This window comes from Podarcis liolepis, assembly GCF_965112155.1.
Source record: "Podarcis liolepis genome assembly, chromosome: 15".
Taxonomy (NCBI): Eukaryota; Metazoa; Chordata; class Lepidosauria; order Squamata; family Lacertidae; genus Podarcis; species Podarcis liolepis.
Genome location: NC_139566.1, coordinates 41,991,283 through 42,047,015, shown reverse-complemented (window position 1 = coordinate 42,047,015; position 55,733 = coordinate 41,991,283). Strand labels below are relative to the sequence as shown.

General features: G+C 44.7%; 1 protein-coding gene and 1 long non-coding RNA gene across 2 annotated transcripts; both read right to left on the bottom strand.

Annotated features, from left to right (window-relative positions):
• Positions 1-15,139: 15,139 nt before the first annotated feature.
• Positions 15,140-42,336, bottom strand: ANAPC5 (anaphase promoting complex subunit 5). Its single transcript, XM_083476566.1, is given in 17 exon segments — positions 15,140-15,636; positions 16,046-16,208; positions 16,804-16,951; positions 19,132-19,239; positions 20,762-20,883; positions 28,171-28,245; positions 30,551-30,686; positions 31,643-31,824; positions 32,725-32,812; positions 33,663-33,758; positions 33,760-33,947; positions 34,500-34,601; positions 35,181-35,247; positions 37,236-37,431; positions 38,413-38,522; positions 41,134-41,213; positions 41,914-42,336. Coding segments are annotated over 17 exon segments (2,484 nt in total). The 5' UTR covers positions 42,322-42,336; the 3' UTR covers positions 15,140-15,421.
• An 8,229-nt stretch (positions 42,337-50,565) lies between these two features.
• On the bottom strand, positions 50,566-52,215 carry LOC310693980. The gene is made up of 2 exons (XR_014519445.1): positions 52,091-52,215; positions 50,566-51,943 (listed from the first exon to the last, which is right to left on the bottom strand). It is a non-coding gene; the product is annotated as an uncharacterized lncRNA (long non-coding RNA).
• Between the last annotated feature and the right edge of the window lie 3,518 nt (positions 52,216-55,733).

The following is a 55,733-nucleotide window of genomic DNA, read 5'->3' as shown; positions in this document are numbered from 1 at the left end:
TGTTGGGAGTATCTAAGAAAGTGTTGTGTCTTGAAAAAGTAAACCAAAAGTCCCCTTTGAATTAACTGGTCATTTATTTGACTCTTTCCTTTTGTTTAACAATTCATTCTTCAAAGGTCTGGCAGATTTTTGCATGATACCTTATCAGGGCTGGCCCAGGTTGTTTTGCCACGTGAGGCAAAAGAGAAAATGCCACCCCCTGCCACCCCCTCTTCCTCTGCAGCCCCTGCCCCATTGTGAAGGTGGCAGGGTAGCCAAAGGGTTGCAGCAAGTGGGGCCGGATGAAAGCTGGATCCAGTCCTCTTTATGTTAAGCTGAATTGACGTACATGGCGCCTTTCCATCACACAGAACAACATTTAGCTACTACAGCCCACAAACTCAAATGGGAACACGTGAACACAGAACAATTCATTGCGTGGACAGGCGGAGTCCCCAGATCCTGCACGGTCCCCCCGTCATGTGGAATAACGACTCAAGACAACGTGCTATGGGATTAAATTGGCCACAACTTTATTAAATTTCAAATGTGGGTAGACCTTGGCTCAGGCATTGGGCGTTCTCCCTCCCCGGTCCCCAGCCGGGGACCTAGGGAGCATCAGGGTTATCCAGTGTGTGGGGGGGGGGGATGGGCCAGCTCTGGAGAACATATGTTCAAGCAGAGATGGCCGCCCCCGTAACGCCGCTGCCGCAGGAGAGAGCAATGACGACCTTTCGGTGTACGGCCAAAGCCTCCCTTCAGAAAACCCCTTTAACGGGGAACCCTGGTATCGCCGCCGCAAGAGGAAGATGGACAAAAGGATTCTGCCCAAGGCCTGATACCGCCAAAGTTGTGACGTTTTGCTACGGGAAAGGCGAAACCTGCCAATGCAGGGAAATTCCTTTCTGGCCCTTTAACAGCAACCTTAACGTAGCAGCGCCCGCATACCTGTGAAGAAAAGTTAACCTGCAAAACCTGTGAAGAAAAGTTAACCTGCAAAATAAGACATTAACTGAGGGTGGGTAGGGTGGGAGAAGCTCTGGAGCCAAGTGAGGATTCCTAGGTAAGATCCTCCCTCTATTGTGTGGGCAGGTAATCCCTCCCCTACCTGGCCTGGTCTCCTTGGCAACGCTTCCCCCAGGTGGGATTGGACAACTGACTGAGGTAGGCGGAGACCTCCAGGTATCCCACCTGAGGGAAGGCAAAGCCAGGCCTATGCTGTTGGGGCTGCTCCAGATCTAGGGGCTGCACGCGTCCACGCAAAGGGTGCCCCCCGTTTTAAGCGGGGAGCAGTCATTCTCACTAATGGGAGTGCTTTCCTTGGAGTAGTTAAAAGAATTTCCAAAAGACAATAAAGGCTGTCTGACTCTTTTAAATGACTGTCCAGGTGAAAATGAGTAAATTCCTAGAAATAACCAGCTTTTCATTTCCCCCCTCAGATATGGATCCTTGTATCAAATGTCCCGAAGATCAGTATCCCAGCAAGGACCACAGTCAATGCATTCCCAAAGTTCTAAGCTTCCTCTCTTACACAGAAAACTTAGGGATTATCCTGGCTACTTTGGCCAATTCTTTCTCTTTCTTTCTAGTGCTGGGAAGTTTTATGAAACACAGGGACACACCCATAGTCAAGGCCAATAACCGGACCCTGACTTACATCCTCCTCGTTTCCCTTCCTCTTTGCTTCATCTCTGCTTTGCTCTTCATTGGACAGCCAGGAGAAGGGAACTGCCTTCTACACCAAATGGTCTTTGGCATTGTCTTCTCTGTGGCTCTTTCTTGTGTCTTGGCAAAGACCGTAACCGTGGTTTTGGCATTCATGGCCACCAAACCAGGATCTGGGATGAGGAAATGGGTGGGGAAAAGACTGGCAAATTCAATTGCCTTTGTCTGCACCTTCATTCAAGCTGGCATTTGTATCCTGTGGTTAAGTACTTCCCCACCATTCCCAGATTTGGACATGCACTCATTGAATGGGAAAATCATCTTGAATTGTAATGAGGGATCAGCTGTCATGTTTTATTGTGTCTTGGGCTATATGGGCTCCCTAGCCATAATCAGCTTCGTTGTGGCTTTTCCGGCCAGAAAATTACCTGACGGTTTCAATGAGGCCAAATTTATCACTTTCAGCATGTTGGTGTTTTGCAGTGTTTGGTTGTCCTTTGTGCCAAACTACCTGAGCACCAAAGGAAAACACATGGTGGCTGTGGAGATCTTCTCCATTTTATTCAGGCCTGATCTGAACAGTAGAGAGCAAATAATGGCCAGAAAAAGTGAGAGGATGTAAGTTCATCTGTTTATTAAGCTCACTTAAAAAATCACTGGAAAGTCCACATCATGAGATTTTTAGTATTAGTGCTTTAATAGAGAGAGATCATTGCTCAAATGTAGCCTTCTTGTGAGTACAATTGTACTGGACAAACATTATCACAGGTCAATGCCCTATTTTGATTTGGCTTACATAAATAAATGTAAACTTGACTTTGGCTATTAATAAATTGAGGATTATGAGAACATAGTAGTGCTGGTATCTATTTTGACCAGTGAAATTGGGATTCAAGAACTGTTGTTGGGATCTTGGTCTCCATGTTGAGTTGTCTTCTCTACTTGGGCATGAGACTATATAACAGGGAGCAGCAAATAAGGAAAAAGAAAAGAGGATAACCACAATAAAACAATAGTTGCAAAATTCAGAAAAGATATCCTAGGAGCTTTGTATTGAATGATGCCACTTCAGAGGCCAAAAGCACGCTTGGGAAATTATAATCATTCCTATCATTGTCAAAATTACTGTTTTCTGTCTTGTGACACAATTGACATCCAGAGCCTGTAAGAAAAATAAAAAATAAGCATATTGAAAAACCTATATAATTCCTGTGTTATTCAGAACTGGATCTAGGGATATGTAGGGTATTTTCATTCTTCTGCATAACCACTTTTCCACTGATTTTTAACAAATAGAGTATGCTGTGAGTATCCTGGTTCCTCATATATTCTCCTGCTTCCCCTGTTTATTTTCTGCTTCCCAGATTCTTACTGTGGAAAACTGAACCTTATTGACCAGTATAGAATAGCACACATGTCCTGTAATTTGCATACCCATCTTTTGGGGAAACAGGCTGAGAATTCACAAGTTTGCATTTGGATTCCCTTGCTCACCACAGCAAAAATACTGACACCTGACCTGTAGACACGCATATTAAGTTGTTTAGAAATAAATTTTAAAAATTCACTCATCCTTAGAGGATAAAGGGGGGAGATAAAGAAAATACACTGTTTAGGGAAATTAACGATGGACAAGGTGGTGAAATGAAATAAAGTAGCAAGATACTATTCTCTAAATAGCCATGCTGCAAATCTGTGTAGCAGCAACACCATCTACCATTCAAGGAAGGCTGTAGAAAAGCTGAAAAACAGCCACATTGAATTCTGCAACTGGAATCATGGGAATACAGCTTTGGAAGGGCAGTTTCATCAACAGGATCTTGCTTGTGGTGGTGTTGCTGCTCGTTCTACCGTGTCGTATGGTATGCAATGCACATTCTATTAATTGCAGCATATATGATGATCTCCTCCCTATTCCGCATGAATTTTACCAGCCAGGAGGCATTGTCATTGGTGAGATTGTTTCTCAAGTATTACTCCTCTCTAATATGCTCTCTTTCATGGAACAGCCTGCCCAGATCACGATTGACGAACCTATGTAAGGCATCAATATTTTTCACACAATTTGAAATATGTATGAATTATAATTATTCAGAACATATCCTTCAGGAATGATGTGCTTTATGGATTTTTTGATGTAAAAAAAGTGACGCTTGGTTTGTTAATATGTGTGTGATACTTCTACAATATCTTGTTGGGCATAAACCACTAGTGTGTTTCCTCCAGATATCTTACAGAAATGAATGGACAGTGTGCATTTCTGTATCTCAGCTAGAGCAAGACCCTCTCATAGCATCTATTTGCTTCTGAGGTGGTTATCTGGCAAGGAGCATTTATCTTCTTTCTGTTGGTCATTTATTCATACTACATTTTAAATTTATTTCCAAACTGCTAGAAGTCCTATTCCTTTTTAAATGAGTGGCAAAATGAGGAAACCTTAAAACCAGTGCTATTTTTCTAGAAAAAGAGGTGCCAGAACTCATCATAAGCGCCTTGTTCTCTTAGAATGGCAATGGCGCCCACCTGAGAGATGCCAGAACCGAGTTCCAGTGAGCTCTGGCTGAAAAAAGTCATGCTTAAAACTATTTCATTTCTGCTCTCGCTACACTTTGTTGTCTTTCATCCTTGATCTCAATCTCACCCCTTCCCTTGCCATTTCAGACTTGAGGTATTTCTGACATTTGGTTTCATGTTGTTATATTTTAGAGAAATAAATAATTTGCAAAGCTTACTCTCTCACATCATACAGGGAGAAACATAGGGCTAATGATGCAATACTTAACAGACGTTAGAGGGGCAAAGCAAACCTAACCCTCTTATGGAAGTATCGTTAGATAGGCCAATATTTACAAACAGAAACTTGTCCCCATTTCTTGTTCATACTTTTAAATTTAGAATCATAGAATTATAAAGCTGGAGGGGACCATGAGGGTCATCTAGACTAGCCCCTGCCATGCAGGAGTCTCATGCTTGACCTACTAAGCTATCCAGCAGACATTTACAATAAAAATTTTAAAGTGTGCCATATTAAATACGGTACTGCTCTTTCCCCCCTTTTTCTTAAAGAAAGGCGATTTGTGAATTGACTCCGGTACAATACAATAGTATCTGGAAAAAGGATTTCATTGTACTTTCCACTTGTAATATTTTATTAACCATTAAAAAGTCCTGGAACTGTATGAGCATTTAGACCATTAATTGACTGGAGAAATATTTATTTCATAGGTCTTATTTTTGTACTTTGGTATATAATCTTGTGCAGTTAATAATAATAATAATAATAATAATTTATTACGGCCGTAGGCCCATACAGATAAAAACAAGACATAAATAACAGCCTGTGCACGTGGGAAAAAACAGCCGCTAAAACACTACTATAACAATAAAATACTATAAAATGGAATGGCATACTACGCCTTAATTAGCTTGTGGTGCTCCTTGGCAATGCTTTTGGGTAAGGACAGCGACCAGGAACCTAGCCACTTTCAGGGTCGTATGGGTATCCTTATCCTGCAAGATTTGGGCAAGGTGGAATTTTGGTGGGGTACCCTCTAGTTTCTGAATGATTGATCCCAACAAATTTGCCTGTGGCACCTTGAATAAGGGGCAAGTGAACATAATGTGCTGAAGCGACTCCGGCGTCTCCTTATCACATTCGCACATGGCGGAGGCTTGTCCCTTTGAGAATCTATGTCTCAGGACATTGGAGGGAAAAACGTTAAACCTCGCTTTGGTGCTTGTGCAGTTATAAACTACAGTTGAATCCTAGAAACCTGTAGAGATGTGATGATGAAGTGCACAAGTTGTTGTTGTTGTTGTTGCTACTGCTGCTGTTGTTGTTATAGCTGTGGTTTTATTAAACAGCTGCTAATTATCTTGCAGATCAGTGCCAAAAAACTACCAGCACGCTCTGGCCTTAGCATTTGCTGTCAAAGAAATCAGTGAGAATCCCAACATCTTATCCAATATCTCTCTGGGGTTTCGTATCCTCAATAGCTACTACACTGCAAGGATGACCTACAAGGCCACCCTCAGCCTGCTCTCCACAGAACATAGGTTTGTCCCCAACTTCAAATGTGACAACCAAAACAATCTGATAGCTTTCATTGGGGGATGTATCTCTGAAGTCTCTGCCAACATGGCCATCATTTCAGCAATCCACAAGACTCCACAGGTAAGTCGTGTGCATGAGGGCATGGAGGTTTCACAAGTATGGTACACCATCTTGGTTTCAGGAAACTCTCTGACAGTGTTCGCCATGATTTTTAGTTACTGAATGAGAAATATGGGCTAGATGATTATACAATCTGATGGATAGAGAACTTGTAGGACAACAGAACACATGGATAGCTTATTGTCAGAGTTTGGGGATATTTCAAGTGGGATACCTCAGGACTTTGTTTTGAAGGTGTTGTTTCTCAAAAAAAATATTGATTGCTGAGACAAAAGGGTAGAGAGAATCCTTATCAATTTGGAGGTGACAAAAGCCTGTGGGGGATAGATAACACTTCAGAAAACAGGAAAAGAAATCACAATAATAATATTATAATAATAAACCTTTATTGTCACTACATCACCTGTGTGCAGTAAAATTAAACAAGCCCCCCTTTCCCCCCCCCACATACACTCAGTCCTGTTCACACTCTGTGTGCTTGTTGGAAGTCAATTGCACCACTATTATTTTTCCATTCAGCAGCCCAACAGCCCACAGATAAAAACTGTTCTTTGACCTGTTGGTGTGGCTGACTATACTTCTGTATCTCCTGCCCGAAGGTAGGAGATTAAAGAGGTGCTGGCCGGGGCGTGAGTCATTTTCCTTGTTCTTCCGAGGCAGCGGTCTCCCACAATGTCATCTAGCGAACTCAGGAGACAGCCCATGATGTCCTGTGCTGTATTCACCACCCTCTGTAGGGACTTTCTGTCCGTGGCTGTCAAACCAGTGTACCGCACTGTAATACAGTATGAAAGGACACTTTCTATTGTGGACAGGTAGAAGGAGATCATCAATTTTTGTTTGACATTGTTTTTTGCAAGACCCTGGGGAAATGGAGTCTCTGTTGGGCCTTCATGATGCCAAACAGAACCTGCTTACTCTCACGACATATTTTAAGTAACTCCAATTCTCTCAGAAAGAGATAAGCCACACCAGGAAATCTTCACTGAGTCCCAAAGCCTACAGGAATCTCCCAGTTGCATCTGTGTGCAATGTCCCCAAACACACAACTCAGATATTACTTCTACAGGTTCTGGAAACAGGGAGTGGAAGTGATTGACTAGTGTAGCTGGGGCTCTGATGGGACAGTGTAGGGAGCTCAGACAAACAGCCCAGTGGGGCATTTTTGTGACAGCAGCCTTCCTAAACTGCTGCCTGAGACAAGTGGCTCAATGTGGCTCACAACCAAAGATAGTCAGGTTCTCGTGCAGGATCACCCCATCTGAATTTTCACAGAACATTGAATGAGATGAACTACAGAACTGTTTTCTAATAAGTAAATCTATGATGTAAATGCTTGTAACCCATCTGAAAAATGCTTATGTTGGAGCCAGCCGTTACAAAATAGTGCTGTTTAGCATAAAATAAAGACACAGAGAGACAGCAATATTTTCATGGATGGAGGGCAGCTCCTTTCGAACTTCTTCTCTCCTCTCCGGTATCTTTTATATCCTTTGTCTCTCTCCAGCCGCATGGCCGTTTGCCAATGTCTCACGTTACCTCATCCGGACAAGGCTTTTATTACGCCCATCACCATATAGGGTCACCATATAGGGTCATCACTGCCCAGAGGAAACACAACTCCATTTAAGGTCAATACATTCCAATACATTGTAAAGCTCAGAGTGCTGGTCAGCCGAGGTCAGGGGGCACCCTGCAATATTACAAGCCTTTACCATGGCTTTATGACTCCCACATGCTTATTAATTTTATTTCAGCTGACTTATGGATCATTTCTGCCACTAAAAGGTGTCAAAAAGTCCTTCCCATTTTTGTATCAGATGGTGCCAAATGAAGCCCACCAGTACACAGGGATTGTGAGATTACTTCAGCATTTTAAGTGGACATGGATTGGGCTTTGGGCTGTGGAAGATGACAGAGGGGACAGGTTTTTGAAGACAATGGTCCCAATCCTTTCCCCTAATGGCATCTGTTATGCCTACATAGTAAGAATACCAAAATGGAATTATGTGGATGAGATGATAGACTTTGCTTTACAGCATTTAGGAACCTACGCAATGGTCTTTGAGGATAACCCAACTGTGTTCATTGTTTATGGAGAACCTCCATCCTTCCAGGTTCTGAGAATGTTGATATTTGTATCACCCTTCTTCTTTTTTCCAACTCTGGGCAAAGTGTGGATTGTTACATCCCACTGGGATTTTGCATCACACTCTATACAGAAGAATTGGGAGGTACAAGCATTTCACGGTTCCATATCCATCACAGTCCACTCAAATCAGCCATCAGGATTCCAAAGGTTCATTCAGAAGCTGAGCCCTTTCTGGGCAAAACGAGATGGCTTTATCCAGGAGTTCTGGAAACAGGCATTCGGCTGTTTATTTAAAATGTCTGAAGCGTCAGAGGAGGGAAATGAAAATGAAACCATCTGCACTGGGGAGGAGAAGCTGGAGAGCCTTCCTGGAATTCTGTTTGAAATGGACATGACTGGCCACAGCTACAATGTCTACAATGCTGTCTATGCTGTGGCGCATGCTTTGAACGCCATCTACAAATCCATATCCAAACACAGAGGATTGGAAGAAAGGGTCAGACTGACATTTCACAGTGTGCAATCATGGCAGGTAATTAGAAAGCAATACTTTAAAATTATAGAGTTCTAGGACTGTAGAGATGGAAGGGATCCTCAGGGTCATCTTACAGGGTGTTGGACTAGATAACCCTTGGGGTCCCTTCCAACTCTACAAATATATGATTCTATGATTGATTGATTGATTGATTGATTGATTGATTGATTGATATTCACAAGTGGCCACCTACATAAACCAGATGACAACTATAAGGACAACTTTGGAAAGTTCACTAAAGTAATCTTAGCACTATGTTGTCTCGTTATTCATTGCTCTTTCATTCGAGGTTCATCATTATCTGAGGAGCATCATATTCAATAATAGTGCTGCTGAGAATGTGCACTTTGATGAAAATGGAGAATTGGTTGCAGGTTTTGATATTACAAACTGGGTGATGTTCCCCAATGGTTCAGTGGTTAGAGTAAAGATTGGAAGATTAGAACCTCAGGCTCTTCCAGGCAAAGAGTTAACCATTCATGATGACCAGATTGTGTGGCATCCACATTTTAATCAGGTGAGACATGCCAGAAAGAAAAGTTTTGGCCACTTTAACTTTCTGTTTTGCTTTTTAGCTGCTAGATTATTCAGGATAGTAATATTTTATATACATTATTAAGTATAATTGTTTACACTGAAATGGAGAATGCCTGTGTGTATTGCAGAAAGCGTTTAACTGGAAGATCGCACTGAAGCTAAAGAAAAGCAAGAAGAGCTCTCTGAGCTCCTCGATGGCTTGATAATTAAATGTGATTGTTCTCTGGCAGCTCTGATGAGATATTTAACTTTAAATCACATGGGAGGCGATTGAATTGCATATTTGCCATCTTGGAAGGGTGGTGGCTTGAGTCTTTGTTCCCAGGCTCTATGTGGGTAAAGGTGTGTAAAACAGTCTCCTGGAGGGACACCAAACAGCTGCAGGCAAAATGGAGGCTGTAAGGAGAGAGAGAGAGACCTTTGCTTATACAGTGGTACCTCGTGTTATGGATGGGATCCGTTCCTGAGGCCCGTCCGTAACGCGAAATGCCCACAACTCGAAGCGCTGCATCTGCACAGGCGCGCGGCACAATTTAGTGCTTCTGCCTGTGCGCAAGCGGTGAAACCCGGAAGTAACCCATTCTGGTATTTCCGGGTTGCCGCGGGACATAACACGAAAAGACGCAACATGAAGCAGACGCAACACAAGGTATTAGTGTAGGTCTGTTTTGAATTATCTTTTATTTCTTATAAGATTCTGAGTCTGTGGGGATCGGCACCGGATATGGAATTATTTGGATGTTTCTTTTTGTTCTGTTCTGAAGAAAGTTCTGAATAAATTTTATTAGATCATTTTGTAGAAAGTTCTGCAAGTAAAGTTTTAAATAATATATAATGGGTCTGGAAAATGTTTCTTTCGAAAAGGTTTTATGCATCCAATCACTTCAAGCTGCACAATATAATATCTGCAATGCACCTTACGTAGTTCTTTTACAAATTGGGCCAATTGGTTCATTTCCCCAACATAATTCTCTTTGTAGAGCTGAATGAATGAAGAGCACTAATCCAAGTCCCTTTATATTATTCTGTGCAGGTGCTGCCCCTTTCTGTGTGCAATGACAACTGCCATCCTGGCTACAGCAGGAAAAAGAAGGAGGGAGAGAAATTTTGCTGTTATGACTGTGCTCCGTGTCCAGAAGGAATGATATCTGGCCAGAAGGGTAGGAGACAATTGTGTACTGTGATATCATTCATCTTCTGTAACATATCGTATTTGCTTTGAGAATGCATATCCCTTGAACATACAACCCAAACACAAGACCACTCTTCCTTGTGTTATTTCCAGGAGCTGGGATTCAGATGCATATTGCCTCATTGATATCCCTATTCTGTATTTATTTGTCCAATCCTCTTTTAAAGCCATCCAAGATGATGACCAGGCGCTCTTGGAGGAAACTGATTTTCTACATTGATTTCAATCAGGGTTTATATCAAAAATATCAAAAACCATCATCAACAGCAAACTCTTGCACTAAATTAGATTATTAGAATTATGCAGCACAACCCATAGAAATATTTGAACAGCTCTTTGTTGTTTTCAGATATGGATGCCTGTGTCAAATGTCCAGAAGACCAATATCCAAACAAGGACCAAACTAGATGCATTGCTAAGGTTCTAAGTTACCTCTCTTACAAAGAAGATTTAGGGATCATCTTAACTACCTTGACTATTGCTTTCTCATTGATCACAGTTTTAGTCCTTGGGATTTTTATCAAGCACAGGGAGACTCCAATCGTTAAAGCCAACAACTGGACACTCACCTACACCCTCCTCATCGCCCTCCTCCTTTGCTTCCTCAGCTCCTTACTCTTTATTGGAAAGCCTAGGAAAGCTTTGCTGTTCAAGGAATGGCATGCAGAGACAAAGTTAGTATCTCAGTAAAAAAGCACTTTTTCACCAGTCAGTCAGTCATTCAATCAATCAATCATTTATTGTATTTGACTAAAAGCCATTACAGATCCAGTTACAAAAGCATCAAACCCAAAGACCCAAACTATAGCTCCCAGATTCATTTTTTTAATAAAAAGTAATCTTTATTCGAAAGTTTTCCAGATGAAATACATTGTTTCCGACAGATTTGCAGGGGGAAATCTTTTTGATTCCTCAAGAATAAGGGGCAGTGGGGTGAGGGAGGCCAGGGCCACATCCACACCATTTCATGTGCTATGAAGCCGCTTTAAACACTCATGGCTTCTTCCCCCAAAGAATCTGGGAGTTTGAAAAGGGGGCAGAGAGTTGTTGTTAGGAGACCCCCTGTTCCCCTCCCAGAGCTACAATTCCCAGGGTTCCCTGGCAAAAAGGGAACTCTACCCCTACCCCTGACGCTAACCCTAACTCTAACTCTAACGCTAACCCTTAACCTTTAACCAGAGCTACAATTCCCAGAGTTCCTGGACAAGAAGGGAACCCTAACCCTAACACTACCCCAACTCAACCCTACCCCTACCCTACTCCTAACCCTAAGCCTAACCCGCCTAACAACTCTCTGTCCCCTTAACCACCTACAGTTCCCAGAATCCCTGAGGGGAAGCCATCCCTGTTCAAAGCGTCTTCATAGCACTTCCAATGGACTAATGTTTCCTCCCTCATTTTCTTCTCTCTCCCCACTGCCCCATCACTTGCAATGCAGCAGATGTCCGCCTGCAGTCTTCCTTCAAAGCTCCTTCTCTCAGGTACGGCCACGGCCTTGTCCATTGTTCGTTCCCAGTATTTCACGTTCATTTCTCCAACGTAAATAGGGACGTCCTGCGGTTCTCTTCATGACTTTGGACTTGGGGAAAACCTCACCGGCTCCGGACATCCTTGTAAGGCAAAGGCAAACAGGTGAGTGGGATGGCCCCCATCCAACAGTGTCCCCCCAGACTCCTCCTCTGTTTGGCTGCCTGTTAACAAACATGGCTTCCAAGCCACTTTGCATCCATCTCAGCCAGCGTAGCCTCACGGCATCCACTAGCCTGAACGCCAACTCTTCCAACAACCACCCACCAGCTGCAGCCTCGCCAGGTCCATTGCCAGATATCAACCAGCTTCAGAGCTGAATATCCGTCACCTTCAGGTAGCGATCCCACCGGCAAGTCAACTTTGTACTTGCCTTCTCCTTGCTCCACAGTATCCCAGCACCAGGCGATTGCCTCCTTCCGCTTGTCAGCTTGCTGCCATGGGGCAGGAGACCACCAGGGCTGAGTGCCACAGAGCTGCCCATTTCTCTCTGGGGAGGGCAACTGCCGAGGCTTGCACCTTGGCCCACATTTATACCCGCTCAGCTGCCAAATGTGTTTGTGGCATCACAGTCAACCCACAGACAATGGCAGCAGCTGGGGAGGCTTCACCATCACACCCTCAGCCCTCACAATGGGGGGGGGGGCGCAGCCCAGCAGCCAAAACACCCTCCCCCATGTTGTGTCTATATCTGTGAAGGCCACACCGGACACCCAAGGGGGCAGGAGGGGGACATTTTTCAGCCCAGCCCATGCATTTCCCTCCACATAACACTAGTCAAATGCACAAATGAACAGAGCAGTGAAAGCAAGCCTTATCTCTGCTGTTCAAGGAATGGCATGCAGAGAGAAAGTTAGCATCTCAGTAAAAAAGCACTTTTTCATCAACCAATCATTTATTGTATTTCATCTGGGAAACTATTTAATAAAGATTATTTTTTATTAAAATCTTGGAATGTGTTTGAACTGTGTTTGAGTTTTGGCGCTGCATTGGCAGCGCTAAAACAACAACAACAACCCTCCCAAAACCGTAAGCACCCCAAAAGGGGCTGGGACTCAGTCTGGCTGAGCTTACATGGCTGGAGTGAGACGATTTGAAGGGTGCATTAGGCTAAGACAATCAAAAGGAAGTAGGAACATGGGAGGCTGCTTTCAGACCCTTGGACCATTTGGCTCAAATGTAGTATAATCTACGCTCATCGCCAGCAGTGGTTTCAGGCAAGTCTCCCAACCCCACCTGGAGGTGCCAGAGAGGACGGAACCTGGAACCTGCTGCTTTGCAGGGAAGGCGCTGTGCCGCTCAGTATGGCCTTTACAGTGTAGTATGCTATAGAAGTTCCTATGTAACATGCACAGTCAACCATAAGGCTACCCTGCCCCAGTATATACGGTCAAATAGACATGAAATGCAAAACCAATTTTCCGACTCAGTGGTTTTCTTTTTATTCACCTGCAAAATAAGAAAAAGTAGTTTGGGCCAGTGTGAGTTGATTCAGAACTCGCCAATCCCAGTTTGTCAGGCCAGTCCAAAAGATGGGAGTACCCAGGGTGTGTCTATCCTGTGTGTGGCCCCTCCTCTCCCTCCCAGCGAGAGCCAGCAGCTCCCCTGATCAGGTCATTTAAGCACACATGACATTTTACAACTCTCACTCCTATAAATTATTTATTCCCATTTTGCTGGTGGGAGAGATGAGGCACAGATGATTTCCCAAGGGCGTCCATTGAGGATTTGAACCCGTCTTGCAGGAACACACACAAACACAACATGATCCATTGGGTAAACACCCTCTCGCTGTCATGTGGTCATGGCAGGAACTGTGGCTCTGAGCTGGATACGAAGACTGCATATATGTACAGTGGTGCCTCGCAAGACGAAAAGAATTCGTTCCGCGAGTCTTTTCGTCTTGCGATGTTTTTCGTCTTGCGAAGCACGGTCCATCGCAACTGCGCCTCTTCAAGCGGCTTTTTAAAAAAGTACAAGACGTTTTCGTCTTGCGAAGCAAGCCCATGGGGAAATTCGCCTAGCGAAGCAACGCAAAAACGGAAAACCCTTTCGTCTAGCGAGTTTTTCGTCTTGCGAGGCATTCGTCTTGCGGGGCACCACTGTAAATGGAAAGGGCACCGACACAGAGGACCTGCAACAATATGTGGTAACGTGGAACACTTCTGTTCAGGGTTCTAGCAAGCCAGTTACCCCATCTGCCAGGATACTCCATTCCATTCCACCCACCCCACCTCACTCAACAGTTCAGCATCTTGTAGTCGCCAGGGATGGACAAATCTGCCATTTTCAGGTCTCTCTGTTTTTTATTTTTCCTATCTTCAGTTTTCCATATTTCCACAGCAATTTCTTTTTTAAAAAATCATGAAAATTTTTCAACAATTTAATGTGAATTTCTCCTAATAAACAGTATTTTTTTTTATGCAGCTTTGACTTACATGCACATTTTTGCCACCTATCTTAATACATTCATTTGTATGTAGTTTTCCCCAATATATGTATTTTTGTAAACATTTTTGGGTTGAGCTTCCGTCTCAAGGCGATTTACACACAATTAAAAACACAAAAGCAACAAGTGCATTTAGAAGATTAAAACCATGGCAAAGACCCATTTATCCAGCTGGGAAAGGCTGCTGGAACAAAAATACCTTTGACTCTTTCCAGGAAGTGCAGATAATGAGTGTTTGTTGTATCTTGAGGGGAAAGCTATTCCATACAACAGCAGCAGCCGCACTAAAAGCCCTGCTCAGAGTTTCTGCAGAGCAGGTTTCTGAGATCTCTGGAACTTGCAAGAGAAACTCTCCTGCAGACTGCAGCCACCTACTGGGTGTACAAGGGATAAGGCAGTCTCTCAGGTAACCTGGTCCCAAACTGTACAGGAACTTTTAAGTCAGTATCAACACCTTGAGCTTGGCTCGTTAGCAAAATGACAGCGATGCAAACCCCGTAAACAAGGCAAATATGCCCCAACAAGCAACCAAGTCATGGTGTTAATGTTTAAACTATTGTGGTGAAGCTGGAGTTGCCTTTGTTCATGTGGTTTCAGATCTCTTGAGACATCCACGAGAGCTAGAAATGTTCTTTTCCTTAGAAGCTGGTGAGGATGGCATGCTTTGTGGAACCTAGAAGTAGTTTAAGAAAGTGACTGTACTGCATCCAAGCCAGGCATAGAGGCTCTTAGTCCTTTCTGAGCCAACCACTGGGGAGACGGGGAGAAGTCCCACACTTTATGAAGAAATTGCACAATTCGCAAGTAAGTCGCCAATTAGCTGCCCACACAACTAACCTTTTGTGTTCCTAAAGCCTACTTTCCCTACAATGGAGCGACTTGTACAGCCAAATGCTCAAGTCTCGGCTGCAAGAAGAAGGGGGGCAGGAAATCCCCAAGCAAACCATGAATTGCAGCCAAAGCGAAACATATTTCAGGGCAGACAGAAACATTATTTCTTTATTGGTACTGATTTCCAAATGCTGAGGATTGCACAGAACAAGAGACATATAATAATAAATGGAAGGAGGTGGGGGAGGAACTCCAGATGTTTTGGACTACCACCTCATCAGCCCCAACCTAAACATGAGGACAGGACGAGTCTCGGAAAGGCTGCTGCAGAGGAACGGATTAGGAGGCAATCTATTTGAGAGTTCTCTTGCACAAGTCCTGCTGAAGCAGAACGGCGCTGAGCCCTGTTGTTCTGGAGTGAGGCCCTCTGCTCAAAGGGCTCATTTGAAGGCATTGATCAAGGGGACCCCCCGCGCAGGGAGCTCCTGGTGCAGCTGGCGGAAGAGCATGGCACACTGGTTCCTCTCCTGGGCCTTGCCAAGGCTGTGAAACAGCCTGGCCTGGAGATAAAGGACATCCCGGAGCTGCTCCTTACAGTCCACCTTGGCAAAATAGGTTTTGGCTTCGTTGAGGTTCAGGATAGCTGACTCCAGAGCTGCCGAAAAAGAACAAAGTTTTCCTTCTGCTGCTTAAACATTTGCCTGTTTGTTTCATAAAATCCATATATTGCCCAACTGTTAACCCCCCCCCCTCCTCAAAGATCAAACAGTGAAATATATTAAAATGCAGTTGATTAAATAGATTATAAAGCCAGCTGCCTATCAGCATTCTGCCTGAACCAAGCCTCCACCAGCCACGCCTCTCCTTGGCCCTGCTCCGTCCCCTTCCCATATCACTTCCCTGGCTGGACTGTGTCCCTGGGCGGAGGACGGAGGGTGGGGTGTGTACCCAAGGGATGCCCTTGAAGGCCTGTGCCTCTTGGGCTGAGTCCTCCCACCCGCAATATATCGTTTCACTCGCATGCCTATGGACTAGAGATGAGGAGGTGCACGGAGAGGTCTTACCTTCCGCCTTCTTCTGGGGAGGGTAGGAGGCAGCAGAGGCGACCTGGCACTTGGCCACCAGGAAGATGGCGGCTCCTTTGTCCAGCACTGCCCCGTGAGCCAGGATGGGCTCAATCGCCATGTGCAAAATGCTCAGCGCTTGCTCGGGAATGCCAAGGATTAGCTGGAAGGGAAGCGGGAGCCTCCCAATGTTAGGCAGAGATCATCACCTGCTGGTTTAGATTTCGCTTTGCTGAATTAGGTATTGTGTAGAAGTTAAAACGGGGTTTGGGGAACTTGTGATGCTCCCAGGTGTGAGTGGACTACAATTCCCACCATCCCCAATGGCTGGCTGCGCTGGCCGGGACTGATGGGATTTGGAGTCCCAACTGCAGATTATGTTGGTGAACAGCTATTTTAGATCCCACATTCCAAGGTCATTCACTAAGTCCAAGTACAGGAGAATGAAATAAATGCCTATTATCCCCCCTTTTGTTATAATTATTATAGATTTATATACATAAAATATATATTTATTTACAGATAAAAATAAGAACCCCTGAAAACATAGATAGAGCAATCATTTAAAAACAATTAAACATTGATAGATGCATTAAACTTATATGCATATGTAAGTTTTACCATTTCTTTCTGTGCATCGAATTTTAAACTGCAAGCCTCTTGGGGCGAGGGGCTGTCCCCTTACAGCACACTGACAGAACTGCATAAAGGAGCAGGAAGAACAAAGCAGGTACGGCTTGCACCTGTGCCAAATATACCTGGGAGAAAGCCAAGTTGAGGATGGTTTCAGAGGCCAAGTACTGGAGGCGGTATTCCTGGGACAGAGCCAGTGCCTGGAGCAGGACGGGCAGAGCTATTGTGTGGCACAGAGACCTCCAGTAGAGCTCAGCAATGGACAGGAGGACACTAAGTCATGCAGGGGGGAGCAAGGAAAGAAATACAACAGTGTGCGTAAGTAGAGGAGCGGGAAAACCCAACTCTTAGGAATGTAGGAAGCTACTGCCTATCAAGTCAGACCACTGGTCCCAATTGTCAAGTATGGCAGCAGTGGCTCTCCAGGGTTTCATAGAGCCACAGAATTTTAGAGTTAGAAGGGGCCCAAAATGTAGTAGTAGTAGTAGTAGTAGTAGTAATAATAATAATAATAATAATAATTTATTATTTATACCCCGTCCATCTGGCTAGGTTTCCCCAGCCACTTTGGGCGGCTTCCAACACAATATTAAAATACAGTGGTGCCCCGCAAGACGAAAAACCCGCTAGACGAAAGGGTTTTCCGTTTTTCGATGCGCTTCACAAGACGAATTTCCCTATGGGCTTGCTTCGCAAAACAAAAAAGTCTTGCGAGTCTTGCGATTTTTTCGCTTTCCCCCCCTTTTTCTAAGCCGCTAAGCTGCTAATAGCCTTTTAGCCGCTAAGCCGCTAAGCCTTTAATAGCCGCTAAGCCTTTAATAGCCGCTAAACCGCTAATAGCGCTAATCCACTAATAGGGTTGGTTCGCAAGGCGAAAAAACCGCTAGACGAAGAGACTCGCGGAACGGATTAATTTCATCTTGCGAGGCACCACTGTACAATAATACACCAAACGTTAAAAGCTTCCTTAAACAGGGCTGCCTTCAGATGTCTTCTAAAAGTCTGGTAGTTGTTGTTCTCTTTGACATTTGGTGGGAGGGTGTTCCACAGGGCGGGTGCCAGCACCAAGAAGGCCCTCTGCCTGGTTCCCTGTAACTTGGCTTCCCACAGTGAGGGAACTGCCAGAAAGCCCTTGGCGCTGGACCTCAGTGTCCGGGCAGAACGATGGGGGTGGAGACGCTCCTTCAGCTATACTGGACCGAGGCCGTTTAGGGCTTGAAAGGTCAGCACCAACACTTTGAATTGTGCTTGGAAACATACTGAAGTCCAACCTGCTACAATGCAGAAAATGCAGTCAAAGAATCCCCGACAGATGGCCCATCCAACCTCTGCTTAAAAACCTCCATTGAAAGAGAGTCTACAGATTCCAAGGTAGTCCATTCCACTGTCAAAGAAGTTCCTACCAGCAGAAAGTTCTTCCTGAGGTTTAGTTGGAGCTTGAAGCCACTGGTTCGGGTCCCACCCTCTGGAGCAGGAGAAAACAAGCCTGCTCCATCCTCCACGTGACAGCCCTCCAGATATCACCTCTCCTCTTCTCCAGGCGAAACATACCCAATTCCCTCAACTGTTCTTCATAAGGCTTGGATTCCAGATCCCTGACCATCCTGGTCACCCTCCTTTACATACCTTCTAGCTTCTCAGCTGGGAACTGGACACAGGACTCCAGGCTGGGTCTGACCAAGGCAGGATAGAGCGGTGCTATTGATCTAGACCAGTGCTTCACAAACCTGGGTCCCCAGCCATGTTGGACTGCAACTCCCATCATCCTTGACCACTGATCCAGCCAGCTAGGGATGATGGGAGTTGTAGTCCAACAACAGCTGGGGACCCACATTTGAGAAGCACTTTCAGAGAGGAGACCTACCTATTCCTACCTAGGGGTGCTGGGAACGGAATCCAGGACCTTCTGCCTACAGAGCAGGTGCTTTCCTACTGAGCCACAGGCCCTGCCCAGCACTTGAAGCTGGTATTATAGCCCCAGCCCTTCTTGCAGGACATGGAGAGAATAAAACAGAGGAAGCAGTGTGAAAGGAAGCACACTGCAAGATATCTGAAGTGAATTACAGCCAGAATAATAAAAATAAAAATGCACAAGTATTTTATTCTTATTTTTAAAATAAATAAGTAAAATACAATATAAAGTCTGAAGTGATTTACAAGCAGAGTAAAAACAACAACAATAAAAATAAAAATACACAAGCATGTTTATAATGTAATCAACATACTGGTGATGCCCAAATGCCAGGAAAGCAAAACATTATTTGTTAGTGCTGAAATGAGGGCTGCCGACACCAGGCGGGCCTCCCTGGGGAGAGCATGCTGCATGCGGGGAGCTGATACAGGAAAGCCCTGTGAGCTTCCCCCAGGCCCACGAAGGAGGCCCAGCAGGACCCCCAGCCTCACCCCACGGCTGCAGGGCTCTCAGAAGGCCCCCAGGGAAACTCAATGCTTACCTGATCACCATCTCAGTGTTCTTAATTTTCTGGCAGTGAATCAAGAGCTTCTGCAGGAGTTTGTGCGCCTCAGACATTTGATTCTGCGCTTTAAGCAGGATGGCTTTTCTGGAAGACAGAATCCCAGGAGCCCCCAAAATGGAGTCTGAAGCACGTCCAATTTGCAGTGATTTCAAGTGCTCAAAATCAAAGGGATGTCAAAGTGCTTATTTTTGGCTGGATCAAGAGTAAGATTTTATTTACTTGTATCCCACATTTTAGGGCCTTACAGTCACCAACCACTAAAAACAATAAAGAAATAAAGAAATAAATTCCTCATGTTCTTTTAAAAATTTCTGAGAATTTAAATTTCTGTGGTTTAATTTACGTTTAAAATTTTGTATATTGTCTTGGGTTTTTTTTAATCATAGTAAGCTGCTTTGAGACCTAGATGATGAAAAGCAGGATATAATTATTCAAAATAAAATACCGACTTCTAATAGTATAATGCAAAGAATGGATTGCAATGAAGCGTCAATAGTTTCTGATTCAACCCTAATGCAGGGGCTCCGAAACTGTGGCCTGCAAGTTTCATTCAGGTGGCCCATGGTGTGTCCACTTTATATATTCATAGTGGTTTTTAATTGCATTTTAATTGCTTCTTTTATTTTTATTTATTTTATTTATTAAATTTATATACTGCCCTTCATCCAAGGATGAGTTTACAGTATAAAAACACAAAAATTCATAACATAATAACAGACAAACAAATAACCCCTCTCCCACCAACGCATCTGAAAGGTCATAGAACTCAGCAAGGCAAAAGTCACCTCGCCATGGCAAGAGCCAATTGGCATCGGGCAACAGACTTTTCAGAAAGGGGGAGTTAAAAATTGTTTGCTTTCCCTCTATTTATGGGCTCCCGGGTGGCATCCTGCCCTACCCAGAGCATTCACACTGCGGGCGCAGAGCAGCATGGTATGCAGAATGCAGCTTGCTCAAACGCTGCGGAGGGAGGAGGCACGCAGAGGGGCAGGAAGGCCCAGACCCAATCTCTGGCATTGGGTGGCAAGCGAGGAAAGACTGCCTGAGCTCCAGAAGAGCAGCTGCCAGCCAGAGAAGACAAATAGTAGAACTTGCTCCATCTAGCTCAGTCGTACATACACTGACTGGCAGCAGCTCTCCAGGGTTTCGCACAGGCGTCTTGTGCAGCTTCACCTGGAGACGCCAGGGATTGAACCTGGAACCTTCTGCACAGATCTGTGGCCTGGCCTATAGGGAATAAGGAAGCATCCTAGTTATGTTTCTCTCTCTTCTTAAAAGAAGCAAGTTTTTCCAAGCTCCTAGGGCTGTACGATGGGTAGTGAAACATCCAGCACTGGCAGTCCATGCACTCAACGGCTGAGGGCCAATGAGGCTTTTCCCAACTCATGCGGTGAAGCATTACTAATGCATGTACAAAATGTCTTGTGTATATTTTTTATTTTTATTTTCTACAGTGTAACAGTGGGGAAAGCTAGCACAAGTAGAAAGAAAGAAAGAGGAATACAATCCCTTATCCCACAGGCATTTTAATCCCATGTTAATGCTAATCCCGTTTCAAGGGGACATCAGGAGAGGCCCTTGTTCCTGCAGGTGTGTGATCTCTTACCTGTAAACCCCCTCGGTGCTATTCAGGGCTGTAATCCCAGCCACCAGGGAGCCAGCAACATGGTACTTGCCATCGTTCATAGCTCTGTCAAACTGGATCTTCTGCTCAAACAGCATCCACAGCTGGACAAGAACATTTCCGGATCAGGTTAAAAAGAAACAGCACAGGAGTCTTACTTACACCCCCCCCCTTCATAAATATATGACATGCCAACATCATATAGGTATGTATTTTACAGAGGTACTAACATTTCAGGTTCTGCTTTCTTTGGCCTGACACAAATCAAAGGGTGCTGTAGCCAAGATGGCCATGACAGAACCCAGAGGATGGGGTGCTTGCTTTAGCAGACTGGGTCAGGTATTGTTATCCTCCAGAATGCAGTCGTCTGGCGTTACTGGTGTCACGTCCATGCATCCGGAAGTCCTTTCCGATATTCCTGGATCAGGTGGCATCTCTTTTTCCAGTTCACTCATCCCTGCAGTCCCCTCCCTGTCCATTTACTTTTTTAAAAAATATAATTTTTATTAACAGGCCAATCAAATCACATCAATTCCAAATCACATTAGTTCCAAATTATACAGCCAAATTTTTAAAATTTTGTTGGGGGTACCCATACTTCAAGCTCCGAAAGGGATCCAAACATCACTCTTGCTGCTGCTTTAATTAAACAGATCTATCCAGTTCTGTCCAGATAGTCTCTTTGTTATTTTCCTCATCTTCTTGTTGTTATCATATATTCCTTTCTTTGTGATCTCTGATAATCTTCACAAGCGGGTTGAAAACAAACATGTCCTGTGTGGGTTTTACACTTTCCAAGAGTCCTATCACATAAAGGACAGACGCCATTTCCACACCTCCGTAAAGAACATTCCCACAGTCTGCCCGTTGATTTCACAGGCTTGCCAATCTATATCTCAGGGGGCTCTGCCAGGTCAAGATCACATTCCGATCACCATACATTCGCATTCCGATGACCCTGGTCCTCCTCCCCCTCGTCCTCCTATGAGCAAGCCTGTCTAAAAGACGCTCCATTTGTAACTGCGTCATAAAGCTTTCTTTCCAATCCCCGATGTTTCCACCAGTCCTCTCTTTAATCAATAATTCATTTCCACACAGTTTCTTATTCTCCTGCTTGTGATTAGTAATTTGCAATGATTCTTCTCTCTCTGGAGGGGAGGGTTATTGAATACTCACATAAGACAAAAAAGACAAGTTATTTCCTCCCCCCCCCTTTCTGGTTCAGTCCGACATACAGTGGTGCCCCGCAAGACGAAATTAATTCGTTCCGCAATTTTTGTCGTCTAGCGAATTTTTCGTCTTGCGAAGCACGAAATCCCATAGGAATGCATTGAAAATCAATTAATGCGTTCCTATGGTCAAAAAAAGTCCAAACAAAGCCAAATTTGGTACAACAACAGTTTATTAACTGCTCTTTAAAGTCACACATACTGTAAAGAGCAGTTCAAAAATTGAAGGGAAAATAAATAAACTTTATAAACATGACAGAAATACATTTAAAAATCAACAAAGTACAGTATACAGACATTTTCTAAGACTCTGGGGGAGCACTTGAAGAAGGCTCCTCTTCCACTCTTTGCTTCTTGGTCAAGAACCTGTCCATTGTCTGCTGCTTCATCCGCCTTTTCAGCAGCTCCCTGAAATACGACATGACCCTCGTATCATAAAAGTTCCCAGCGTCATGTGCCACGTGCTTCTCATGGTGGTGTAGATCTGCAAAAGTCTGCACCTCCTTCCACCTCTGGCAAATGTCCCTCAGTCTTTCGGAGGACAGCCGTTCCCCAGTTGCTTCCTCCTCTTCCAGTGAGGCCTGCTCCAGCGCAGCCTCTGCCTGCAGTTCGACCAGCTCCTGGGTGGTCAGCTCGTCGTCGTGCCCCTCTACCAGCTCGCAGACGTCCTCCTCCGTGACCTCCAGGCCCATGGTCCTCCCCAAGGCAACAATGTCCTGCACCACTGTTGACTCTGGTGCATCAGAGTCACTTGGTGCCACACAGTCCGGCCACAGGTTGCGCCAAGCGCAATTCAAATTTCTCTGGCTGATCCCTTTCCAGGCCGTGTTGACCATCTTCAAGCAGGTGGCAATGTCGAAGTGGTCCTTCCAGAATTCCCGCAGGGTGATGGTGGTGCAGTCAGTCACCTCGAAGCATCGCCTGAAAAGCTCCTTGGTGTAGAGTTTTTTGAAATTGGCGATGACCTGCTGATCCATCGGCTGGAGCAGTGGCGTGGTGTTAGGCGGCAGGAACATGATGTTGATGAAGCTGAACTCCTCCAACAAGTCCACCTCAAGGCCTTTAGGATGGGCAGGAGCATTGTCCATCAGAAGCAAAGCCTTCAGCGGCAGGTCGTTGTCCAGCAGGTACTGCTTGACAGCAGGGCCAAAAGCAAGATTGACCCAGTCCACAAACAGCACACGTGTGACCCAAGCCTTGCTGTTGGATCGCCACATGACACTCAGCCGCTCCTTGTCGATCTTGTGTCTCTTGAAGGCCCGTGGGTTCTCCGAGTGGTACACCAGCAGGGGCTTGATCTTCAGGTCGCCGCTGGCGTTGGCACAGAAGAGCAGGGTCAGACGGTCCTTCATGGGCTTGTGGCCAGGCAGCCTGGACTCCTCCTGAGTGATGAAAGTCCTTTTGGGCATCCTCTTCCAAAACAGCCCGGTCTCGTCGCAGTTGAAGACCTGCTGCGGAACGTAGCCCTCCGTCTTCACAAGCTCCAGGAACTCCGCTGCAAAGTCTTCAGCCGCAGGAACATCAGAACTGGCAGCCTCTCCATGCCTGACCACGCTGTGGATGCCAGATCTCGTCTTGAACCGGTCAAACCAACCTCTGCTAGCCTTGAAGACTTCTGGCTCGGCTGAGGTTCCTGGCTGATCCCGGATGAGGTCAGCATGCAAGGCCTTGGCCTTCTCACAAATGACGGCCTCAGACACTGTGTCCCCTGCACGCTGCTTCTCTTCTATCCAGATGAGCAGCAACTTCTCGACCTCCTCCAGGACAGCTGGGCGGTTCCTCACGATCCTGGTGACTCCCTTGGCTGCATCAGTCGCCATGATCTTCTCCCTCATCTTCAGGATGGTCCCGATGGTCGATGGGTTCCTGCCGTACTCCCTGGCGATGTCCGTCACACGCATTCCGCCGTCGTGCTTCCGAATGATGTCCTTCTTCATCTCCAGCGTCACCTTCTCCTTCTTCCTCTCGCCGGCCACCGCAGGAGCAGTCTTCTTGGGTCCCATGGCAGCACAGGTCCTACCTTTGTAAACTCAGAAACAGAAAAAAAAATCAGTGATGTGCTTCAAACCCAAAAAATACAAAAGCACCCAGCCACCCACCACACAGAAATTAAAACCCAGAACCAAGGCCTTGAATCCCAAGCACCCCAACCCCAAATCCAAAATCCCAAAAACCCCCAAAAAAGTTTTAAAAGTTGAGCTTACCAAATGGATGAAAGAGAAGTTCTGGAAAAGCTTCAGCAATCAACCACCGAAGTCCTCAGGAACCTCAAATGGCTGTAAAAAAAGTTTAGGAAAAGCTTCAAAAATCACCAATGTCTTCAAAAACCTCAACTGCTCCCACAGACACGCACCAACCCACCCATAACACAGAAATTGCAAACCCCTCCTCAACTGCTCCCCCAGCCCCTCCCCTACTGCTGCAAACCCCTCCTCAACTGCTCCCCCAGCCCCTCCCCTACTGCTGCAAACCCCTCCCCAACTGCTTCCCCACCCAGACAAAAAAAAATTCAAAAAATAACAACAAAATTTCAAAAAAAAACAGCCATGCCTAGTGGTCACAGAAAATCATAAAAATTCCCAAAAAACCCCCACATGGTCCCAGATTTCTGCAGAAACCTCCCCCACTGTTCCCCTAGCCAGCCAGCACTCAGAAATTCAAACTCAGAAAAAAAAATTTTCAAAAAAAAACAGCCATGCCCAATGGTCACAGAAAATCATAAAAATTCCCAAAAAACCCCCACATGGTCCCAGATTTCTGCAGAAACCTCCCCCACTGTTCCCCTAGCCAGCCAGCACTCAGAAATTCAAACTCAGAAAAAAAAAATTTGAAAAAAAACAGCCATGCCCAATGGTCACAGAAAATCATAAAAATTCCCAAAAAACCCCCACATGGTCCCAGATTTCTGCAGAAACCTCCCCCACTGTTCCCCTAGCCAGCCAGCACTCAGAAATTCAAACTCAGAAAAAAAAATTTTCAAAAAAAAACAGCCATGCCCAATGGTCACAGAAAATCATAAAAATTCCCAAAAAACCCCCACATGGTCCCAGATTTCTGCAGAAACCTCCCCCACTGTTCCCCTAGCCAGCCAGCACTCAGAAATTCAAACTCAGAAAAAAAAATTTGAAAAAAAACAGCCATGCCCAATGGTCACAGAAAATCATAAAAATTCCCAAAAAACCCCCACATGGTCCCAGATTTCTGCAGAAACCTCCCCCACTGTTCCCCTAGCCAGCCAGCACTCAGAAATTCAAACTCAGAAAAAAAAAATTTCAAAAAAAAACAGCCATGCCCAATGGTCACAGAAAATCATAAAAATTCCCAAAAAACCCCCACATGGTCCCAGATTTCTGCAGAAACCTCCCCCACTGTTCCCCTAGCCAGCCAGCACTCAGAAATTCAAACTCAGAAAAAAAAAATTTCAAAAAAAAACAGCCATGCCCAATGGTCACAGAAAATCATAAAAATTCCCAAAAAACCCCCACATGGTCCCAGATTTCTGCAGAAACCTCCCCCACTGTTCCCCTAGCCAGCCAGCACTCAGAAATTCAAACTCAGAAAAAAAAATTTGAAAAAAAACAGCCATGCCCAATGGTCACAGAAAATCATAAAAATTCCCAAAAAACCCCCACATGGTCCCAGATTTCTGCAGAAACCTCCCCCACTGTTCCCCTAGCCAGCCAGCACTCAGAAATTCAAACTCAGAAAAATTTTCAAAAAAAAACAGCCATGCCCAATGGTCACAGAAAATCATAAAAATTCCCAAAAAACCCCCCACATGGTCCCAGATTTCTGCAGAAACCTCCCCCACTGTTCCCCTAGCCAGCCAGCACTCAGAAATTCAAACTCAGAAAAAAAAATTTTCAAAAAAAAACAGCCATGCCCAATGGTCACAGAAAATCATAAAAATTCCCAAAAAACCCCCACATGGTCCCAGATTTCTGCAGAAACCTCCCCCACTGTTCCCCTAGCCAGCCAGCACTCAGAAATTCAAACTCAGAAAAATTTTCAAAAAAAAACAGCCATGCCCAATGGTCACAGAAAATCATAAAAATTCCCAAAAAACCCCCACATGGTCCCAGATTTCTGCAGAAACCTCCCCCACTGTTCCCCTAGCCAGCCAGCACTCAGAAATTCAAACTCAGAAAAATTTTCAAAAAAAAACAGCCATGCCCAATGGTCACAGAAAATCATAAAAATTCCCAAAAAACCCCCACATGGTCACAGATTTCTGCAGAAACCTCCCCCACTGTTCCCCTAGCCAGCCAGCACTCAGAAATTCAAACTCAGAAAAATTTTCAAAAAAAAACAGCCATGCCCAATGGTCACAGAAAATCATAAAAATTCCCAAAAAAAACCCACAAGCCCCCAGATTTCTGCAGAAACCTCCCCCACTGTTCCCCTAGCCAGCCAGCACTCAGAAATTCAAACTCAGAAAAATTTTCAAAAAAAAACAGCCATGCCCAATGGTCACAGAAAATCATAAAAATTCCCAAAAAAAACCCACAAGCCCCCAGATTTCTGCAGAAACCTCCCCCACTGTTCCCCTAGCCAGCCAGCACTCAGAAATTCAAACTCAGAAAAATTTTCAAAAATAAGCAACCTGGCACAATGGTCACAGAAAATCATAAAAATTCCCCAAAAAGGCCCACAAGCCCCCAGATTATCGCAAACCCCTTCCCAACACCAAGTCCTTGAATCCCAAACACCCCAACCCAAAATCCAAAACCCCCCCAAAAAGTTTTAAAAGTTTAACTTACCAAATGGATGAAAGAGAAGTTCTGGAAAAGTTCTGGAAAAGTTTTGGAAAATCTTCAAAAGTGAGCAAAGTCTGATAAAAGGCTACCAAACCACGTGCTAACAGTTGCTCCTCGAAGCCAAGTCGCAACTGCAGCTGCTCAAGCTAAGCACCCTTGGTTTTAACGGTTTTTACACAAAGGAAACAATGTCGCGAGACGTTTTCGTTTTGCGAAGCAAGCCCATAGGGGAATTCGTCTTGCGAGGCAAATCGCGGACAAAAAAACCTTTCGTCTAGCGAGTTTTTTGTCTTGCGAGGCATTCGTCTTGCGGGGCACTACTGTACCGATCTTTTAATGATGGTTCTTCACTTGATTTATTGTCCAGCCCGTTGCTCCGCTCACAGAGATCCCATTATTCAGCAGTCTTTACTCCCAATCTTCACTTGATGTATGTGCATTAGCTTCTTTCCAATTATATATTCCCAATTATATATTTCGAGCTAATGCTAACCATTAGAGACAGCATCAGGGAGAGTCGACCTCACCCGAGGGCTTCCTGCCAAGTGCCCACACCCCCCTTCTTTCGAATCCGGGGGTGAATTATGGGCACAGCTGGCAAGGCAGTCCCCCCCATTCCCTTGGGGGGGCAGGGGAGGCTGCATACTCCAAGATCAGCCTCTTAATTACCTCATGTGGGTCGGAGAGATGTTATTGTCAGCCATCTTCCAATACGCCCCCTGGTGGCCCCCTCTCCCTGTCCATTTACTGAAGAGAGTCTTTCGTCCAAGTCCTTTGCTTAACCAGTGCCTCATGGAAAAGGACTTCCTCTTGCCTGCCCTGAATCTCATGCCAATCACCTTCCTTGGAGGACCAAGGAGGGGAGGAGGAGGAGAATCACTTTTCTTTCTTCACACCATGCATAATGGCATCACTTGCCGCCTTATCTCTAAACCAGGGCAGAGGAACCTGTGGCTCCTCCAGATGTTGCTGTATTGCACCTCCCACCTTCCCTGAGCGCTGGCCATGCTGGCAGGGGCTGGAGGAAGATGGGAGCCCAACAGAACTGGGGAGGCACCATGTTAGCCTTTTTTCATCAGGTGAGCTGCTCCAGATCCCTGGTCACATTTTGGGTAGGGTTTTACTTTTCACCCTTTCTGCTCATCTTTCCCCAGCTGTACATTAGCCTTTTTGAGATGTGGGAACCAGAACTATTCTCACTCAAGTCTGCAGAGATCTTCCTCCAGGTGAAGCATGGGAATTTAAGAGGTTAAGAAGCCCCCCCCAAAAAAAAATCCTGGACACAGCACTGTTCAGAAATGCTACCCAAAGCAAGCTGAGAGTGCTGCTTCTTCTTCTTCCCTATGTCATAAAAAAGACAAGTCTCTGCTCCCAAGGAGCTTACAGTCCAAACATTGGGCCTCACCTGTGCATGCTGACTGTTGGGAGGAAATCTCTCTTTCAGGTGCTTCAGTATTTCAGAGGCTGCTGTAAAATAGCCCTGACACAAACATACACAGAAAGACAAGACTGAAGTAAATGTTCAAGAAATTGGTTCTCAAAATAGAAACCTTGATGTCTATAGAAACTCCAAGAAAAAAAATTAAGATTTGGGTAACAATCCTGCTAAGGCTAAGTGCTTTTAAGTCACATTGATTTCAACAGAAGTGAGAACTCTCTCACTGAAAAAGCCCTAACAGAACTTGCCTTTGACTGGACTCTGTCCTTGACTATTTATTTGATTTCTTTTTTATTTCCTAACCTGCCTTTTTGCCATGGTACACAAAGGAGTTTAGAAGAAAAATAGAAAAATAATATAAAGTGCCCCAGAATGAAACAGCCTGAAAATAAATAACTGATTAACACACCATTACAACAGCAGCCTCATGCAGATTATCAACAAATAAGTGATTTTAAGAACAGGTTTGGTGTTTTTTTTCTTTTCATAGTATGGCCTACTTTTGTCAGATGCAGAAATGGAAAATTTAAAATGGTTCTACCCAAGCAGGAACTGTAGAACCTTCTGGGACCTGGGAACTATTCTCCATTAGACTCACTTTTTCAGGTGGAACCCCCAAAGCACATCATGGCTATACTTGGGCAGTCATGGAAAGCTATCAAACATATGACACTTGCATGAGTATCCAACCAGAGAGTTCACTTGACAAGGGGACTCCACAATGGGCAAGTGTCATCAATTTGCTGACGCCAGGGTGGTGGTCTGATGGGAGCTGCTCTTTCCCAGAATGGGAAACCGAGAACCCAGCCACATGTTGGAAGTGGGCACCATCCACTGGTGTCCTGCATGGACTGTGCAACAGCTGAATTGATTGGTGGGTGAGATAGGAGTGCCACAAGGAGAAAAAGCAACCCTACTGGATGAGGGGGTGGAGCCTAAGGATGATTGAAAAGGCTTGGAAGTCTGACAGACAAGGGAGGCAAGCAAGCATGCTCACAGCAGATTCAGACGATGCCTGAATATATATTATTAGACATTATCCTAGGGCTACCATATGTTCCGACAACATTTGGGCTCAACAACCTTTGGGGTGTCCTGGTTTTTACTTTTTGAAATATGACAACCCTACATTATCTATATTTATAGCAGCCCCATTCACCAAATGGCCCTAGGGTGGATTACAAGGCCATCACAACTAAAATCAAAACAATCTCTCAAAGGACCTGTTGATGGCATTCTACCATTGCACTGTACTAACTTATGGTCTGTGCGTGTGGTTTGGGAGCTGCACGGCCAGGGAAAAAACAATGCTATCCAGGGTTGTAAAGACTGCAGAGAGAATTATTGGGTGCACTCTTCCCACCTTAGATCAAATCTATGCTGCCAGGTGCCATAAGAAAGCGGCAGAGATAGCACATGATAGTACGCACCCTGGAAATGATCTCTTTCAGCTTCCGCCTTTATAGGGTTATAAAGGCCAGGACTACACTAATGCAATTCTGGTTCTAAACGCAGCATAAGGGGTCTCTGTAGTATAGTGTATTTTAAAATGGGGTTTTAGAGTTTTTAGGGGTTTTTGAATGTTTTATGTAGTTTTGTGGTAGTTTTATGTAGTTTTTCAATTTCATTGTTCCGCAAGGGACAATGACAATAAAGATATCGTATATCGTATATACTTTTATTCAAATTGTATTACAGTCATACCTTGGGTTACAGATGCTTCGGGTTGTGTGATTTCGGGTTGCGCACCGCGCCAAAAACCAGAAGTACTGGAACGGGTTAGTTCTGGGTTTCGGCGGTAGCACAGAAGCGCCAAATTGCGCTTTGTGCATGTGCAGTAGTGCCAAATCGCGACCCACGTATGCGCAGACGCGGTGCTGCGGGTTGCGAACGTGCTTCCCACACAGATCACGTTCGCAACCCGAGCATCCACTGTATTAAAAACCACAGAACAAAGCAATAACAATATTAACAGAACAGCAAAAGGCTGGTGAAAAAAAACTGAGCAGTCAGGAGAAGCAGATAATTCCTAGGCCTCTGAGGCTTTGGCACATCTTGTCCTCTCTCTTCCAGGAGCTAAAAGCTGGAGCAAAAGCTCTCTGTAGCAGCAAAGGGGTGTCTTTCAAGGGCTAAAGACAGCCAGAGACTTGCTCTTCTAGTTTAAAAGCTGAATTTCTCCTTGGTCTTTCCAGGCCGTCCCAGAGCCTTTTAGAACCAAGGTGCTGCTTCAGGGGAAGAGTGACCTCTCCCTCCAGCCTCCAGGAAGAAAAAGAACTGCCAGTTACAGAGCAGATGACTGCGTGGAACCAGAGCATGCAGCCCCCCCACACACACACACACCACCCACCTGCTCCGCGTGTAGTTCTGCCAGGTGGCACAGCACCACAGCAAACGATTCGTTGTTGTTCTGCTGCACACCCACGTTCACGGCCTCCAGGCTGTTCATGCTCAGCAACATCTGGGCCTGTTGGAGGGCCATGGTGCTAAGGCAAGAGGAAGATTTGAGTGCTGAAGGATGCTAGCCACAGACCCAGCACCTCAGGCTATGTGCAGAAGCATCTCATGTACTTTGCAGCAAAAAATAAAATAAAATCCTTTGCCAGCAACATTAAAAAATATATATATTTTTTGCATGTTCCCTTTTTATTTCCGTTCTGCTGGTTGTGGGGATGACAGAGAAACTTTGTAGGGCAACGAATCCTTGCTTCTGACAGCTGGAGATCCAGGATTCCCTCAAACTGCTGAGGTTTAGTAGGGACATGTGAGATCTGCAACAGAATGTTGCAGCATGGGGTGCTGTTGCCCAGTGCTCTTGGATACTCCATCCCACCCACCCAGACCAAATTAATCAGCATTCCATCGCCACTGAGCATGCTCAGTTCTTTAGGACTTCCCTGTAGGTTCACTGCATCTTCTTCTGGCAAAGTCAAGTTGTACATATATTGAATAAAATAAGTTGGATTGAGCTGTTTTTTGTCTTCTCCCACCTGAAGCTGTTTCCCCCCTGGAGCAGGTGGGCCTGCTGTGCAGCCCTGGTGCAACCTGCGGCAAGAGGGAGACATCATGCAACAGGGAGCAGACGAAGCCTCTGGGGCTGCCAACTATATTCAGATTTTTGGTACTTCTGCAGCTGATGGGGTTCTGCCAAGCCTGCTGGTCAATCTTTCCCGTGCATGAGTGGTGCCACAATGGTTACATATGCAGCAGCACTCACAGCTTGAATACCGGAAATAGAAGGAATGGTTGGCCACAAGCTTCCGGGGTTTTAGAATTTTAATTTTTGCACCCACCCATTTTAGAAACTTTTGTTTTTAACTGACAGCAGAGATTACCAGGAAGCCTAAGTCTGTGGCCAATACCACATTCAGCAGCCTTTCCCCATTCCTGCAGAATCAGAGCACAAGGCAGGCGCAAGCGGATGGATAAGGGTCTGCTCTACCTGCGACCGTACAGTCTCCAAATGGCCGTCTTCTGGGCAATGCTGATGTCAATGAGTTCAGACAAGCTGTGTTTCCAGTGCAAGAGGTCGGAGTCCTTTAAGGCGCCCATGAGTTTGTTGGCAGTCTTCCCCGCAAAAGCTCTTTGCTGAACCAAGGACTGGATCCCCAGGGAAGCTAAGTACTAGGAGAAAGGAACAAAATATATTAAAAAAAAAAAAATATTTTATTAAGTTTCCAAACACAAGATAAACAATAAACACACAAAATCCCTTCACCAAGAAAGTAACAAACATAAAAGACAAATACAAATACACCAACAAACAATGTAAGACAAAAGAAGTAAAAAAAAAACCCCAACTGTTCAAAACATTTTTTTTTTTTATATAACTAACTGGACTTCCTCACATCTCCCTAACCCTGCATTCTTTGTAATAAAAAATACCAGCAAATTATTACCTTATTTCAAACCTTATTTTGTACTTTTCAAATGTTATATTTCTAAATTTAAAGTAATTTTTGTTAACTTATTTGTACCTTAAATTAAACATAATATTTCTTTAAATTTCAACCTTTTATCACTTGTAACTTAGTTTTCTATATCTCAGATTCAAGTTACTGGAGTCATATTTTTCTGAATCGTGCAAGGAAAGGAACAAAATAAACAAAGTCACAGAATTTGAAAAGGGAAGCAATTAGTCAACGAGAGCCCCAAGCAAACGACAAGAGCCAAGCTCGCAGGGCCAGAGTTTGGAGAAGGGAGGCAGCTCAGCGGCAGAGTGCCTGCAGGAAGTCCCAGGTTTAGTCCCTGGCATCTCCAAGGACAAGGTGTGTTTGGGGGAGCGACTGGGAACAGGGTGCTTTTGGGTGTGTCACCCCAGTTACAGAACCTTCTCCCAGGGAGGGCTGCAGCCAAGCATCCAATGGATTTTTTAAAAAGGGAAATCTGCTGTGATTGCCCTTTACAGTTGTAAAAACTGAAGTTTTGCTTATTGCTAACAGCCCTTAACACATTTAATCCAAGGGCTGCGTAAAATGGTTATAATGACAAAGGAATGGATAAATAAGGGTGGGAGAGACATACTGGCAATCCGAAATAGACGGCTTTCTTCACAGAGTGCTCCAAGAGCACACAGCTGTCCGACCTTTTCTGCTCCAAGACGTACAGCCAGCTCTGGAAAGTGAAGAGTTAAGGGGGGAATGAATGTTGCATAATAGTTTAAATCACTCTTCCATAACTTGGTACCTTCTGGATGCTTAGAAGTACAGCATGTGCTGGCTGGAGCCAATGAGAGATGTAGTCCAAAACATTAGGAGGACACCAGGTAGGGGAAGGCTGGTCCACAGACACAACAGAGGAGCAGTAGATTCTCCTCTTTTATAGATGCCTGCAAACAGCCTTTCAGGAGTCAAGCATGCCAAAAGTGAGCCTCACACTAAGAATGGATGCCAGTGGACCACAAATCAATGGGACCCACAGAGTTATGGTCATAGGTTTCGACAGTGGTTGATGCTGCTTCTGATGTTTCACAGCTTTCAAGTTTTTATTCTGCCATTGAGGCAGGAATCTTCTCTCTCTGATTGGTGCCATTAAAGGGGAAGGAAAACCTACAGAAGCCAAGGCATTTACCAGTAAAGATTTGAGAACAGAGTTCAAACTCCTACAGGCGTTTAAGCTCCCAGTGCAGTGTTCAAATGGTTAAGGAATACAGATTGAGCAAAAGAATGCTTTTACACAGCCATACTTGTTACGGCCAGAGCCAGCTGGAGGCAAAAAATCAGCTTTTAAAACCTAACAAGTCAATTGTTTTCTTCGTTTCCTTTTTTAAACTAGATGAAACATGGGCTGGATGGAAACAACAGATCACAATTTTAAGCCGTTTAGTAAAACCAGCCAAGATTTTTGCAGACCTGCAGCCTGTCCGATCCTCAGAGTTTATGGCAAATAGGAACAGCATCTGTGAAGGCACCAGTAATGGAAAGGAAGTGAGCAACAGTTCTGTCACACCATCTTGAGTTCACATGAGATCTCTCAGAGGGAAAGCAGCAATGTGGCAGATGGGGGAAGAAGATCTCATGCCAATTTGTGCAGCAGGAGGAACACGAAGCAACTCACTAGTGACCAAAGCGGCAGTGCAGCGCAGCCAAGTTGAGAGCTGCGTATCTCAGGCTCCGTCCGCAGCCTTCATCGCCGTTGCTTTTGCTTTCTGCGCCGGTGAGAATCAAGCGGTCAAAGTAGTGAAGGAGACTGTGTGTTGAACTGAAGACATCTTGGACCCGAAGGCCGTTCAAGTAGCTTAAATAATGCTGGAAGTGAAAACAGCAGCAAACAGCAGCTTGTGAGTGATCAGAGGCAACTGCAATGGCCACATTGAACACAGATTTAGCGCACAGTAATTTGGTGAAAGGTTGTGAGGTCACCCAATGACTAGGGGCCATGAGGCCAAGAATCTGGTGGGCTAATTTCAAACCACAGTACTTTCCACTTTTCTTATCACTGCGGTCCCCCAACCACATGCTCCTCTTTTTCCTGCCCATTTCCCCTTTCTCAATTTCCCACCCCCTCCTTCTCTCAGCATTCAGTACCAATTCCCATTGCTTTCCCAGGTGCCCTACCTTTCCTAGCTGCTCATTTGTTGACACATTCTTCTTTTCTGTATGCCTTCCTTTAGAAACAGGACACCTCTACCAACGACAGCTCTGCTGCCTGACCTGCCGAGGGCATAGTAGCTCAGCCAATGATGGTCAGAGATGGCACTAAAACTGTTACCAGCGCTACCAACACCAAACTGCTGAGTGTGCTACAGTACAGATTACACCAGACTGCCTAGGGGGGGGGGGGACCCAAACCAAACTTACCGCTTCAGCAAAATCTGGGTTAAATTTTAACAAGCTGTTCAACTCCTTTTGCAAAGATGCTGGAGAGAGAGCTTTGGTCTCATCATTTTTCAATAAAGATGCCTGGAATTAAATGAAAAACCTGTCACTTGAGCAAGCAGACAAAGACAAGCATGAATTTGCTGGGATTAAAAACCATTTAATGTTATTATCACCACAGCAACAGAATCCCTTCCATATCAAGAAGAAAGAGGTGGTTGACAGCATGTTTACAAATTACCATGGAGAGATTTAGCCAAAGCTTTGTTAGGCTACACTCAAAAGAGAGGCTCTTGCTAATTTGATTACGAGAGATGAAAAGCGGGCTTAAGGGATTCAGGCAAGAATGGCTCTCAAACATACCTTTCATTCTAGCATCCAGATGTCAATGCAACTGAACTCAAAGGCTGGGATCCAAAGCCCTTTGAAATTTTCAATCACATCAAGAATATATTTTACTTTAAAAACTGTTTCAGAACTCCAACAGAGTGAATAGGTATTAGGGTGTGAGGAAACAGGACAGACCTCACGTGGCATGTTAAAGACACTAAGAATGGAGCATGTCTGGGGATAACCAGGTGCCACCATGGAAAAGCCCCCCTCCCCAGAAGCCACAACTTTAGCTCACCCGACTGGCAGGTTTAAGAATAACTATTAACTTACCTGTTGAGAGAGGAAGTATTCTGCTTGCTTCTGTGACAGCGGGCCATTGCAAGATATTTCTTCCTCCCTTGAGACAGAGCAGAAGACCCACTGTGAAATTCCTTCAGAATTCTAGGCCTGCTAATAATTACAAGAACACCTTACCCCAAGGCTACCAAAGAGGCTGAAATGGCTTTTCTATATGCTCAGCCTATTGAATCATAAATGAAGAAGTCCTGGGGGTCAAACACTACTTCTGGCCAGAACCACTCACTCACTCACTCACTCATTTTCAGCCCCTCATTTGCAATATGGGTGTAATATCGACAACCTCCATGTCTTCCCAGGGTTGTTGTAAAAAAGATTGAGATAATGTGCCTTAAGGAGTGGGGGGAGGTGGAAAATGAGCTCAGAGATACAGCACGTTTTGCATGAGGAAGATCCTAGATTCAGTTCCTGGCATTTTCTGTTAGAAGGATCTAGTCACAGATGATGGGAGAGACCTTTTCTCAAGATTCTGGATGGATTTGCTGTGCCAATTAATGGTTCCTCATTATCTTGGGAAAAAGGGACAAGTGAGGTGCCGCAGGGTTCTGTCCTGTTGCTGTCCAATATCCTTATAAACGACTTTGAAGGAATTGAAGGGATGCTCATCAAATGTGCAGATAACACAAAGCTGGGAGGGATAGCTAATGCCACAGAAGACAGAACTGGGATTCAAGATGGCCTTAACAGATTGGAGAACTCGGCCCAAACTAACAAAATGCGTTTCAATTGGGACAAATGTAAGGTTCTGGAAGAACCAGCTGAACAAATATAAGATGGGCGATATCTGGCCTACCAGAAGTACCGTATTTTTCGCACTATAGGATGCACCAGCCCATAGGACGCACCTAATTTTTTTGGGGGGGTGGAAATAAAGGGGGGAAATTATTTTTTTTTCCCCCCCAGGCGCGTGGGAAGCCCGAGCTTTTAAAAACGCACCTACCCTAGTTTTTAGAGGAGAAAAGGATATCTGCCCGAAGCGTGGGGCGTTCTGCTTCAGAGCGCCCAGCGCTCCGGGCGGCAGGCTGCTATCCACAGCCTAGGGAGCCCTGCGGGAACTCCCGCGGCCTCCCCAGGCTTGCTGATAGCTTCCTGAAGCCTGGAGAGCAAGAGGGGTCAGTGCGCACCGACCCCTCTCGCTCTCCAAGCTTCAGCGAAAGCCTCCATTCGACCCATAGGACGCACACAGATCCCCTTCATTTTTGGAGGGGAAAAAGTGCGTCCTATAGGGCGAAAAATACGGTACATGTGAAAAGGACCTAGGGGTCTTAGTAGACCACAAGCTTCACATGAGTCAACAGTGTGATGCAGCAGCAAAAAGGGCTAATGCTCTTCTAGGCTGCATTAACTGAAGTCAAGTCTAACGTTCTAATCAAGGGAAATTATAGTCCTGCTCTATTTTCCCTTGGTCAGACCACAGCTGGAGTACTGTGTCCAGTTCTGGGCGCCACAATTTAAGAAGCATATGGACAAGCTACAATATGTGCAGAGGAGGGCAACCAAGGTGATCAAGGGTCTGGAAACGAAGCCTAATGAGGAACAGTTGAAGGAATTTGGTATGTTTAGTCTAAGTGTGAGATGAGATATGATAGCCATCTTCAAATATCTGAAGGGCTATCACATGGAGGATGCAGCAAGCTTGTTTTCTTCAGCTCTGGAGGGTGCGACCCGAACAAGTTACAAGAAAGAAGATTCTAACTAAACACCAGGAAGAACTTTCTGACAGTAAGAGCTGTTTGACAGTGGAACAGACTCCCATGAGAGGTGGCGGACTCTCCTTCCTTGGAGATTTGAAAGCAGGGATTGGATGGCCATTTGTCATGTATGATTTAGTTGAAATTCCTGCACTGCAGGCGGTTGGACTAGATGACCCTCAGAATCCCTTTCAACTCTACAGTCCTATGATTCATATGGCTGTGCTGGCAGCAGCTGATGAGAACTGGGAGGACACCAAGCTGACAAAAGCTGCTGGAAGAGTATTTATCAAAGCAGGGCAGAGACAAGTTTTAGAAACAAATCTTAGAAGCTTACCTGAGAGGCCCATCAAATTCATCTTTCTCCATCTTCCCTTCCAGCTCCCCACAGTGGGTCAGTTCCATCTCAGTCTCGTCTCCTCCGCTTTTCTTCTCATCATTTTGGAAGTACTGCTGAAGAGCCGTGTAAAGCTTGTACACTTGGCTGAATGAGAGCTTGTTGTACGCCAGGATCATGTGGCGCAGGAACAAGCCTACAGAGAGAGGGGGGAGGGATCTGTTTCTTGGAGTGTATTAAGATGTCTTGATCTCCATCAAATCCTGCAGTACCCACATAACACCACTATGGGGAGCCAGTCCTTATAACCAAGATAAGCATACTCCATGCTAAAAAAAATTTTAATCACATGCCCAAACAAACTCTAATTTTGCACTCTGGATGAATGCTGCAACTTAAGCAAAGCAAATCCACTTTGTTTTGCATAGCTTGTTCTGGTCATGAATAGTGCATAGGAGCTCGGTGGCTCACTTAACGTGCAACTCCAATCACTAGAAACCATATTCAACCATACCACTGGCTTCTGAGATTTTAACTAACATTTCCCATCCACTTTTCTGTATATCTTCACAGGCGTAAGGATCAGAAACTAGTACAGACTCAACTCATAGAGAACTGAATTCTTTGCTCTCCAGTTTTCCTTTACTCCCACAGACTTTCAGCAAATGTATAAACCCACCCATTCCTTTCTGACCTCTCTGCTAGCCACTCCTTTTATAGAGGAGTTTCCCTAAGACAGTAAAGAATTCTCAGATCTCCTCATCTCAAACCAAAAGGCTTCTTTTTCCTCTTTCTCCCTCACACACAGTTTCCTCCATGGTCTCCACTAGTGAAAACATAAATGAAAGGCTGCTTCTCACCTGACAAAAATTGGCACACTGAAGTCACTAATCAAAACCATGTTTTGTGCAACGTGCAGGTATTGGGAAACTGCAGCTTGCTGGAGTTTTAAAAAACTTATCAGTGCAAAATATCATCAGATGTGATAAGCTACACATATGACTCTTTGTAATGTTAGAAACAGCTTTACCTTGAAAATAGGAGGGAAGTGAGAGAAGCCCTGCTTTCTTTCCCCTGCCCAGGAAGAAGAGGTGAGCACTGTGGGCTCAGGACTCTGGCAGCCCCTAAGGATAAAGAGAGGCTCTCCAAGGTTTTTATATAATAAATGATACAATACCTACAACGCTGGTTTTGTGAACTTCTGGTTCTGTTCCACTGAATGCCTCCGAAAGATCATCAAAGAATTGTTCCATATCTTTCAACTCCCCTCCTGCCATTAGCTTTATTCTGCAAGTGATACCACCACACAGAGAGTCAGATCATGTCCATCCAGCCCAGTTCTGCCTACTCACATTGGCTGAAGCTCTCCAGGAGTCTCAGACACAGGCCCTTCCCATCCCTTCCCACTTGCTACCTGATCATCTCAACGGGAGATGTCCTGGACTGAACCTGGGACCTTCTGCATGCAAACCACATGATAGTCCACCAAGCTATTGTCCTCTCCCCAAAGAATAATGTGGGGAAAGGGGCAGGGGGCAGCATTCATTTAGAAAGTGGCATTAAAATTAGATCACTCTGGAATGTCATTAATATTATTAATTATTATTATTATAATTATGTGCCAAAGAACAGGGCCAGAAACAGACTCGGGTAAAAACAACCAGCTCAGCAATCTGTATAATTTTCTGTGTGTACAGAGCACTTGGACGAGGATACGAAAATACTAGAAATGGCACTATTACATCATGCTACTCTGTTAGTTTTTTGGGATTTATAGGTAGACAAGTTCTCCACACCTTTAAACTCTATAAGCAAGCATTTGCAAAGAGAGCTTTGTGTTGTTGTTTTTAAAGTTTCAAATAAATGACTTTTAAACAAAACAAAAACTAGGTGTTATACAAATCTGTAGCCAGGATCCAAAGAACTACATAATTAACTCTATTATTAGAACTTTTTAAACAGTATTCTGAAAGTGAGTGACTTCCAAAGCTATTTGTGATATGACATGAGGGCAGTGATGTCTGTTTTCCCAAGACCATCCCACAGAACATGTGCCCACCAAACCCTCAGAGTAGCTATTTAGCTCCTCAACAATATGTCATTTTCTCCCAACAGTGGCCAAAATAAATTTTATAAGTCAATAATTCAGTCCTTATTTTCATTTGCCCAAGGGGAGATCATTCTGGGGGAGGGAGATTTCAGCTGGAATATATGGGGTGTGACTCCCCTCCCATAAGGCTTTTCTATAAAGGTTATACAAAGTCCTATATAAACAAATGCAACTGCTTCAAATTTTTAAAGAACAGGATATAAGCGATGTCTGGAGTGAGCTAAACCCATCATACATATTCATAGTGAGTTCTAAATTCCAAGTGCCTATTCTGATGTAGCCAAAGAAGAACCATTATTGCGTTAATTAGTATTTATTGTTGTGTATTAATCGCCTTCTAAAAATGTCCCAGTTCAATGTAGAAAATGTAACAAAAACATTTAAAAACAGATTACTTTAAATATAATACAAAATTAATACATATGGCAGAGACCTATTCATTCAACTGGGACAGCTTGAGAGAGTGGAGGGCTGTCAGGGCTTGCCAGGCGTTTTTGGCCCTTGGCCCTTTAAGTAGTCCTTACTCCACACCAACAGGCAATGGCTCCTGAGGAGACCATAACTGGACATTGTTTGGAGACTCCAGCTGTGGGAGGAGGTAGGAGCACTTTCCATTAGCTGTCTGGTGGAAGAGAGGGAACCCTATTGCTGTGCCTTACGCAGAATGAAGGTGGGGCGGTGTATAAAAACCCTTAGAGAACAGGATGAACATCCAGAGGAGGGAATAGGCTGGATGCCTAAACAAGGCGCTTCTACAGAGATTGGATATGGTTCTTGCTTCCCCACTGGAAGCTTTCTTCAGGCTGGGCCTAGACAGAGCCCCCCCCCCCCCGCCAAACAGCTGGAGAGGCATAGAAGCCCTCAATTTCAGAATAAACCTGCCCCCTGTTGGAGGAGACCCTCCCCTGGAACCCTTAAGCAGCTCTAAGATTTGACTTGCTGGGATTTAGGACTGACTCCTGAGCGGAATGAACTAGAAAAGGGAGAGGGAGTCTTGGACACTCTGAAGAAAGAACTACAGTGGTACCTCGGGTTACGAGCTTAATTCATTCTGGAGGTCCGTTCTTAACCTGAAACCGTTCTTAATCTGAGATGCGCTTTCGCTAATGGGGCCTCCCGTTGCTGCTACGCCGCCAGCATGCGATTTCTGTTCTCATCCTGGGGCAATCCGAGGTTTGCAATCCGAGGTACTACTTCCGGGTCAGCAGAGTTTGTAACCCGAAGTGTTTGTAACCCGAAGCGTTTGTAACCTGAGGTACCACTGTACACTCAAGCAGACCCCTGGAAGAAGAGGCATCATCAAGCTTGGGTAAACCCCTCACCCCCATGGTTTGCAGAAGTACACCTGCACATGATGGGGGATGGGAGGGAGGGAACCCAAAGGTGGGGGGAACTAAAAAGCAGTCCAATGAGGTTTGAGCATGCTGAGTATTGCAGTATTGCAGTATTGACTATTAAGGGCAGGGAGAGAGGGAGAGGCAGGAAAACTGGGCTGGAGAATTGATAGAATAGAGTTTCCTGGAAAATGGCTTTGTTGGCTTACTGCATATTGAACCAGAGCATTCTGCACTGCCCTTTGGTTTTCCTACTTGTTTAAAAAGCCACATTGCTCTGTTTCAGGTTACTTAGACAATGTGAACTTTAGATCAAAAGTCACTAAACCTACTACTATGTCAATTTATCGTGTCCTTATCTACATACTTGTTTAATTCTGCTTGAAAGGTATTCAGGGTTAAGATTAAGAACTCTCATCTCAGTTATGTTTATGGAAAGAACAAATGAACTTACCTTATTTGAACAGAACTTGCTAAGTGAGGGCAGCATTCTTCAATAGCCTTAATCAAGCGAGACAGTGTCATATCAGGCCCCTAAATAAAGCACATGGAAAAACACAAAATAGTTAACAGCAATTTCCAGATGAATACAAAAGTAAACTGTACCAGCCCCAACATCTATAGCCATCTTTACTACTACAGGAAAGAATGTGCCCAACTTTGCTTGTTGCACTTGCACTACAAGAATTCCCAAGCTGGGTAATGAAGGAAAGAAAAATCACGAATAGCTCCCTATGCATCCAAAGAACCCTACTGAAACTCCACCTTCCTTGCAGCTCTGAAGGTGCAGCAGCCCTGTCTTCTTCACCTGGTCACTCTGGCACTGCCATCAAAGGCAGTCCTACTCCAATGCCCAGTGAAGAGGGGCCAGGAAACAGAAGAAGAGAAGAGCGCTATCAGAGCTAAACAAAGGAAAACCCTGACACCTCCAGTGAAACCTAACCTGCCTCACAGTGGTGTTGTGAGGGAGAGAGAACCATGCGCACCACCTTGAGCTCCTTGGAAGATGAAGGGGGCATATCAATGCAAACCACAAGCTTTCGCCGACGACAGTGCGCACGGGCATGAATCTGATGCCCCCGTGTATGTAGGTGTGTGTTGGATAATAAGCGGCGAGGAGAGAGAGGAAGGAAGTGCAGAAGGGACAGAGCTGAGCCCGCGTCCGGCAGCGCGGCCCCTCGCCCAAGTGCTGCCCCGGCCGACCCCCCCCCCGACCCCCGCTTCCCGGCCCCACCTGCAGCAGAGGCAGCAGCAGCCGGTTGAGGCGCCGCCTCTCGAGCAGGCTGAGGTGCGGCCCGGCCCGGCCCAGCTCGCCGATCAGCACCAGCAGCGCCATCTTGCACGGAGTGACCCAGTCCTTGATGCCGAAGACGTTGGCGTGCACCACCCCGTTGGTCATCATGGGGTTGAAGTACAGGCTCTCGTGCACGCTGGCCATAGCGCCGCACAGGCGAGCCTCGCACGCACGCACGGGCGCTGCGCAAACGCCGCCGTCACCCCGGCAACCGCGCCCTCCTCCCGAGCCGCCCCGGCGCGAAAAGCCCAGGAGCCAATCAGAGCGCGGCTCCAGTACGGCGTACTTCTGGGTTGAGGTGGAAACGCGGGGCGCGAAGTGAAAGGTTCCGCGTTGCTTTGGTTCCATGTCAGGGGGGAAAGGTAGGGTATGTAAATAAATATAAAACCATAGCAGGGCTGTTCTGGCTTGGTCATTTACACAAAATGGAAGAGCTAGCCGCTAGGCAAACCAACTTTGTTTTTCTTTAGTCGTTTAGTCGTGTCCGCCTCTTAGTGACCCCCTGGACCAGAGCACGCCAGGCCCTCCTGTCTTCCACTGCCTCCCGCAGTTTGGTCAAACTCATGCTGGTAGCTTCAAGAACACTATCCAACCATCTCGTCCTCTGTTGTCCCCTTCTCCTTGTGCCCTCCATCTTTCCCAACATCAGGGTCTTTTCCAGGGAGTCTTCTCTTCTCATGAGGTGACCAAAGTCTTGGAGCCTCAGCTTCAGGATCTGTCCTTCCAGTGAGCGCTCAGGGCTGATTTCCGTAAGAATGGATAGGTTTGATCTTCTTGCAGTCCATGGGACTCTCAAGAGTCTCCTCCAGCACCATGGCAAACGCAACTATGCATTACAAATATGTCTACAAGCATGACACGAATGTTGGCAACAGCGACCCCTCCTGTGCTACTCTCTTGCAGACGACAGCAATGCCTGGAGACAGGCGGTCAAGTCGTGTATCCACGGTAGTGACCAAAGGAGGAATGACGGCTGGGAGGAGCGCAGTGAAGAAGAAATGCCATGCTGCATCAGCACCAGCACAACCAGATACCTTCATCTGCCCAGCTAAGGTTGCCACCCGTCTTATATAATACAGGACTGCCCTGTATTTCAGTGTAAAATTCTAGGTCCTTTCTTGAATCAATACAGGACACAGTTTGTCCTGTATGTCTGCTCTGCTGTGAGATCTCTCTCTCTCTCTGCCCTAACTTGGGAGAGAGAGAGGACCTGAAATACAGAACAAAACTGTATCAATACAGGACGTAGCATTTTACATTGAAATACAGGACAATCCTATATTATATGGGACAGGTTGCAACTGTACATGGAGGCAGCAGATCTGATCTCCAAGGAATGCATTGCCTGCTCTTGCTGCGGTGGTGGTAGCAACAACTACGGTGTGCTCCTTGTAGGCTGGATGTGCCTCCTCCTTAACAGCTCCACCCCCACCCCCTGCAATGCCATCTCTACAGCCGCCTCTCAGCATAGGATCATAGAATTGCAGAGTTGGAAGGGACCCAAGGGTCATATAGTCCAACCCCCTGCAATGCAGGAATCTCAGCTAAAGCATCCATGACAGATGGCCATCCAACTTCTGCTTAAAAACCTCCCAGGAAGGAGAGCGGATAGGAGGTGCTGCTGGACTCCTCCCATCCCAGGGAGGAAATGGCGGGGGTTACTCTCTGGGGTCTCCTGGGCTCTGCAGCTGCCTGGCCTGATTCACAAAGTGGGCCCCTCCCCTCCTGCGATGGCCTTTGATTCCCACTTCAACCGTCAAGTAAGGTTGACTTGATTCCCACTCCTGTTCCCATGTAGATCTTTATTCCCCCTTGTTCCTGACATAGCTCTTCGCTCACACCTCTTCTTCTCTGCAGGGAGGGGGAGTATTCTGTGGTTTGCCTCAGGTGCCAAAATGTCTTGGGCCGGCCTTGGGTAGCACTGTAGCAGACATTCAGAGGAAGCTCTTTGGGGGCTGTGCAGGTATCAAATTGCACCAAGGTCTCTGGGAACAAGCAGTGTAATGGCTGATTCCCATCCATGGAATCACCAAACCTGGCTGATACCAGTGGCGTACAGGGAAATTTTTTGTAGGGGGACAGTTAGAGCCAGAGGTGCCAGCTTGCGAGGACAATTGGGTGTGAGAATCGCACTTCCTTCCCTAACCTGGGCAGAAGCTTCCCAGGCTTTGGGAAGGAGGCACCAGGAGAACATTTAGAGGACTAGCCTAGTCCCCCTAGTCTACTGACCATTATGTCACTGGCTGTTACCCAGCTCTGTCTCTATCCTTGGGAGAAACACATAGATAGGTTTATTTTTAGGTGGAAAAAGGGAATCAAGGGAAACCAGACAGTTTCATGTGAGTAAAAGTGGAAAATAATTTTAGGTGGCTTGGTAAGTAAAAGTAAATAGAAGCCAAACTAGACAGCTTCACATAGCAGTTGGAGGAAGCTGTGAGGGAACATTCTCCAAGTTCAATTGTCTGTTCCCTCCTCTCCCATTTGCGCAAATACGGATTTTGGAATTTTTCTTATGGGCTTTTTCTTTCAATACAATGTGACTTCTTGGTGAACAGGCACAGGATCAGGATGGGCTTCCCAAAATATGTTTTAGGGAATAAAATGCTAGGTTTGTGGAGGAAAAGTTGGAATATTTTGGGGTCTTACATGGAACCTATTCCTATTTTACCTCATAATGACCCTGTGAGGTAGGCTGGTCTGAGAAATAGTGACTAGTCTAAGATAACCAGGGATTTTATACCATGTCTCCTCCGTCCAAGTCTGGAATGTTTATTCATGGCACCATGCTGGCTATTATTTCCATATTACAGGAATGGCTGAGAATTAGCAGTTATTTAATCAAGTGACATCTGAACCAGCAGCTTCCTGGCTCACAGCTAATGCTCTCACCTACTATCCTTAATAGTGGTGCCATGTTTGTAAAAACAAATAACACTGATAAAACAGTAACATCACGACGATGCAAAACCGCCCTTGCAAACGGAGAGAACCGCTTTCTGCAAACCTGGCTCCCCCCAGGCAGCCTTGACATGCCTCATTGTCTTTGGAGTTAAAGTCAAAGAGTTCAAGTTTCTCCTAGGCAGAAGCAGAGAAGGGGAGGCTGGATACTGACCCCCCCCTGCCGCTTCCATTGGAAAGGGGGCATGGCTTAAACAGTTTGGTTGTCCCGCCCCTTCCCATTGTGCCCCACCCCTTTCCCTGCAAGGGTTCAGGTGAGTGCAAAACGCCTTGGGGTGCAGCAGGCATTTTGGGGTGGGGGCTGGGGGAGGATGAAATGCCAGTGGGATGATAGAGGGGGAGATAGGCAGGGAAGCTGCTGGGCAGAGAACCCCCCCCAAAAAATGAAGGGAGGTGGGTGGGTACCCATTTCGAGTATTCCTAATAGCACTACAGAAATACAAATATTTCCTCAATTTCAGCTGAATTACCTGCATTCCAGGGGGGTTGGACAACCTATTTCTTAATAGGTTTAATTGGGTTTGCTGCTTTTGTAACTGGATTTGTAATGCCTTTTAGTCAAATACAATAAATGATTGATTGATTGGTTGGTTGGTTGGTGAAAAAGTGCTTTTTGGCTGCAGAACATATTTCGCTTCCTGTTGAGTGTATTCCATTTGTAAATTGAGTCCCCTGCTGCTATGGGAAAGCACGTCTTGGTTTAAGAACGCTTTTGGTTTAATCCGGAACGGATTAAGTTCGAAAACCAAGGTACAACTGTATATTGAAATAAGTGTGTTGAATCAAAAGTCTTAACAAACAATGAAAAGGCAACAATCATTTCATTTCCTACACCCTTTATTTTACACCACTGTAAATTGTAAAAAATAAATAATTGCTGTTTGCTATTTAGATCAATCCGTATAGCTCACTGAGTAGAGCACGAGACCCTTAATCTCAGGGCCGTCCTTTGAGCCCCATGTAGAGCAAAAGATTCCTGCAGGGGCTGGACTTGAAGACCCTCGTGGTGTAAAATAATGGAATGGAACACGCTCAACAGGAAGCGAAACATGTTCTGCAAGGCAAAGTTCACAAACCAAAACACCTACTTCCGGGTTTGCAGCGTTCTTAATCCAAGTTGTTCATAAACAAAGCTGTTCTTAAACCAAGGTACCACTATATAAGCGTCAATAGACTGACCTTTTTAATAGGAAGCTACTCTTTATGTTTCTAAGCAACTCTTTAACTTTCAATTAATTCACCAATTCTATAATGGCTCTTAGTACCATTAAATAATGCCTTACAGTGGTACCTTGGTTTATGAACTTAATCCGTTCTGGAGTCAGGTCTTAAACCAAAGTAGTCTTAAACCAAAGCAGCAGAAGGCAGAGAGGAGGGGGAGAGCAGCTGTAATCTGGAGCTGGGAACAAAGGGAAGGAGAAAAACAGCGCCAGAGTGAGAGACAGCTGTGTGAGAGCTCCAATAGTGAGCCAGATGTTGGAATGCAGGAAACATTCTCTCCCAAAACTCGTAGGATCTCAAAAGTGGCCATTTCACAGGAAAGATACCGGAAGAGAAGGTGGGGGCTTCTGTGCTGGGGAAGGGGGAGTAGCTCTGTCCAGGCAACTCCATCTTCTGGGGGACGATGAGTAGAGGAGCTCCATCCTAGTTTGTTTTGTTTGTTTTCTTAATTATTATTTTTTAAAATAATTTTTATTGAATGGTTTTATGTTACAAAAAACAATACAGCCATACTACCACTAAATATAATTAAGAAATAAAAATTACATACATCAATATTTAGTTTGTTAATTGTTATTTACCGTCTTATTTCCTCCCAAACATTGCATATAACAACACACATATGTGCAGACACACACACACACCCGCACAGAAAATGATAATAATGTACAATAATGAAAGTAAATATTCTCCCCCCTTTTATCTTCCAAAATCTTTTCTTCAGCTTTTACTTCCTGTCAAGTCCCTTTGCATATGTTTTATCTTACATTTGAATGTACACAATTTAAATTTCATTTTTTTATTGCTTTTCAACATTTATCACAAAAATAACATAACAAAATACACAACAAAGAAAAAGCACACACACCACACTACAATAGACTAAACACACAAGGGGGGAAAAGATTATCTCTTCAAATATCCAACTTTCATCACATTGATGACTGACTTCCTCAAATCTCCTCTAACTGAATTTCATTATATCACCTTTAGAACAGTTCTCCAAGTTCATATTTCTAATAATATTAACTCCTTTCATTTACTAACCTCTTCTCCTTTATTAATATTCTAATCCTTAATATTTACTTCCACGTATCCTTATTCTACCCCTAAGCCTATTTGTTACTTCCAAGGATTTTCTTTTTAGCTTATATTACAATATTTAGCTAAATGTTCTTTTAATCCTCTTGTGTCTCCTCTTCTTTCTGGTCGCGGATTCTTCCAGTCAGGTCGGCCAGCTCCAAAAAGTCCATCATCCATCCTAGAAGAAGAGGAGTTTGGATTTGATATCCCGCCTTTCACTCCCTTTAAGGAGTCTCAAAGCGGCTAACATTCTCCTTTCCCTTCCTCCCCCACAACAAACACTCTGTGGGGTGAGTGGGGCTGAGAGATTTCAGAGAAGTGTGACTGGCCCAAGGTCACCCAGCAGCTGCATGTGGAGGAGCGGAGATGCGGGGTGGCGCCACCCGCAATGGCGGACTCCCTCTGAACTGGAGGGACTAGCTCCGCGGGAAACGGGTCTTCTCCGCTACGGCGAAGCGGGGACCCTTTTAAAAATCACAGGCGGATGAAGCCTGTGACCATGGGACTCGGTGGGCACCTTTAGCGCCCCCCCAACCCGCTAAGGAACCCACTAACGGGCTCCAAAGTGAAGAGGGGGAAGTGGCGCGGTGCTGTGAGTCAACTGCTATTTCCGTGGAGCGAAGCCGCATAGCCGTTGCCGGAGAGCGCTTCCTTTTTCCTGGGACAATTTGGACTTTAAAATAAGCACCCGTGAGTACTTAGATTCTGAACAATTGGACATCAAATAAGGACTAGCGAGCAGGAAAGAATTGGATTTTAAAAACCTACTCTAATTTGGTACGGAACGGGAAGGTCTAAACAGGAAGTCAGCCTTCCGTTCTTTTGTAAACAGAATAAAGCAAAGACAATTTAAACTAGAGCTCAGAAAATCGTTTTTAAAAGATTGGATTTAACCATTTAAAATTGTGGAACCCCCCCTTCGACAGCAGGAGAAGGGGGGGTCTTTTTGGACTGTTTAAAGTGACTTTAAAGTAAAGTAACTTTCCTCCGTCCTGATCCTGGAGCGGGGTGTCAGGACTGACGTTTGAAGTTCATTGACCAAAGACAAGTGTTTTTGACAGATAGCTAAAAGAAGAGAAACATAGGGATTCCACTGTTCCCTTTCGCATTTTAAAGGAATATATATGGACAAAGTATTTTAAAAAGGGAAACTTTGTTGCAAGAACAAATAGAAGTTTTCCCCCTAGAGGGAGTCTGTGAAACTGTAACTAACTCCAGGGAGCCGGCAGCTGTTACAGATTACAACCGTGGGAACAGGCATCTGACCTTGCAGGACAATGTATTCAGAAGCTTTGTTGTGTGCTCTCTATAAAACAAATGCCCTACTGGAATAATTACATGAAAAGGTGAATTGGATGGCAACTTCGACTAGAAATTTTGAACAGGCAGTGGGAAATTTTGAACAGACAGTGGGAAAATATGTGGAGCCCACTCAGGAATTAAATCAGGAGTGTGTCTTGACAGAACAGGCCCAACAGGAATATGACTTTTTGGATTTGACAAATGAACTTGGAAAAAGCCAGATTTGGAAAGGAAAAGTTTGGCTCGACTTGGAAATGGGGGGCTGGATTGACCCCCCTATGCTGGGATGTTTGGACTTTTCAAATATGGCAATGGGCCGTGAGATGTTTGGGACTGTGGGGGCTCTTAATTTTGGAGGGTCTTTGAAACACGCTTTTAAATACTACATGGAATTCAGTGTTGAACATGGAAAAGGGGCTGATCTGTCGAGAAGGGTTAAAAACATTGTCAAGTTGGAGTTACCACGAGCAGGAGATAAGGGAAAATACAGTTACAAATATGAAGAAGAGCCGCGGAATGGACATGGAAGAGACTTGAGGGCCTCAGATATAAGGTTGCCAGGTTAATGGGCTAGATCGACGGGATAATAAGGACTGACAAAACCCGGAAACAGGAGGAAGGGACGTTGGATGAAGATTGGATCTGTTTGTATCTCTTTTCTCTACCATTAGAACTGCTTTATAAAATTGATGAATGTTAGAAAAATGTTGGAATGAAATTACTTGGCTTTAGCAAAGATGTTTAAAGAATTATGAAAGAATATTATTGTTAAGAGAAGTCGGTAAGGATAAGATCTAAGTTTTAAGCTTTAAGGTTTATTTTATTATAGAAAGATAAGACTAAAACAGTTTAGGGTAATGCAATGACAGAATATTATGAAACATGGAAAGGATTTGCTGGGATAATTAATAACTAGGATACAAAGAAAGGGAGGAGGGGGAGGTCTAAAAAAGAAGGCAATGACAGTTAAGGATCTGAAAATAATGAATTTGTTTTTAAATGTTTTTAACGGTTTGTGATGTATTTTTGTTTTTTTGTTTTTTGTCACTTTTTATATTTTGAATCTTTACTCATATGGTGGGAAGGGGTTTGCTTTTTTCTTTTTCTACTTTGTCAACTATTTTTATTCTATACCTTCTTCTGTTTCTATTTTATTTTTTATTTTTTGTAACATTTTGGAAACTTCAATAAATATCTTTAAAAAATAAAATAAAATGGAGGAGCGGAGATGCGAACCCGGTTCCCCAGATTACGAGACTACCGCTCTTAATCACTACAAAAGAGCCATGAAAACATGGGCAGCATATTGCAAGGAGAGCCAATTGGAACTCAATTATCAGAAAACCAAAATCATGGTTTTTGCCAAGAGGCCCAAACTATGTACATGGTACATCGATGGTCACAAGATCAAGCAGGTCACCTGCTTCAAATATCTGGGTATAGCCCTTTGCTCATCAGGAAGCAGAAAAGCCCACAGCCACTACGTTCAACGTGCAGTGAAAAATATAATAACTACTCTAGGCTTTAACCCACAGATTTTACTTGACATGGGGTATGAGCAAGCAAAAATAAATAAATTAAACAGCGTGTGGAAGACACACATTGTCCGGCACATCTAGCCAGGTCCCCAAAATTTCTAATCAATGAAACCAGAAGATACCTCACCTCCCAAACGCCATACATATCCAAACTTGAAATCCCCAAACAGCAAAGGGCTTTTACTCTGGCCCGTTGTCAGGCCCTCCCCTCAGCTATTCAGGAAGGCTGATATAGGAAGAAACCATACAAGGAGAGGAAATGTCCCTGTGGCTCTGGGCAGCAGGAAACAATGGAACATGTCTCCTTCCATTGTCAGTATTACATAGACATATAGAGAATACCTTAAAAAGCAGTGCCCTCAAATTAATACTTGGACTTGTTTTGATTAACTTCTGCAAAAGAAGATACGGTTAAATAAGTTAACCAAAAATGAAAATAGAACTGTGCTGAGAATGAAGTAAGTCAATTGGAAGAAAAGAAGAACTGAAATATGGTATATACATATTGTTTATTATTCGTCTTGCATAAATTTCTGTATATTACTTTGATACATATTTTTTGCATTTGTTTTTTTTTCATTTTTCTATATTTGTTCATTATTATTTTTAGGTTTAGTTTGAATGCGTGTCTCTAGTGCATTTGTGTTCACTTCCTTCTGATCAGCATTTCTGAAGACATTTTTTGAATGAAGGAACTGAATCACAACATTTGGAGGCATGCAATTTTGGAGAAGAGCTGCATTTCAGTTCATATCTTGGTTCTGGAAGAGCAAATTTAGAAGGTTTGCTTTAAACAACCTTAGACTGCTCCCTCCATCCTTCCTTCTGGGAGTCGCTTCCAGCAGCAGAGCTAATCCTCGCAGGCTGAGCTTCTGCACTTCCTTGTTCCTGTGCTCCAGCCAAAGGAGGAACTGCACCAGGGTTTCCTTGCAGGGCTGGATGCTTACCAGTGAGGAGACCGGGGAGGAGAGTGTTATAGGCACTTCCCTTGCCCCCACAAAGCACTTTTCAGACGGAGGTTAATACAGGTTTTCGCTTTATCCACCACCTGTAGTTTTACTACACACTTTAGAGTTCTACGCAACTAAGGTCTGCTCCGATTAGAGCCGTTGAGATGAATAGAACTAGAGGAGTCATGTACATTGATTCCTATGGGTCTACCCTGAAGATGACTAACGGTGGAGACAACCCTTAGGGGGGAAAAGGAGCTATGACACCAGAAGGACCTGGTGAGGAAAGGAGGGGGCCTTTAATCCTTCGCTCCCAATCTAAACTGGGGTGGGTGCCTGTTATCTGCATCAGGAGAATGGAGAACCTTTTAAATGGGGAACCTTGGGAACAGTAGTCCTTTAAACCACCCAGAAAATAATGTTATTGGATTGCTTTATGTAGATGAGAATATTCTCAATACTTCCACCAAATTACAATTCCTGAGGTTCCTTGGAAGAAACCGTGGCAGCTGAATTGATTTCTAAAGGTGATGCCCTGAAACACCCCAGAGATTATTTTTCTGCCTATTTTCTGAATCAAATCAAGGAATGCAGAAGCTATGGCTAGGCTCAGCAAGATCAGCCGCTCCAAGCAGCTGCTGAGGACCCTAGGAGACCTTCTTCTGCTCCTGGGAGGGCATTTCCCTCTGGGAAAGACGCAGGAGAAAGACTCCGCAGCCCACATTAGGCAGATACAGAGAAGGGGGCTCTTTGCTCTACCCACTTGTCCGCACTCTTCCTTCAACGCCTGTTCCCCTCACCTCCAGAAAGATGGCTGCAGTGACTTCTGGCACCCCGGCAAAGCGCTTATTCTCCAGAGCTGAAATGATGTATGCCACCAATCCAGGAATCCCTCACTGGCACCCACTGCTGAAGCCCCTGAAATGTGTAACAAACAGGATCTCATGAGCGAAGGGAAAGGCCCCCAGAAAGCAGAGCAAAGAGAAGCACATTCTCACACCATGCAATGAATGAGTTCTGCTTGTTTGCCATAATGTTTGAAGATCACTGTGCTCCTCCTCTTACCTCACCAGGGCACCTAATCCCTGGTCCAAGGTGTCGGGGCACAAAAGGAGGTCCAAGGTGGCCATCTCAGCAGGTTCATCCATAGTGCTGAGAAGCAGCTGTAGCAGTTCCCTGGCCTCTGCTTGTAACCCCTTTTTTCCAGCTCTTCAGGCCAGCTAGGACAGAAGCCAGCTGGACCTGGAGTTCTTCATGGCTGAAGCCCTCCGGCAAAATGCCAACGGGCTCAGCAACATCCAGTGGTTGAGGAGAGAGAGGAATTGAACTTTAACAAAAGGTTTAGGATGACCAGCAGCTTCTGGGTTTCTAACAAAGGTCTTGAATGTCACCTGGTTTTTGCTTAGTGTATCATTTTAATGGTTTTATAACAAACTGTTCATTTTTTACAATATTTTACAATATTTTTACAATATTCATACATCAATTGAGTATTTTCAATCCCACAGCTTGGGAACAAAGGAATAAAAATAAACAGGGGGAAAATAGTATTCAAGAACCACCAAATCATATAAACCACAAATTAATAGCATTGTCACCAGTGCTTCTTTTCTAGGAAAAGAGATGTGGTACTCAGTGCACAAGGACCCACTGGCCCCACAACCCAGACCCCAGGCACAAAAGCTGAGGGCTGCTTGTTTTGTGCTCTTTGTGGACTATTGTGGGAAATATTATAGCTTAATGAACTCGAGAGCAGGATTTAAAATATGAGCAACAGACGGAATTAGAGAATATATATAGCACTGAAGTGCTGATATAAGAAATAGAAGGTACTGTGCAGCAAAGGAGGAGACATTCAAACACCATAGAAAATGGGATGGGAAGTCAGGAAAAGACAAATTTATGTATTGAACTATATATTCTAAACTTTTGAAAATTTAATAAAATGGAACAGCTTGGTGTGTAAAACAATTTTACACAAATTTCAGCTCTTGTCCTGAAAACAAATTCCTGGGCTGAGCACATCCTCAGACACACCTTGTTCTCTCATATTTTCTAAGGCACCGCCTCACACCTCTCTCCATCCCCCATGCAGGAAGCAAGAGGCATCATCACCGCTCAAGGGCACACCCAGGCAAAATATCTGCAGGGCAGGGCCAGAGAAGCGGTTCCCTGGTGGAATGGGAAGGGAGGTGGCCACAGGACCATCCCAAGGACCAGCTAGATATCTCTGGAGGGCTACATTCAGCCTCTGGGTGTGAGGTCCCCCTGCTCTATGCCATGGTCAGGGCCACACGCCTCCATCTGCCTGTGCCACTCCCAGCACACCTAGATTAGACCCCAGGAGCTAAGTCCACTGGAAATGGCCATATTCACTTACTGCCAGGAGCTCATTGGAAGCCGTATTTTTCTCAAAAATAGCAAAGGGTAAGCACCATAAATCTTTGTACACCTGTACATGCTGAGGATCAGAGAACCTCAGTTCAAACGGTTGCACATTCTGCTGCGGGGCAACCACCATTGCTAGACTAGAACCCACGGCCACCATGGCCAGGTTCTAGGAGAGCCCGTGTGGTGGAGTGGTTAGAGCACTGGACTAGGACCCAGGAGACCAGGGTTCAAATCCCCACGAGGCTCACAGGCTTACCTTGGCCCAGTCTGACTCCCTCTCAGCCAGCCTGTCTCACAGGGTTGTTGTGAGGATAAAATGGGGAGAAGGACCTTGAGCTGCTTGGAGGAAAGGTGGGGTAGGAATGTCATAAACAGATCAATAAACTACCAGTTGTGGAAAGTTTACCCAAACAGCCACACCATATTTCTTCTACAGGATTTTGTTATTGATGTTCACCTCTGCTTGCTTGTACAACTAGATTGGGAACATCACTTCCAACGTGCCTGCATTGCGACACAATTGCAAGATTAAAAGCTTCTCTTTTAGCTCACCCAGAGTTTAGCATGTGAACTGACTGGCTTTATACTGAAGTTGACTTGCTTTAGCAGAGCATATCATGTTCTCCAGTATTATCTAGGATTACACTGGGGAACATTATTTCTTTTCATTTTCTGTTGCATGAGATTTTTCACCTGTTCTTTTATGTTCTTTCAATGCTGATTTCAAATCTGAAATCGATTTTCATGTAAATGCTATAGTTATCTTTCAATTTCCGACTTTTGCTGATATGTCATATTTACACTGGGGATAAGTGGACACTGACACATTGATCTACCCTAACCACATGCTAATTATTGTTTTGCAAACTTAATGTTTCTTTATTTTTATACTTTTGTAGCCTAAATACAGTGGTGCCTCACAAGACGAAATTAATCCGTTCCACAAGTCTCTTCGTCTTGCGGTTTTTTCGTCTTGCAAAGCACAGCTATTAGCAGCTTAGCGGCTATTAGCGGCTTAGCGGCTATTAACGGCTTAGCGGCTATTAACAGCTTAGTGGCTTAGCGGCTTTAAGAAAAAGGAAACAAACTCGCAAGACGTTTCGTCTTGCGAAGCAAGCCCATAGGGAAATTCGTCTTGTGGAACGACTCAAAAAACTGAAAACTCTTTCATCTTGCGCGTTTTTCGTCTTGCGAGGCATTCGTCTTGTGAGGTACCACTGTATTTGTATTTTTCAGATTGGACCATGCAACAGAAAATGGAAAAAAAAATGTTCCCCAGTATACTGTGTATCCCAAGGGAATACATTTTTTCGCATACCTCCAGCATATACATATCTATGTACATAGACAGACATGTCATGTTCAATGCTATACATGTCATGTTCAATGCTATACATGTCATGTTCAATGCTATGTAAGTCACTTACATTTATACTCATATTGTACTACTTTGGCTATGTGCTTAATAAAATATTGAATTCTTGCATTCTGAAAAGCAAAATTATGGCAAAAAGTGGAAAAAATGAATTGCAAAAAAACTAGAGTTTACAGAACAAAACCAACTTCAGATATGAAATCAGCACAACAGAATTAGGTTAGAACAACTGCAGGTGTCAATGCAACAAAAATTTTGTTTCCCAGTGTTATTTATTGTTGCTTGATACCTGAGCCTTGCTCCTCAGGAAATAGACTTGGCAATACCACCAGCTTATTTTTCCGTAAGAAAATATAGTGTTCCTTTTGGCTGTACCAGAACAGCAAAGAGCAAATTTAACTCCAAGCACTACAAAGAAGGAATATATTCTTTTAAACGTACAGTTTAATATTTTTATTCTATTTTCTTTCATCCTGCTGTTCAGTCAGAAACAAGGAGACAAGTCCTGTCCTCAGGTTTGAAAACTAAATAAGACACCCGGCAGAAGGGATATTGAGGAAGAAAGTAGAGGAAGAATAACTTTCAACAATGCCCAAAGGCTTGAGATGTCCATAGGCAATCATGTCTTGTATTTAGACAGAGCTGCAGCAACTGTCCCAGCAGCCCTTCATCCGAGCAAGTGGTGACTGGAACCTCTTTGTTTACTCTGGCACACATGATGAACTCAGTTGGAACAGCTGCTGTGGGACAGAACTGCCCCCTCTCTCTGCTTTGTCACATTGCAATTTCCACGATTCTCTGGGACATTGTTTTGTGGGGTCTTAGGAAAAGCCACAGAGGCCTGTTTTTGTCTCTTTTTTTGGTTAGCCTAATTGATGCCATTTTGCTTCTGTAAAAAACTGCCTGCTTTGGAATTTAGGAGGATGAGCCACAAATATGTGA